This window comes from Hemicordylus capensis, chromosome 2 (assembly GCF_027244095.1).
Source record: "Hemicordylus capensis ecotype Gifberg chromosome 2, rHemCap1.1.pri, whole genome shotgun sequence".
Classification (NCBI taxonomy): domain Eukaryota; kingdom Metazoa; phylum Chordata; class Lepidosauria; order Squamata; family Cordylidae; genus Hemicordylus; species Hemicordylus capensis.
Window position 1 is genome coordinate 124725528 of NC_069658.1, and position 72089 is coordinate 124797616.

At 43.5% G+C, this 72089-nt stretch overlaps 1 long non-coding RNA gene across 1 annotated transcript; it reads right to left on the reverse strand.

Annotated features, from left to right (window-relative positions):
* Positions 1-5361: 5361 nt before the first annotated feature.
* LOC128346863 (uncharacterized) lies at positions 5362-57767 on the reverse strand. The gene is made up of 3 exons (XR_008317249.1): positions 57609-57767; positions 17782-17905; positions 5362-5474 (listed from the first exon to the last, which is right to left on the reverse strand). It is a non-coding gene; the product is annotated as an uncharacterized LOC128346863 (long non-coding RNA).
* Positions 57768-72089: the final 14322 nt, after the last annotated feature.

The window sequence follows — 72089 nt, forward strand, 5'->3', positions numbered from 1 at the left end:
CTGCCAGTCTGTGTAGATCAGTGGTTCCCAACCAGGGTTCCTCCAGATGTTGCTGAACTACAACTCCCACCATCTCCAGCTACAGTTTATTGTGGCTGGGGAAGCTGGGAGTAGTAGTTCCCAGGAACCGTGGTTGGGAACCACTAGTGTAAACAATACTGAGCTAGATGGGCCAGTGGTATAAGGCAGCTTTCTATGCTCCTATGTTCCTTTGAACATCCCACAGTTGCCAGCCTGATTCTTCTGCCAGCCTGATTCTTCTGCCAGCCTGATTCTTCAGAGGAAGTTCTATCCTGTCCAAAAGATGCTAACTCATCCTAGATTAGCTTTCCCTACAGACCAACAGCACTTAAATTTTGTCAGGATTAAATCTCAGCTTGTTAGCCCACACTCAGTCCATCATGCTCACTAGTTGTGGCAGCTCTCAAGGTCTGACATGAGGTTTCAGGATTTTAGCCTCCTCTTATCCTCACAACAACTCTGTTGAGATAAACTAGTCTGCAGCTGCGATTTTCCTCTGCAGCGTGCAACTTCAGGAAAATGTTGAATAGGCAGAACATAAGGTAAGGTAGATTAGGATCTATTGGCAGATCACTTGGTGCAGTGGTACCACATGTTCCCCTAAGTCATCCATCACACCCAGAGTATGTGAAAAGTGCATTTCCTTTATTCTTCAGGTGACCACAGAGCCCAGCAATAGGGATTAGGCAGGGAAGTGATCTACTTGTTTGGAGTGGCTGCTTGCCCCTCGCCCCCTGCCCCCTCTGATGCGGCCTATGAGAGTTACTACAAATCATGAATTCAAACAGCATTTCAGAAGAGCAGTAGTTTTGTTGTTGTTACTATTGGTAAACAGTTGGGAGTGAGAAGAAAGAAGAGAGTTGGTCTTGCGGAGCGAGCCTGAATGGTCCCCTTTGTTAAGCAAGGTCTGCCCTGGTTTGCATTTAGATGGGTGACTACATGTGAGCACTGTCTGCTGCAACATATGGGGCCATAGTTCAGTGGTATAATACAGAAGGTCCCAGCTTCACTTTCTGGCATCTCCAGGTAGGACTTGGAGAGACTCCTGCCTGAAACCTTGGAGAGCTGCTACCAATCAGTTTAGACAATACTGAGGTAGATGGACCAATGGTCTGACTCAGTATAAAGCAGCTTCCTATGTTCCTAACTACTGATGATCTACTGAAAACCAAGTGATCTACCTTACCTTCTGCCTATCTCTAGTTTAGAGTATATTCAACATTCATAGACTATATTCAGGTTGCACATTTTGCAGAGGAAAATAGGAAACTGCAAACTAGTTATCTTTCTGGGAAGTTTTTCATTATTATCTTCTCTTCAAGAAAGTCTTGATATGTTTACAAATGCACTTATTTTATTTATTGTAAACAAGTGTGTGGATCAAGGTGATCCAGTTGACATAGTATACCTGGACTTCCAAAAAACTTTCGACAAGTTCCTCATCAAAGACTCCTGAGAAAACTTAGCAGTCATGGGATAAGGGGACAAGTACATGTGTGGATTGCTAACTGGTTGAAGGACAGGAAACAGAGGGTAGGGATACATGGAGAGTTTTCACAATGAAGGGAAGTAAGAAGTGGGGTCCTCCAGGGACTGGTGCTTGTTAATTGATTCATAAATGATCTAGAAGTAGGGGTAAGCAGCGAAGTGGCCAAAATTGGGACAAAAACCCACAACTTCAGGTATACGCTGATGGGATCTGAGCTGTTAGTGACTGACAAGGAGAGGTATCTTGTAGTCATGGTGGAGAGCTCATTGAAAGTGTTGACTCAATGTGTGGCAGCTGTGAAAAAGGCCAATTCCATGCTAGGGATCATTTGGAAGTGGATTGAAAATAAAACTGCTAATATTATAATGCCCTTATACAAAACTATGGTGCGGCCACACCTGGAGTACTGCATACAATTCTGGTCACCACATCTAAAAAAGGACATTGTCAAACTGGAAAAGGTGCAGAAGAGGTCAACCAAGATGACCAGGGGCCTAGAGCACCTTTCTTATGAGGCAAGGCTACAACACCTGGGGCTTTTTTAGTTTAGAAATAAAGACGACTGGGGGGAGACATGACAGAGGTCTATAAAATCATGCATGGTGTGGAGAAAGTGGATAGAGATAAATTCTTCTCCCTCTCACATAACACCAGAACCAGGGGTCATCCCATGAAATTGATTGCCAGGAAATTTAAGACCAACAAACAGAGGTACTTTTTTCATACAACATATAATCAACTTGTGGAATTCTCTGCCACAAGATGTGGTGACAGCCAATAACCTAGATGGCTTTAAGAGGGGTTTGGATAACTTCATGGAGGAGAGGTCTATCAACGGCTACTAGTCAGAGGGCTATAGGCCACCTCCAGCCTCAAAGGCAGGATGCCTCTGAGTACCAGCTGCAGGGGAGTAATAGCAGGAGAGAGGGCACACCCTCAGCTCCTGCTGTAGGCTTCCAATGGCATCTGGTGGGCCACTGTGTGAAACAGGATGCTAGACTAGATGGGCCTTGGGCCTGATCCAGCAGGGCTGTTCTTATGTTCTAATTAGGTCTCCCCAAACATAGTTTGGAAATTAGTAATTTCTTAGATATTTTCGATCTGGTCCCTTGTCCCCTCACTTTGTAATTTAAGAAATGCATAGAATTTTAGGGAAATGTGTGTCTTAGCAACAAATTGATTAATCACACAAGCATATGCTGAGACTTCTGCAGCAAGGCATTATTTTATTTTATTTTATTTTATTTTATTTTATTTTATTTTTGCACTGTGGCTGCCTCTATATATTTTGGTTATTACCAACTGAATTGATCCAAATTTTGGATCAACTATACTACGAAGATGAGCTTCAGTTTAATGACGGTGTGCCATTGGCACTGACAAAGTGGCTGTCCTCTGGCACTGATTGACACAAGCAGGCTGCACAAGCATGACAAATTGGCAGGTGACAGATCAATCTATTCTGGCCATGCAGTAACCAGGGAGAAAGGATGGAGGTGAAAAGGGAATGCTTTTGTGATTAATTCAAAATTCAAAAGAAAGAGAGGAAAGAAAGGCATATACTTTTTGAACAGAAAAAGAGATTCATCAAATAATATCTGGAACATTTCTAAAAAATGTATCAGTCATCAATCTTGTACTAGAAACTATGATTTTGGGTTCTGCTGCAGAGGCATTATACCACTGAATATCAGATCCATGGAGAAACACTAGGCGAGGATACTGCTTTCATGCCCTGCTTGTAGGTTTCCCAGAGGCATCTGTCTGGCCACTGCTAGATACATTATGGTAGAGAAGATAGTCCTTTTGTAATCAAGAGGAGTTATTCTCATATTCTTATGATTGAAAATGTTGTATTAGGAGTAAATATACATACATTGTGCATACTAATATCATCTTTCTTTTTGAGTTCCAAATTATTTTTCTTAAGTTCACATGTCTCAGTTATGAGTACTTCAACATCTCTAGCCTTACTCCATTGCCATATGGTTCAAACTAGGGTTGTGAGTTTTGGTTTTTTTTCTGTTTTGTTTTTGGCCCGAATCCAAAATAGCCCCGTTTTCTTCTTTGTTCGAAACCAGCCAATCTGAAACACCCCAATTTTGTTCTTTGTTCGAAATTGCAAAATCCGAATCCGAAACGTTTAGGATTTTAAAAAATGTCCCCAGGGAAAAACTAGTGGGTGGGGTGGTAGTGCCCAATGGGTGGAAACTACCAACCAAATTTCAGAGGAATTGGGCAAAGGGCTGGGTTTTGGTGAATTTTTGAAGTATAGGATTTTTCCCTTAGGGAAAAATTGAGGTTTTAGCAAAAGTATAGCTTCATGTTGGGGGAAAGGGGTGGCCCAGAGCAGAGTAGGGTGGGTGGTAGTGCCCAGTGGGGGCAAGGAAGCTGCCAGAATTATTTCAAAGGAATTGGGCAGAAGGCTGATTTTTAAAGATGTAATGGAGTTTGCATGTCTGTAAAGTTCTTCCCCATAGGGAATGATGGACCTCCAAAATTCTTGCCCCATAACTGCACTTGGGGGGCACCAGGGTGGCCCAGAGCGAGTGGTGGTGTAGACCACATAGTGTGCCAACCACCCCCATGGGTTGCTAACCCATGGGGTACTGGGTTCTGTTGTTTCTGAGATGTTTTGAGTGTAGATTCAGATTCTCTGGTAGCATATGAGAGTGGATTCATGGTTTGTCATTGAAAATCTCATATGCTACCAGAGAATCTACACTCAGAACACCCTCAGAAACAACAGAAGCCAGCACCCCATGGATTAGCAACCCATGGGGGCGGTTGGCACCCTATGTGCACTACACCACCACTCACTCCCGGCCACCCCAGTGCCCCCCAGGTGGAGTTATGGGTCTGCTGAAACCTCCATTATTCCAGGGGGGGGGGCCTTAAAGAAGCGTAAACTTCCAACAATTCCTAAGAAATCAGCCCTTTGCCCTATTCCTTTGGAATCTGGGTTGTGGCAGGCACCCCTTGGGGAACTGCCACCCAACCCACTGTTTTGCCCCTCAGGCCCCCTTTCTGCCCCGAATCTGCCCAAAGACATGTACACTGCAGAAATTCTTTAAAAATCAGCCCTTTTCCCAATTCCTTTGGAATCTGGGTGGCAGCAGGTACCCATTGGGGCACTACCACCTGAACCACTCTTCTGCCCCTAAAGCCCCCTTTCTGCCCCCAATCCACCCCAAATAACATCAACATCACACATCAACAACAGCAGAGCTTTGGAAAAAATCAGGCAGATTTCCAAAGGTCATGCACATCCACATGCCCCCCCCCCCGCCCACAATGCAATTGATCTACACACAACAGTGTGAAACAACAATGAAATGCACTCTGCCCCACTGGCCAATGAGGGCAAAATTTACCCTTAAATTTGCTTAAAAGGAATAAGGAGGCAATTGCCAGCAGATCAGCCCATGCTTTCGCTGGCCAATCTGCGGGCTGGAAGGGCTGGAAATTCAAACAGATGTCAAAACTCAAAATGGAGACTGAAGGAGAAAGACTTTTTGCGATTGCAAAATGGAGTTCCAAAACAGCCGAAACAACAAAACATTTTGTATCCAAAACAGGGACGTTTTGGTTTTGGCTACAAAACTTTCTGTTTTGAGCACTGGGTGTTTTGTTTTGGCTACAAAACAGCCGAAATGGCCTGTTTTGTTCACAAAACGTTTTGCATCCGAAACGAAATGCACATCCCTAGTTCAAACAGTCCTTGGTCAATAATAGGTTTTTGAAGATGCTAACACAGTGTTGGTGATTCGGTTATCTTAAAACCTATTCTAGGGTAACTGCATTTGTGAATGTTTTATACATTTCAGAAACTGAAATTATTTTCATTTTACCTGTTCCATGAAGAGTGGCCATTATGGGAATGTTTCAATTCACTGAACTTGGCAAGCAAATGAAACTTCTAAAGGAAATTCCAGCAGTCAAAAGGAATCTTTCTCAGGGATATCTGTGAGGAGGTAAACATGAAGAATCACACACTTGAACCAGGCATCCTAATTGCAGCAAACTGTTTTGAAGAGAACTGACTTGAAAATGTTTCATTAGCCCTCACAAGACCTTTATCAAAAGAGGTAAACACAGGAGTGACTATGTGGAGAGCTGAGAAGAAATCCAGCTACTCGCTGCCCAAACGGGTGGCATGGCTCATTTGTCCCAGCCCCCTTGCCAAGGAGCATGAGGCAAGGGCTCTGCCTGATTGGCTCCTTCTTGGCTGGGGGCGGGGCTTAGGGGCACTAACAGCCGTAGCAGCATCTCCCTTATCAGTCCAGCTCTCACAGACACCCTCCCTCCCTTCCCTTGGATATAGACTGGGCCTGCTGGTCGCCGTATGGGGCCGGGCAGGCATTTTTGGGGTATTTATTTATTTATTATTTAAAATATTTATACCCCACCCCTCCAGTGCACTACTGCTCGACAGGGTATGCACTCGATTGGCCTGGAGGGCATTCCCTTTTTTGCCTGCCTTGGTCTATATCCTTTAGATAGATATTATTTTCTTCATGGTCACTTTATGGCTATGGGGCTGCCTGGAGCCAAGGTGTTTTTGACCGTGTAAACTAGGCCAAGGTGGCCACTTGAGTGGCAGGCCTTTTAGAAACTGCACTGTTGGGGGTGGAGTGCCAATCCCAGTTTAAGTTCTCTTACAGTTGAATTTTAATAAATTTTGGCCCTTATTTACCAAACAAACTTGTGTCTCATGTCTCCTTGGGGTGTGGGTGCAATCACCAGCTTTCAGTATAAAGAGGTCCAGTTATTTTGTAATAAAAAATTGTAGGAACATGTACTCAATGTTAAGCCTCAAATAAAGCTGAAAAGGTATTTCACACAAATTTAAAACTGGACAAAAATTCAAATGTTTTTCTTTATTTTAAAAGATTTTTATGAGGCAGCACAAGGCAGCTCACAAAACAATAAAAACCATGACAACAGCATATTAACAATATAAAAAAATAAACAAGCAACATAAAACCTAAACTAATAGGCAACCAGCAACAGAGACCAACTAACTGACAAATCCCCCCAAACAGAAAATCAACCAAACAAACCATTCAAAAGATTACTGTGATATTCTAGTATGAACAACTTTGTTTCTCAGTTTTGAAATAAACAACAAAACTTTATTTAACTATTTGCATAGCTAAAGAGTCCATGCCATACTTAGAGCGAAATACTAGGAGGTTCTACACACAATTGGTGTGTAGAGCAGGGAGGGCTTTGGAAGGGGCAAGCCTGCTCTCCCCACACAAAAGCAGCAGTTGAGCCCTGGGCTGTTGGATCAGCTGTCGGTTATCATGTGGGCTGTTGGATCAGCCGCCCACATGATAACCGTCTCTATCACAGAGCTGGTTGGGGCTGTGTGGATCGGGGGGGCACCCATCCCCCGGAAGTCCCAGAATGCCTCCTGCAAATGCGCAGGACATTCTGGAGAGACCCTTGAGACTGGGATGCTTGTTGTAGCCTAACAGTTGGGGGTCTCCTCGCAAGTTGCCACGGAGCCGCACCATGGTGACTCACGGTTGGGAAAACAGGATTAGTGGAGCACTTGCTCCACTAACCCTGTTTAAGGGGAGGGCTACTTTGGTGGGCCAGCTGCTGCTGAACCACCAGTGATGTGCTCCCAACAAGCAATTTTTATTTTTTTTAGATTTTCCTTTTGAAATCTGAATTCAAGATTGGAATCTTAACTAAAATTTTAAATTAAAAATCTTAAACTTTTAAAACCTTGTTGATTAATTTTAAGGTAATAATGTTAACAATTTGCTAAACAATAATATTGCACCATGTGTTATTAAAATCTTCAAATTCAGTACTATACATGACTGGAAATGATGAAAGACAATGAAGCAAGGGAGTGAGTGCACATTCAAATTGTTGCAAGCACATTCAAGCCAGAAAATTTGCTTGAGATTTTCTCCCCCAAAATCCATTCATTCCAACTCTGATTACATTTTAAATTGAATGAATTAAGTGCAACCTTATTTATCCCTGGTAGTTGTGAAAAGGATATATTTACATAACGTTACCTAAATATGGAGAAAGGTAATAACTGAGACGTTCAGATAATGAAGTCTGTATACTGCAGAGAAAATCAGTTTTCTACAGTGCACTCTTCATCTCAGTTCTGTGCATAATTAGCTAATCATAATCTAATCATAATTGGCTGTCATGTCCTGCTAACTCTGTTCATTTTGATGTGTGTGCTGTGTTACATGATCCAGTTCAAGCCCTGCATGGGGAAAAAAGCAAAAAGGTATTTCTGCAGAGGTTATTTAGGAATATGTGGCTTTACTGTACATTTCCTACAATACTGTGTCTTTAAAAGGATGATCATGTTCAGTTCATATGAGGATGTCTTATCTTTATTCTGCTTTCTAGAGAAGAAGTGAGCCTTCTCATAGTGGAAAGAGACCACTTGGAAATTGTGGGCTGGGCCTTGTTCTTACAGTATTCACTTCTTACTAAAAACACATTAGAATATTTGTTGTTGTTGTTATTATTTCTTGTTTACACAGTCAGACAGGTGTTATTGACTGGTTTGTTTTATCCAGACATCGAGTCCTTCCCAAGGACCTGGGATGGCTGAATTTTATTGTCAATTGTTATAGATATCGTCGCAGAATATAGGCTGTTCCCAGTAAAGCTGCTTTTTGTAATTGGCTAATGGTGATTTCTGTGACCCCTATGGTGTTGAGGTGCTCTTCAAGGTCTTTGGGAACTGCACCCAGGGCGCCAATTACCACTGGGATTAGTTTGGTCTTTTTCTGCCACAGCCTTTCCATTTCAATTTGTAGATCTTGGTATTTGGTGATTTTTTCTATTTCTTTTTCTTCTATTCTGCTATCCCCTGGTATTGTTATGTTGATTATTTTCACTTGTTTTTCTTTCTTCTCAACTACAGTTATATTTGGTGTATTGTGCGGCAGATGTTTGTCTGTTTGTAGTTGGAAGTCCCATAATATTTTTACATCTTCATTTTCTTCAACTTTTCCGATTTTATGGTCCCACCAAATTTTGGCTACAGGTAGCTTGTATTTTTTGCAGATGTTCCAGTGTATCATCCCTGCTACGTTGTCATGCCTTTGTTTGTAGTCAGTCTGTGCGATCTTTTTACAACAGCTGATTAGGTGGTCCATGGTTTCATCTGCTTCTTTACAAAGGCGGCACTTGCTGTTTGTGGTGGATTTTTTGACTTTTGCTCTTATTGCATTTGTTCTTAGTGCCTGTTCTTGTGCAGCCAGTATTAAACCCTCTGTTTTTTTCTTCAAGTTGCCATTCTTAAGCCATTGCCAGGTCTTGGTGATGTCTGATTTTCCACTTATATTGTGCAAATATTGACCATGCAGTGGCTTATTTTTCCATTTTTCTGCTTGGTTCTTGACTTGTTCTTTCTTGTAGGCCTGCTTTGTTTCACTGGTGTTGAATAGTTTCTCGTTCTTGACCACTTTAAGTGCATCTTCTTCACTGTCCCTTATATATTCTTCAAGGCCTCTTTTCTCCTCCTCTACTGTTTGATGGACTTGCAGCATTCCTCTTCCACCTGAGCTGTGAGGGAGGTAGAGCCTATCTACATCACTGCGGGGGTGCAGAGCATGGTTGATGGTCATGATTTTCCTGGTCTTACGATCTAGCGTCTCTAGCTCTGCCTGGGTCAAGTCTATTATTCCTGCAGTGTATCTGATAACAGGTATAGCTCAGGTGTTTATGGCTTGTATGGTGTTCCCACCATTGAGTTTGGACTTGAGGATTTTTCTAACTCTCCTGATGTATTCACTTCCCATTTTTCTTTTAACTTCAGTGTGTGCAATGTTATCAGCCTGGAGAATGCCCAAGTATTTGTAAGGTTCTTTCTCTTCCAGGTTCTTGATCTTGCTTCCATTGGGCAGTTCTATTCCTTCTGTTTTTCTTATTTTTCCTCTTTTCATTATTAATGCAGCACACTTGTCTAGTCCAAACTCCATTGCTATATCGCTACTGAATATACGGACAGTGTTTAGCAGTGATTCGATTTTTGACTGGGACTTTCCATACAACTTCAGATCGTCCATGTACAGCAGATGGTTGATTTGACTGGATGTTTTAGATGTTTGGTATCCGAGGCCTGTTTTGTTTAGTATTTGTGAAAGTGGGGTCATGGCGATTACAAACAACAGAGGGGATAGTGAGTCCCCTTGGAAAATGCCTCTTCTAATGCTAACCTGTCCAAGTGCCTTGCCATTGATTGTTAACTGTGTACTCCACATGCTCATTGCTTTTTAAAATAAATATCTGAATGTTTTTGCTGACACCAGTTGTTTCTAAACATTTTAGTATCCATGTGTGAGGCAATGAATCGAAGGCTTTCTTGTAGTCAATCCATGCAACACTTAGATTTGTTTTTCTTCTCTTGCAGTTTTCTAAAATCATTTTGTCAATCAGCAGCTGGTCTTTTGTGCCTCTGGTGTTCGGGCAATTTCCTTTCTGTTCAACTGGAAGCTGTTTGTTAGTTAATAAGTGTTGCATCACTTCATTTGCTATTATTCCAGTTAATAATTTGAACATGGTTGGCAGGCAGGTTATCGGTCTATAATTACTTGGAACTGCACCTTTTGCTGGGTCTTTCATGATGAGATGAGTTTTCCCAATTTTTAGCCATTGTTCAATATCACCGCCTTTCATAATGTGATTGAACTGTTTTGATAGTTGTTTATGAAGGCTTGTTAGGTGTTTAAGCCAGAAGCCCTGCAGTTCATCGTCGCCTGTCGCAGTCCAATTTTTAATTTTCTTTGCTCTTTCACTTATTAATTCAGGTGTTATTATTAGATCTTGCATTTGTTGCTTACATTTTTTGACCTCTTTCATCCAGCCTGCTTTTTTATTATAATCTATTGGATTGTCCCATAATTCCTGCCAGAATTGCACTGTTTCTTCTTTATTTGGTGTTTCTACATTTCTTGCAGTTTCTCCTTCTACGCTTTGGTAGAAACGTCTCTGATTCTACTGGAATTGGAGATTCTGCCTGTGTTGTGTAATTCTGGCTTCATATCTGCTAATCTTCTTTGACACTGCTGTTATTTGCTGCTTTATTATTTCCAGGACTTCCCTAATTTTTATTATTATTATTATTATTATTATTATTATTATTATTATTATTATTTCGATTTCTATACTGCCCTTCCAAAAATAGCTCAGGGCGGTTTACACAGAGAAATAATAAATAAATAAAATGGCTCCCTGTCCCCAAAGGGCTCACATTCTAAAACGAAACATAAGATAGACACCAGCAACAGTCACTGGAGGTACTGTGCTGGGGGTGGATACGGCCAGTTACTCTCCCCCTGCTAAATAAAGAGAATCACCATGGTAAAAGGTGCCTCTTTGCCCAGTTAGCAGGGGCCTATTTACCAAGGACATTCCCTATTTTCTCAACTCCCTTCTTGGTAAATCTCTGTCCCAGTTTTTGCCTCTTGGGATGCCTTGTAGAGTATTTGTCATGTGAGTTGCAAGAGTTGTCATTCTTCAGGATTCTGCTCCCTCCCCAAAGTCTCTAGAAATAAAAACGGGTGGGTGGATGGATACATCTGTCTCTCATGCATCTGCATTTCAATGGGTGCACAACACTAAGGCACCATGCAATGCAAAGAAGATAATGGGTGGAATCTAATATTCAGCCGCGTGTAATAGTGGTTGTAGACAGGGTCGTAGCAAGGTTGAAGTGGGCCCAGAGACAAGATTTAAAAATCCCCCCCCCCTCAAAATCCTCATGGCTCTTTAAATGTTCAGCTCTCATGGTGGTGGGGGGAGCAGCATGCTTTATACATGGTGGGAAGTAGGAATGTGCACGGACTGGTTCGGAGGCCATTCTAAAGGCCTCCAGACCGGTCCGGTCACGGGGTGGTTTTGGTTCGGGTGGGGAGTTTGGGGGGTTCCATCAAGGGCGGGGGGGGGCTTTACTTACCCCTCCCGCGCTTTCCACATGCTGGAGCTGTAATTATTCTAATAATCACTCCTCCGTTGGCAGCTCCTCCGATGGCTCCTCCAGTTAAAAAAATGGCCGCCCCCTTGTAGCCCCGGCCCCCTGCTGCTGCCGCCCCCTTGAAACCCCCTCCCGCCCCCTTAAATCTCGCCCCGGGCCCCGATCGATAACTTCAGAGGCGAGCGGGCGGGCGGCGGGGAGATATCCTCCCGCCCCCTTCCCTGCCGGGCTCAGGCTGCAAATGACTTTAGGAAGGCTTCTGCACGCGCAGAAGCCTTCCTAAAGTCATTTGCAGCCTGAGCCCGGCAGGGAAGGGGGCGGGAGGATATCTCCCCGCCGCCCGCCCGCTCGCCTCTGAAGTTATCGATCGGGGCCCGGGGCGAGATTTAAGGGGGCGGGAGGGGGTTTCAAGGGGGCGGCAGCAGCAGGGGGCCGGGGCTACAAGGGGGCGGCCATTTTTTTAACTGGAGGAGCCATCGGAGGAGCTGCCAACGGAGGAGTGATTATTAGAATAATTACAGCTCCAGCATGTGGAAAGCGCGGGAGGGGTAAGTAAAGCCCCCCCCGCCCTTGATGGAACCCCCCACCCCAGTGCCGGACCGCAGCTCTGCGGTTCCGTGCACACCCCTAGTGGGAAGGGCGATGGTCTCCCTCCCCTTCTACCCCGCTGAAGGCTGCTTAAGGCATTGCAGGGGAATGCCTACTCCACCTCTAAACCTTCCTTAGCAGATGCTCCTCGATTCTCCAGCTACCTGCAGGGAAGGAGGTCCCACAAACTTCACTATCCAGGGCGGTGGGGGGCAGTTCTCAGTGTTTCAGAGAAAGGAGAGCAAGAGGAAATGTCTCATGTTTTTTCTTCCTCTCTGAAGATGATTTGATGGGAGCCAAAAGCAATGAAGGCACTGGGGAAAATATTCTACAGAGAGACTGAAAAAGCTGCAGTGTAAAGAAAGAGAGCAGAAAACAAACTGAATAATTGGATGGGAACAAAACAAGCCACGAGGAGGAGAGAAAAAAGAGTTTTTGCTGGTCAGTAAACCTGCAAGCAGCTGCTGGGATAAGGTCATTGTTGTAAAAATAAACTAATTTGAAGCATTTTAAACTAATCCAAGTCAGTCTGAGGGGAAGAGGGGCACAGAGATGGGGTGGTGGAAAGCGAGGGAGAGAAATGACTTTAAACATCCCCCACCATCCTCCCCAACCCCCGTTTCAGCCTTCTATTGCAAACACACCAACACGAGCAGGCAGAAAGTTTTAAGCACAACCCCCCCCCCCCGCATCTTCTTCAGACTGCTCACCTCCTCTTTGCCTCCTCCCTCCCTCCCCACCATTCAGACGCATCTGTGAGCAAGGTGGGAGCAGTGGCTGCCTGGATAAACTGGGTGGGGTGGGCACAGCAAACACAGCTTGATCCCTGCACACAGCAGGGACAAGAGCCGGACAAAAAGCATTGCTTCAGGGCAGGCTTCCCCTTCCCCCACCACCAGCCCCGTTAATGCTACCGCCCGTGGCGGCCCTCCCCGCACACCTACTCAGTGGCAGTGGCGGAGGAGCTAACCTAATGAGGATGGCAGAGGCTCCATGTCTTCTCTCTGTGTCGTGTTGTCTCTCTCTTTCTGAGTCTGTCTCTCGACTCAGTCAGCAGTCTCCCAATCCCTCCCTCCCTCCCTAAGGAACAGCACAGTCAGAGAGGCCTTGGGGGATGGACGGTCACGATGGGATAGGCAGGAGGCGGGCTGTGCTTCACACACTGGCTGGCTGGCACGCTTTGAGTGCGATGATCTTTCTCACTCCTGCTGCTGGCATATTCAAAAGCAAAGATCATGTGCTTTTCTGCCTCTCACGTGCAGCGCCCACCCAGCCAATGAGGAGGGGGAAGGTCAGCAGGAGGAGGAGCCACAGGTGTGGTAATGAAGCAAAAGAGGGTGTGGGGAAAGGAGGAGGAAGGGAGGAAGAGAGAATATGGTGTGTGGTCCCCGCAGCGAGGATTTTTTGGGAACAAAAAAATATCATTTCCCCCCCTGGAAGAACTAATGAATGAACCCCGGGCAGGGGAGTCATGTGACTTGTCTCTGGAAGGCCCCTCAAGGCAGCAGGGCCCCGAGACAACTGCCTCCCCTTTCCCGATTATAATTATGCCCCTGCTTGTGGGGCTTACGCAGAAATCCTTGGTATGAGAATTGGCTGTTACAAATGTATCCCTATTTTCATCTGAGAAATGTTCGAAGGTATGGGCTTGGATCTTCTGTTTTGGTAACGGAGAATAGTGTGCTCTGCATGCACTTTATTATCTTATTTCCATTTGTGGTGTGCTTAGCATCATACACCACACTCACCCACCCCAAGCTGCTTGGCCATGCCCCTGCACATGAATGAACATGAACCGGCATGTTCATTTTCATCAGTGAAATGTTGGAGGAGGATATGCTAAACACAGCCACACTTACTTGAACTGATTTGGAGGGTTTCGTTTGGTTTGGTGGGTCACAAGTTGTGCAGGATGGATGTGAACAACCCATTCAGGAGTTGGGATTGTTTTTCTTCCTTGTGGAGACATCCATATGCTTCCTCTTTCCTCACTTCAACTAATTTCTCCAGGCTGCTTTTCATGAAGTGTTTTTCTACTTAACTATGGATACCCACGTACAAAATAATTGGGCTGTCCATTCAATATGAAGGGTACACGCGTAAATGTTTCACCATATTCCACTTTAAAATATATAGCTACCAGCTCTCTACTCAGCTCATATCCATGGGCACTTCATGAGGAATTGCACTAAAGCATACATCCATGCAGCCTACATAATTTTCAGGGAACATGTGTACAGTATATTTAAAACTTGCTACCTGAATACAAAAAGGGGAGAAAATGTCCCTTGAAAAGAGATGCTTACCAAGAACAGTACATAAAATAAAGCATTATTATGGCTTGCTAAACTGAATTAAGGGTTCATGTGAACATAGTCATCAGGTTAATTGATCTGTGCAAAAGATTCTTGCCTGCTACTGAGATAATATATTGCACTTGTGAAGTTGAAGCTTCACTGTGGTCATTACATGCATCACCCTGGGAGAAGGGAGGGAAAGAGGCAGTCAGGTGGACAGACAAACAGAGAGGGAAGACAGAGGAGGTGGCATGATGTATGTGTGTGTGTGTGTGTGTGTGTGTGTGTGTGTGTGTGTGTGTGTGTGTGAGAGAGAGAGAGAGAGAGAGAGAGAGAGATGGCTTCCAAGAGAAACTGGCAGTACACATGTGCAAAAGAAAGACAGTTGATGGCATGTGGAAGACAGAAAGGGACAGAAGTTGTGGGGCGGGGAAGAATGAGATGGGCTATATTCAGGAGGACATGAATTGAGGTGGGGGGAATCTCCCACAGTCTGCGCATTCGATAAGATGGGGAAGGGGGATGTGTTGACATTTACCAGCCAAAACATTGTCCGCAGGCCTCTAGTACATTCTCTATCCCCCTCTTGCAAATTATATTTCTCTTTCTTTGCCTACATAACCAATTCTCTTTCCCTTTGTCAGTCCATTACAGTTATATGCTTCCCTCCGGAATATCTGTGCATAGCTTTTGAATGGTGGCCAACTCACAAAGCTGCTCAGCATGTGTACAATAAATATTCTTTCACTGATTCCAAAGGCAAGGTATCTTGGCTTTAGTTCTGGAACCTACTTATTTTATTGGATTACTCCATTATGTACTAGGCCTGTACATTAGAATGACGTATCATGACAATTCTAACACGGTTTACCCGATATGATTTAGATAGTAATCCCAAAGCATCGCATAGATACAATGCTGCAGTAATCTCTCAGGATATTTTATTTTTAAAAGGAAAATATAATTCCAAGTCAGATAAATAAAGACCCTTTGGGGCACATACATTATTTAATAAGATTTTTTTAAAAAGGGCAAATACACATCGAATATGGCACTATAGGTTTTAAGTGATTCAACCATCATTTTGTCAACATGAATTCTGACTAGCTAGAATAAAGCTAGGGACATACAGTTATTATGTGGTAAAAGGCAGCAATGAAATGGTGACAGCTGGTAATTCCTGTTATTATAAATGTGCTTTGCACTTGGTCTAGCTAAAGAGAATACACAACAACTTGGGACTTGCCTGATTTGCCTCAGTCATGAACTCATTAGGTTGCCTTAGGCAAAATATTCCCTCAGCTTCAGCTGCAGTAAGGACCTACTTACTGTAAAGGGTCATTGTAAAGATTACATAAAGATTATATATATGAGTTACAATACAAATGCTAGCATTATTGTGATGTCTGTTAACTAGTGAGATGTGGAAACCACTGTATGAATTCCACTAGTAATTCAGTTCTCTTTGCTTTCTAGTGACAGATCGGATAATGTGTTCTACCAATTGAACTTCAGCTCCTTCCATTTTCTGTTTTTCATCTGTTTAATGAAGTTCATGTATCATGTGTATGTGGTAATGATTACAATGCTTCATGGCTTATGTGGTGTTTTAACTGTATAATCACTTATTATGTATCTCATCATAGGGCTATAGTCTCAAAGAAATTTAAATTGGTCTTAAAGAAGTCATTAAAGCGAACTAGAAAAGAAATACAGGTGGCCCATATCACCTCCAGTTTCAGAAACCACTGTTTTGTGTATCTACAGACGGGTCTAAGAGACCCGGTTTCTTTATCCATGATGTGAAAATAGGCTAAAATTTGCCTGTTCACAGTTGCAGATTGGCTAGAAATGACCTCCTGTGTCATTTCCGGCCAGGAACTATTTTAAGCCTCTTTCTTTCAAAAACAACTTTTTTGCCAAAAAATTCAGTTGATTTTGGGGTTTTCTGGAACCCTGAAGCCAAGGAAGGCAAGGTACTTCACATTCCTACTCTTATTTCTTTCCCCTTCCCACTTTTTAGGAATTTTTTTTCTGTTTGGAACCTAACCCACCAGTTCTCATAGAGATAAGCTTTCATTATTCACGGTTTCGTTATCCACAGAAATTGGCAGGAATGGAACCCCAACAAATAATGAGGGCCGCCTGTATCCACAATTTGAAATTGGTCTTCTGCTAAAGAGGTTGTTGTAGGCACTGAAATTTGCAAGAAGGGATTAAATATGGAAATAATCTTAGTCATTCATTCATTCATTCATTCAGCATGTTTTATATCACCCAATATATACATCTCTGGGCAGTTTATACTTTAAGACCAATTTAAAACAACCAACAATAATAAAACATTAAAATGATTAACCTATTTAAAATTGCAATATAAAATCTAAAACCTTAACTAAAAGGCCTGATTAAAAAGGCATGTCTTCAGCGGCTTCTTAAAATCCAGCAGAGATGAGGAGGATCTAGTTTTATTTGGGAGAGTCATCCAGAGTCCTGGGGCAGCCCTAGAGAAGAGTCCTGGGGCAGCCTCCAATTCCAGGTTGCCACCAAACGTGCTAGTGGCAATCCCAACCAGACCTCCCCTGATGATCTTAGTAGGCAGCAGGGTTCATGAAGAAGAATATGTTCTCTTAAGTACCCTGGACCTAAGTTGCTTCAGGACTTTGTAGGTAATAACGATCACTTTGTATTTGTACAAAGCTATTATAAGAATGCAGAATAGTCATTTTGCCAAAGAACACTAGAACACTGGATGAACATGCTCATGAACTGATGAAAGCAATGTGAATTTTGATACATCTGCCTCTAATTTCAGATCACTTATTCTAATTTGATGGAACCACACATTTCCCCAGAATGAATATCTATGGAAACCTTATCACTACCAATAGGACTGGGAAGGCATTGTTTCTGATAAAACACAATACATAATCCAGTGGAATGTAATACTGGCAGTGCCCATTCTGCATTAATTAATTAAAGCGGTTTATGACCTGCATATCCCCTCAAAGAAGTGACCAAAGTGGCTTATATAAAGATAATATCATTAAGAAAACACAATAAAATTGTTATAAGCAGCAGAAAAATAACACTGCATTATAATTAAAATCAAATTAAGGCAGGAGATAACAAAACAACATAACCAGTTAATCAAGACCCTTGTTGAAATAAAACTTCTTTTAAAAAGATGACTAGACATCATCAAAGAAGAAGAAGGTCAAATTTCCCATGGCAGAGAGTTCCATAGGATGGGTAACACAACTGAGAAGACTCTTCTGCAGTATGCTAGCCCCTGGAACATGTGACGTGATGTTCCCACTTGAGGCAGGTTGGCTGTGTTGGAATTTATTGTGTAACTAAACATTGACTCTCTTCTTGTCCAAGGCATACTTAACTCTCTATGTATGCATACGTACCTCTGTATGTATCTATGTTGGGTTCTTGGGGTAGAGTCAGTCTTTAGTTCTGTTGATTGGTTGTTTTGGCAGTTCCGTTGGTTTTGCTTTTCCTCTCTTGCAGAGGTGACTGTTATCTTGTTAGCTATTGTTAAGAAATAATAAATAATTAAGGTGTTTATTCTGCAACTAAAGTTAAGCCTCTTGTTTAATTTCTATAAATCAAGGAATCACTCTGCAACACTAGGTTATGGGACCAGTTTTGTGTATGTGTGTATCAACAATCTCAGAGGCAATGAGGAGTGTTGTAGGCAAGAGAGGAGAACAAGATGATTACTTTTGAATCTGTAGGAAGTAACCTAGAAAATGGTTGTTCAGAGTCAAGATGTTGCTAAATACACTTGGACTATCTTATGTTCTTGAGGACCGGAGACCAACAGAGAATGAAAGGAAACAAGAATGGGATTCTGCATATAAACAAGCCATGGGACACATAGCTCTGACTATAAGTGATCATTTAATTTACCATATAGAAGATAAAATTACAGCAAAATAAATTGGGAGAAGGTCTTTTAACAAAGAACAATGAATATCCAAGTTTTTCTTAAGCTGCAGTTATGCAACAGAAGATTCAAAGTGGGAGAGAGTATGCAAGAGCACATATGGTCTTTTCTTTCTTTCTTTCTTTTAATACTGAGAGAATTGGAGCTGCAAGAGATAAATATGCCCAAACCAGCAAAAACAGGATTTTCCTAAATACTTTGCCTAAAAATAAGAGAATATCGTTAACTTTCTGCAAATTAAAGAGAATGTAACTTTATGTCCAGAATGTCCAGAAGCTTACTATATGGCAAGCTTTCAAAACAGTCTCATGAGCGTGAAGATAACCACAACGCTTGTATGTAGAGTTCTTTACAGAAGGGATCATTACTCTGTTTTCAAAGGAGTAGTGAAAGGTATGCTGAGGGGTGATGAATTGTTTGAAATAGATTGGGAAAAGAAACAAGCTAAAGTTGCAAATGTGTGTGTACACAAATATTGCATGAGCTTATGGCACTGCAGATTTGGACATTGAAGCAATGAATGCATTTCAAAATTAGTAAAAGAACAATTGGCAACAAACCTAAAAGTTAAACCATACAAATCTGAAGTCAAATGCATTGGATGCATTAAAGCAAATGCAACACAGGGCACATATGCATCACCCACAGAAAGGCAATCGAATGAGGTCTTGGATTTAATTCACAGTGATGTTTGTGCGCCCTTCCCAATAAAACACCAGGAAATAATATTTATTTTCTGACTGCATGGATGATTTTTCTCATTATGTTTACACTTATCTACTCAAAGAGAAAAAATGAAGTATTGCTAAAACTTAAAGAATATGTGACTTGAATAAGCAACAGGTTTGGAAGACTTTGCTCACTGACAATGGTGGGGAATATACAGGGAGAGATACTGAGTAATACCTAAAGAAACAAAGAATTAAGCATAAGAGAACAATACCTTATACTCCAGAAGTAAATGGGGTGGCAGAGAGAAAGAACAGAACCCTGATTGAAATGTCCAGATGTCTGATCCTTGATTCAGGTCTGGAAAATAAATACTGAGGAGAAGCTGTAATGACTGCAACTTATTTGCAGAATAGACTAGCCACTAAAACTAAAGGAGGCTATTCACACAGGAGCGTGCAAAACTGGGCTAAGGCAGCCCAGCCTGGTTTTGCACACTTGTGTGAACCACCGGGATTGTGCCTGATCTGGTGGCTACACAGCAGCAAACCCGTCTATGTAGCCTCCTTCTAAAATGAGGTTAAGGGAGCGAGCACTCCCTTAACTTCATTTTGTTGATCGTGTGTCAGCTGTGGCTGCTTGCATCCACAGCAGGCACACTTGGGGGGGAGGGGGGTCCCAGTAATGCACCACACACTCACACAGTGCATTATTTGGGCACATCCTGGCACTCTGACCCCTGGAGCTGCCGGCGAGCCGCAGGTGAGCTGCTGCTCATCTGTTCAGGCGATCTGCCCACCCAGGAACAACCAGGAGATCATCTGCAGGGAGGGTAAGTGAAACCAGCTCTCCCTGCAGACCTCCACAGAGCTCTTCTCCTTGATCGTGAGAAGAGCTCCAAGGATAGACACCTTTTGAATTGTGGAATGGGACAAAACCTAACTTGAAGCATATTAGAGTGTTTGGATGTAAGGTGTATGCATATGTTCCTAAAGAACAAAGAGGAAAATTAGATTGCAGAAGTGAAGAAGGGATATCCATAGGAAATGAACAGGGTAGCAAAAGCCACAAAATACTTGACCCTATCTCAGAAACTGTTCAACTGTGTAGTGTTGCATATTTTGATGAGAGACCAAGGCCAAATGCCAATGCAATATCTAACTGTGACTTATCTAATTCCAATAAGTGAGGCTAAGCAGCCACCACAAGAAAATGCGAAATAATACACTACGATATAGTAAAGATATCTAATTGAGAAGGGGAGACTAAGATGGAACCAGATGCTTAAGTAGACATAATAAAGGGGTCCTGCCTAAAAGATTAACTTTGGCAGTAAGAGAAGAAAAAATACTGGAACATATGAACTGGCATAAAATTGAAGGAATGCCTGATTCAGAAATAGATAAATGGCTACAAGAAGCAAAGGATCACTCCATAAGAACAAAACTAGGCTCTTGTAGAGCTACCTGAATTGCTGCATCAAGAAGAATGGAAATACATCATCTGGATGTTAAGACAGCATTTCTATATGATGACATTAAAGAATAAAGAGGACATATATATGAAACAACCATTAGGTTTTGAAGAACCAGAAAAAGAAGCACTGGTCTGTAATCTGGCCAGAGCATGGAGTCTATATAATTAATTCTCTTGGCCGGCCATGTGTGGATATGTGGCAAGGCTTTTGAGGTGGAACTCTTGCAACACGCTGTGAGAGTTCCTGGCATTGGGTGAGAGGACGTTGGAGGATGATGGCCGGGCCCAGCCATGAAGGGGAGGTGGTGGCAGTGGGGCCTGGCCATGGTAATGGTGGTGGCCCAGCCACAGTGAGGTGGCGGGCCCGACCACAGTGAGGAGGAGGAGGAGGCAGTGGCCCCACCGCTAGCAAGGACCGCCAGGAAGAGGAAGAGGGTGGTTGAGATGAGCCTGGCTGGGCAGGCAGTGAAGCCGCGCCTGGAGACCGGGGCAGAAGGTGTGAGGGAAGGGGGATCCACCGGCCCCAAAGAGCGCACAAGTGCTCTGTTTGAGGTCAGCTAGTGAAAAATTAAACCAACTACTTCGAAGAGAAATTTGACTTTTATTAGAGAATGTTTAGCATATGATTTACAAAAGCAATGCAGCAGTGAATAAAATTTCCCGATAAACTACAGCTGCATACAAAAGAATGTGTGGTTGCAATAGCAGAGAGAGATCATGCTGAATTAGTGAAGAATTTAAATAAAGAATTGGAAATTAAAGATCTGGGAGAGATCTCCTGTTATGTTAGAATTCAAATTAAAAAGATGGACGTTTTACCTTGAATCAAAAACAAAAAACGGTGGACTTAGTAGTTTGTCTTGGCTTGGCAGAAACAAATAGAAGTGGGGTTTCTAAAGGAGAAATAATGCAGTGAACTACTAGAAAAAATTACAAATACAGAATGGGAAGTAGGAAAATGTTATATATATCAACTCTTTCATTACCAGATATTGCAGCAGCAGTTGGGATATTGCGCAGAAGAGAGAATGCACCAAAAAGAAAGACTGAACTGCAATTAACAAGAACAACAATTTATATACCTGTTTGACATCGAACCTGTTTGCACATTCCAAGGGCTGCACAACTTTGGTCCTCCTGCAGATGCTGGACTACAGTTCACATCATACCTGACTATTGGTCACTGTGCCTTGGGGTGATGGGAACTGAAGTCCAAAAACAGATGGAGGGCCAAAGTTGTCCAGCCCTGGCATTTGGCACATCTAACTTCTCCTTTTAATTTCAATGGGACTTTCTTGAGTAATTTTAATCAGGATGTCAGCCACTGGATGCCCAGCATCTCAAACATGGGGAAGAGTGGAGAAGGAGCCATTTAGGAGAACATTGGTGTGAGGGCAGAGCTTGCCAGCATCCTTCTCTTGGCTCTCAAAGTGTGTACAATGTGAAAAGGGCTTATTACTCATTTCATTTCCTCCCCCACATGAGTTTCTGCCCACTTGTATTGACTATGATCTTTGGCTTCTGAGATAATGCCTATAATCCACTATTGATTTCTGCCACTAGAAGAACTTGACATGACAGCAGGTCATGCAAACAAAGAATTTAAACATTTTGTTTTGGATTCTGAACTATGCAGCCCGCGAGTTACATGGTGAAAATAGCTTTTGCAAATAATTTACGGCAGTGAAAATAAATCACAATGGTTGTTTTTGTTTAATAACATTGGCATATGCTTCCCGGTGTATTCTTTTTGTTATAGGTTTATTTGAGTTCCACATTTATTTGTTTTATGTAGCTTTTACTACTAGGACTATTTATAAATCTGAACATTTAACATGGCCACAATGGTATCTGTACAGTTCTCATTCCAGTAGACACCTACCCCTGTACTACATCCTTTTTTTGCACAGAAGTCTATGTAGCATAACTCATTTAGGTCCGGCGTGTTCTTAGAGCCATATAAATGACATGTGAAATGATGGAACATCTACTGTCTGATGATACATCTACTGCCTCTCCAAGTTGTGCAAATGCCATCTGAAATTCTGTGCTAGACTGTGCAAGTCTAAGTGCAGAATGTTCGCCATGATCAGCAAGGCCACTGACCGTGTAACAGCCAGTGAAGGCATGTAATCCAGAAAGTGCATTGCATACACCATGCCCTATAGCACAAGCACTTTCTCTAATGCTAATGTACCTTGACCATTGCAATCCATGCTTCTGAAACATATGTGCACATACATGACACCAAGCAACACTTAGGACCATCACATCTGTATCCTCACAGACAATAATGATTGCCTTGTAGACTTCCTGGGCCACATGTCGGGCATGTAGCAACAATCTTGTGTCTCCTGATTCATTATCGGATAGAAGTTCTGTGACTTCTTCAACATCATGTTGAGTAATCTTGTAGCACAAGTCCTCTTATGCAGTCAATAAGATTTTACCCTGGAGCTTCAACTTGTATTTTTTTTCTGCTTCAGTTCTTCACACAATGGTTTATTAGTTGAACATAGAAACAATTTTTGCCCTTGCTTTATCTTGGGGCCTCTTGCTATGTTCTTCTACAGTGGTACATCATTGTAGCCTCTCTAATCCCTTTCTGCATTTTTGAATGACATATTCCAGTATACATCACAACAGAAGTGGACAGGAGCTGCTGAGTGTCTGGGAGGCGCTCCCAAGCTCCCGCTCCCCCTGGCCAGGGCTTCCACCACATCTGCCACTGGCCACCTCCTCCTGCCTCCACCACCCACCTCCTTTGAGTAGCTAATGACTAACTAAAGTAACTTTAATTGAAAACTTTGCAGTTTCCTATAATTTTCTAGAGAAATGCTGTGTTGAGTGCTTTCTGCAGATTAATGCTTTCAAAATACTAATAAAATAATAATAATATTGCCATGGAAAAACTTAATTTCATTTTTAGTTGTTAGTCTTTTACTTCAGATGGAAAAATTAGAAAATGTTAGATTAGTACAGTTGTTTGGCCACCATACAGTCACTGTTGCTTATTATGCATTTTAAAGCATTTTTTTAACACAATAAGCTGGTTTTTGGGGGGTGAAAGCTACTCATTATCAAAGGCCATCATGGCTAATAATCCCACTAGGGCCATAAGCAATAATAAAAAAACACTACCCCATTTACTCACTGTATGTACCAATCAACCCATTTGAGTGCAAGCGTACCTTTAACCTGGCAGCCAGGTATCATGTGTTTTGTCGGGCTGAGTTCAGTTCGAGGAGACATGAGTAATCCCCCAATGTAACGTACATGTGGCACGGTGCATTGTGGGATATAGGCAATCGGGACAATGAGTTCTGACTGGAGATCCCCCCGCACTCTTTTCTGGAGTGCAGAATGTGTGGATGCATGGGTGGCATGCCGAAGATGGTCTGTTTGGTCATCCGGAGGGAAGGTAATTTGAAAGCAGCCTTCCTCCCATGCCCTCCCTGCCCGTTCCTGGTGACAGTGGGAATCGCCTCAATGAGTCAGAGGAATAAAGAATGTCACTTCCCAAAGATATCAAAGCAGGTGCTCTGTTGCACAGAAGTCTCCACTCCTGAATACGGAACAACTTAGAACTTTCTTGATAAAAGAATCAGGAGGAATAAAGAAACCATATTTCCCAGAGTTTATCGTATTATGCTGTTTTTGTTTTGTTTTACTATGCTCTGTTTTGTTTGGGATTTGTTTTAATTTATATGCTGCCCTTGTAGATTTTCTGAAAGGCATTTTTTTAATTTTTGGAAAGCTCTTTTAAATAAATAAATACCCATGCAGGAACAGCTTCAAAGCAGCCGTTAGAAAGTTAGAAAAACCTATTAAATCTGATTATAAGTATGTGGGGTTTGTTATTTGGTTGGGACCTTACAAGCATTTTTGGCCTCCAGGGTTTTTTGGAACACAGAGTTTTGCCCATGAAGACTCCTTTCCACTATTAGTCTGTTGATCTCTTCCTTTTTGCAAGTTTCTGGAAATGTTAGTCCTGGAAGTTTTCAATGGGCTTGATTTTTCATGTTGTGCAACTGTTAGAGATGCCTTTGGGATTACAGTTAAGACCTGGTTTACCATTCCTATTTAATCCCAGAATTGGGGGAGAGGCTTGAGATAAAAGGTTGGGCTCAGGTCATAACAGCCTGGGTTGGGCTGAGTCATCACACACACACACACACACACACACACACACACACACACACACACACACTTTTCCGACATTCTTCTTCATCCCTGCTTGCTACACTTGGAAGTGCCTACACTTTATCCTACATATTGGATTCAAACCATGGTCCAGTCCTGAGAGTACAGACTTGCACATGGGTATTTCGGGCTCTGCCTTCACAGTGCATTGGTACCACATTTCCTAGTATTCTGTTAAATGCATTGGTTTCCAGTTCTGCAACACGGTCTTCTCAACAGATGGCCTATCTGCATCAACAACATGGCTAGCAAGTCAGAAGTCATTGAGTGCAAAGGTATTTCGGTCACTAACATGGCTAACATCTAGAATAACATACACACCAAAAATGAGTTGCATGTGTAATAAGAAGGGGTGAGTTTTATCAATTTCCCCTTGCCTCTGCAATCCACTGGGCTTCTCAAAGATATGGCCCTGGATTGCAGGACATATTTTTTGGGAGGCACAGTGGGCTGCAGAGGGAAGAGGAGATATGCAAAAATTGACCCTCCCTGGTGGGGCATGCAAAATATTTTTTGGCACATGAATAGTTAGTCTGGATGTCAGCCAGTGATTACAACATATATGCTAATGTTATGAAGTATGTCATTCCCAAAGCTTATCTACTCAGCCAACTCCCCAAGCTGTGCTTAGTGGGTGCAGACATGCAAAATTGTTCAGTTATAGCAGTCTACCCATTTCAACATTTCCCATCCTCAATGGGCACTTCATTCGCCATATAAAAATGCTAAAGTAGTGTGCCCCGGGAGATAAAAAGGTAGATTTATTCACCATTACCACAAGAACGGGGGGTGGGGGGATGACTGACAATTACATGTGTCAAAAAGGTATGGTTTGCAATTGCCTTGTCTATATAAAATCAGATTAAATTAAGTCTAGAAAGTATGCTTTCTTGTACTTGCAGATGCAGATATAACTGTTTACATGTCAACTTGCTATTACCCAATGTCATTCAGTGGACCTGGTGACCCTTGTCGTTTTGATCTTGGTCCATTTTTTGAGGGCACAGAGATGGGCCCTCCTTAAAATATGCAATTTGTGCAATCTCCCAGACAACTGGCAAATTAATCAGTCACTGAATCCTTCTTTTTTGGAGACTTGTGCATTTTTAAAGAAGATGGAGTAATTGTTTAGTGACTTGGTGCCATTGATTTTCATTATGGATGGTGTTGGCTGGGTCTGTGTCAGGTCATTGGGGAGAGATAGCCTTTGCATAGCTAAATAAAGGAAAGGTAATTCTTGTTCCATATTCACAAGGAAAAGCTCCAGTCCTTGAAGAAAGTTTTGTGTGACCTTCCCAGTAAAGGAACTTTCTCCACTGAGACATTGGAATGATACAGAAAATAAGGGGCAGTTTGCAGCATCAGCTGGATGGATACTGGCCTTAAAGTAAGAACAAACCAGAAGTTCTTCCAACCACAAGGCAAGATCACAAAAATGTTTTAAATCTTCCACAGAGTCCTGGAGCAGATTCGCTTACTACAGGCAATCAGACTTGAAATAGAGTAATTAAATGAAATTAATTCCATCTGCACAAGAAAAAACAGAACGTGAAGTTCTTCGTAGTGTTCACAGAAGAAAGGGGCATCCAGTGAATATTAGTATTATTGAAATTACTACCTCTGCTATAGTGTTTAACTATGTGTCTGACTGACAAATGGTCTAGATATCACTTTGCCTCCTTTTGAGTCCCATTGATTTCAACAAAAAGGGGTTAATGTGCTTAATATACCAGTCACAATCAATGACATTAAAAGTGCTTAACTTTGGATTAATCATGCCCCCAAAGTTGTTGTTGCTGCTGTTGCATATGGTGCTTACAGTAACAGGCAAAAAGGATAGGTCCCTGTCCTGAGCTTACCATTTAAGTCTTAACAATGCAGGAGTCAAGAGAGAAAGAGAGAGAGAAGGGAAGGAGAAAAGAGATAGAACGTGGATGTATGAATGTAAATGCAGCTTGTTTTGCTTGGTAGAGACTGAAGATTAAGGCTTTATGTCAAAGATTTCATGGGAAAGGTCATCTGGAGGAGGAATTTGAAGGAGAGATGGGTGCAACCGTGATGTTCTTTGGGGGGGGCACAGTTTCAGGTTTTGGGTTAGTAAAGAGAAAAAGTCCTATTTATGGGAACAGGAGACTTTGGGACAACCGAAGGTGGCAGAGAAGAAATAGGATATTTCTGTTCAGGACCATGATTGCAAATATTTCATTTGCCCTTTGTAAGTGGCCATAGTCCTGGCAAGCATTTCAAACCTGTTGTGCATGTTTATGCATGCACACAAGCATTATCCCCCCCCACCATACACTTCTCCCCTCTGACCCTAACTGATAGGAATGAAATATGGTTATTATGCATCCTGAAGCTATTATTAAGGCAGTGCAGAAAACACAGGAAGTATGAAAGATGTTTAATAGTCTTCTAAACAGGACTTGATTAACATCCGCACGAGTGATGTTTGGTCAATGAATCAAAAAGCACTGTAGCCTCAAATTACCTGCCAAGCTTTCTAAAATGCTGTAACAGCTCTCTAACAATGCTCATTTCCTGTTATCTGGGAATGGTTTTTATAAGTCTTTAATTGACATATTTATTGGCGTGGGTCAAGTAAATAACAACACCACCTGATAACTATATTTAGCAGCAAATTACCACATAGACTAAAATGGCCAAAATACCTCATTCCTGCAAAGCCCCATTTCTATCTATTTCCTGAACTGCGTAACGGCTCGCTGACTCACATCATTTAGTTATCATTATGAGAGGGAATTTGCAGCCGCAGATAACTGAAATACCTTCCAGCCGCCAAGCCTTTTAAAACCATGCTTCTTTTTTTTACCCTTCGTCAGGAAAAATCCAGTGAGTCGTCACAATATGACAAGTATGTGATTTCTTTTTTTCTCCCCCACTTAAAAACAGCAGCTATTGTAAAGCACCAAAATTATAGACTTCCATTTCCTCGAGATTGAAGTCTCTGAAAACAGACGTTGTTTACAGAAAGTTTGGATGGTAAAAATGAATCAGAGTCAGGAATGAGTGCCAGCAGAGCAGAAGGCTAGTTAAGGTAAAAGGGGGAAAATAAGACAGGCAGGCTGGGCCTAAAGAAAGTATGGGATGCTCCAAAGAGCCATCACATCTAAGGTCTGGAGCACTGTGCCAGCATTTCCAAACTCTACAATACAGGAGCCAGATGCAAGATGCAAGAGCCACAGCAGAAGGCTGTACACACATTGCAGCATGCAACCTTACTCTCCCATGGGGATGGTTGGTGAAAGTTTGAACAAATCCTGTATTCAGTACAGAACTGACCACCCAATACAAGGTTGGCTTCCCACATCTATGGAACCTCCTAGAAGATGACAAACCAGATGAATGGCTTCAAAGCAACAAAGCTTTATTGGGAAAACATGCATACAAAGGCTACATTCTCACAACTTGTGTTAATTCTGGTTAAATGGAGCTGACTGAGATCAGTGCAAGAACCCACGTGCAGTGGGAATCATGGCTATGTTCCATGGTTTTAACCAGGATATTTAATCCAGGATTAAATCTGGGCTAGTCATCCAGCTGAATGCCCTGATCCTCTGATTGTGAGAACTTGTGCCTCACCACCCCAGCTACCTGCACACTGCCCATAGATGCCCTTGCCCAGAATGGACCATGCTCTAGCATTCCTTCCACACTCCATGGCCATGCAGCCAGAATGCCTTTGGCTGCACTGTGCCTGGAAACACACCACACCACATCATCCAAACATGCAATGCTGTCAGCCCCACACTCCACTGACAGATGCCACCAGGGCCATGGTCAGCCTGTGAGAACTGTGCTGTGGGATGCTGCTTGCCTAATTGGGGGGACAGAGGGGCTCTGGGGATGGGTGTATGCTTGTATGATATGTGAACAAAGAGAGACAAGGATGAGGAGGGCTGCATAGGTGGCTCTGGATGACGCATCCCCAAGGGTACTCTTGGTCTGAAGGGACTTCCTTTTGTGAGTATATTTTTCACTACTGGAAGGTCTTCTTCCAAAAATCGTTCTCCCTGTTACAGTGGCAGGGATAGCACCAATCAACTGGAGGACAATTAATTTCTCCAGAGCAGGGTGGAGATGCCAAGTTGATGAGAGGGGGAAATTGATGAGTGGGCATACTCCCTGTTAAGTAAGACAAGGGCATTGGGTCTCTGAAGGAGATGCTGCACCTTGTCTCCTACCAACTGTTGTACTTACAATAGTTGGCTGCAGGGAACACTCCCTTCCTCCTTGCCCTCTTCTCCTGGGAGGTACACCTACCCATTGTGGGCAGAAGTGGAGCCCCCAATATGATGGCAGGCACAATAGATGGTGCTGTACAGGATGCCCCGTGAACTATGGATTTGCCTAATGCAACCCCAGGGTTGGAGCAGGGCTATCGTTGCACAACCCACCTTTCCACCTGGTCCTGGATAGCCCCTTTCTGTGTGCTTGCCTCCCTCCTCCATGCTGGGTGATCCAGGGGTCAACTGGGTTGAGACCCAGGTGGTCACCTCATGGCAGGTAAGGGGTTATGTCTGCTCCATGACATCTTGTCTCACTTCCTGATTCCAGATCAGCCTATGGCTCGACAGTATTCACAACATCATTTCTGAATGTTTCAGTCCATGGCCAAGTCAAACTCTCCGTAGACTGAGATTGAGGTGCACAGTGGCAAGCAGGTGGGTTCCCTGGCACATACCTGATTTCTACATTGCCATTGTGTCACGGAAACAATTTTAATGAGATTCAGTCCCACATCGCACCAGTAAGTTCTGCTAAGTCTCACCACACAGACTGGACAGGTAACATAGGCTCCATTCACACCGTCCACTCCCCAGCCCACCCCTGCTCTCCTGTCCTCATTTTGGACATAATGGAGAGGAGGCTCACTGCAGTCAGGGCAACTGCAGTGAGGAGGGGAAACCAGCTGTCAGGCTTCCTTCTTGCATGAAGGACAGCCCACACAGCCATTCACAGCTGAAGAGCGGGAGGAGTTTCCTCCGTCAACTCCGGTTTCAGACAGCCAAGCCTGCAGTCTCACATTCGAACATACTACAGGCAGCTGTTAACCTCAGGTAGGAGTGGTGAAACTCACTACAGCCGAAGGGTTCAAATTAAAGTTTGGAGAGCAAAACCTTGGGTCGCTCTCGATGCAGGACTGGAGTTTCATGTATTTGGACATACAGGTTTGGCAACCTCTGCTCCCTTTAACTCCAGTTTCCTGTTATGTGCGAATGGGGCCATTATTCTATTACAGTATCATTGGCTTACATGAAGTGATATTGGCAATAGCCCTTTCTTGCAGGCATTGCTGAACGGTATGGAAAGCAGAACTACTACCATTACTACTGCTATTACTACTGCTGCTGTCACACTTTTGACATTGATTCAGACCCAGTGTTGTAAGATATACAGATCATAGGATTGACCTATCCAGAAGACTTGCCATCGACTATGGACCTGTGTATGTTGTTTGCATTGTTGGCTCTAAATACATGTTTTAAAGTAGGACTTCTTACATGAGTACTGAACACAGAATAAAATCTTCCAACCTGAATTTACAATGGTATATATGGAAGATTAACAATTATTTATTTGAACATTACTTCTGATGATTATCCAAGTCCCAATGATGAGTCTATTCATAGCCTGTAACAGGTTCAAAAGCATGGCAACTAAAGTAACAGAGCACTAAATCCTGATCTGATACCCCATTGAAACTCTGACGTAAAGAAAACATATTGACAAAGAGCGAACAGTAAATCTCCACTACACACCGACATCAAGCGATTTAGCACAGGTGTTCTTGTAAGTATGATGCATGAGGCCATTTCTGAGTTCAGTGACCTTGTTCAACATGTGTAGGCAGGTGGTCAAATGTTAAAGCTCTACACTCAACTATCAGAAACTTTGTGTTGGTATAAAGAGAAGAATTTGAGACATACTTTTCCCCCTTTGTCACCCAGGGCTGACCCTGCCATAAGGTAGCTGCCTCAGGCAGTAGATTTTGGGTACTATTAAAGGAGAACAAACTGTGAATTACTTATTGTACAATTACATTGAAAAATTTATCTTGTGTATGTGCCCTTATACCCATACAATGTTCTAAGCAACTCCTACACATAGTGGTTTTCTATCAAAAGATGGTACAGATTGAACTGAAATGTGTTAGATTACGTATATGATTCTTCACCCTGTTAACTTCTACTTTATGAAAATATAAATCTTTACTGCTATGGAGTATGTCATGATAAAAATAATTGGATAGTGCAGTGTATACGGGGGCTCTTACCATATCTACCACCACATCCTTAAGGCAAAGTGCAGCATAGATGAAGGTATAGTGGTCTCACACCAGAGCTTCTAAACGTAAGGGAAAGATTGGTGCAGAAATTGATTTAATTCCAAAAATTTGCCACTGCCAAATATTTACAAAATATTGGTTAGCAGTGTATGATATACAATTGCAATCAATTTGAATATCTGATTATTGATATTTGTTCATATTGGCTGGCATGCAATGGGATTTACCATTTGGAAATATGTGATAGCTGGCATGTAATATTTGATAGGTGACATGCAATGGTATTTGAGGTTAGCTGATTGATAATGCACATTTATTGATAGCTTATAAATTTTCATATCTGACATTTGTCATTCTCAAAATAATCAAGGGATGCTTATATATTTAAAGCACTCACATTTAATATCTTGACATTCTCATCTTCAAAATCTGAACTTCTCATTTCACCTTTGTTATCATTGCTGATTCACTGCATGCAGTGTTCAGGCATTTGTCCATGTTATTCACAATCATATGAAGATAGGTTAGTGTCAATCGGCCCTAGAAATTTCAAATTAGAAATTGTGTGCAAAATCATGTGCAGATGACAGGCTATGTTCAATCAATGCATGGAGAGAGGGTTGAGATCACTCCTGCTAGACCCATCTCAGAACCCTGGGCATTCATTTATTTATATTTATTTATAGCTAAATTTATATACCACCTTTCATTAAAAACAATCCCAAGGCATCAGAGTTTCTTATTAGAACATGCATCTGGGAATTATCTTGATCCCAATCCCATGCATTCATTATCCACACCACATCATTTGCCCAGGACTTTCAGTCATTTGACTTGTGCATTATTTGTGGATCATCAGGAATAACACTCCTGATACATTCCTCCAGTGGCGCACCTAGATAATTTTGGTGCAGACCTGAAGGGATTCAGAGCGGGGGCCCCCACCATAAGCCCCCACCACCACACCATGAGGTCCTCCTCCACTGTGTGACCCCGCCTTAAAATTTTTTTAAATCAAATCTCTGTCCTAGGAGGCCTCCTGCCACCATCTCGTGGCTGCCTGTGCCCATGCCTGCACCACCACTACCCTACCCTGCTGCTCCTTTCCATTTTGGTCACCACCATGTGTGCAGCTGGGGGGTGGGGGTGAACTGGGTCCCTCCATGGTGGCGGCAGCAGTCAGTGCTGGTGGCCAGCGCAGTGACTGGTGGGCCTGTCTGTCTGGGCCTAGTGCACCTGCACAGCAGGAGTATCGAATGTCACAATCCCATGACGCCATGCGCTTGTGATGTTTGATACTCCCACTGCACAGATGCACTCAAGGCCCAGATGGATGGGCCCACCAGCCACTGCTGCCACCATGGGGATGCGGTGGGGCAGTGGTGTGTTGGGCGCAGGAAGGGGTGGGCATAGGGTGGTGGCAGAAGGTCCCCCAGAACATTTGGCACCCCCAGACTCAGGAGGCCACAGAGCGGAGCCCCAAGGTCCGGTGGTAAGAGGGCCTCTTCATTCCTAAATCTTGCCACCTATAAAAAGCCTCAAATTATACTCCATCTCATCAGTACATCAACAGACTAAAGGTTCTTAACCACAAATGTTATAAGCATAAATCTGATTTTTACAGCATAAAACAGATACCATTTGTTACTCCTTTATTTCCTACTGCCAGCAAACTGCTTTTCACAGTAACATCCTCTACTATTCTCATGGTTCAGCCAAGGTAAATCTAGGAGACTAAATGACAAGAGTTATGCAGCTTTTTCTGTCTTAGTCACATGAGAATGTTATGTCACTAACATACTAAGAGAAGACTGCTGTAATGGGTGACTGGATTTAACTTTTTTCCTTTAAATAATTCATTTGGCATCACATTCTCACGCAAGCTACCCAAGAACTTCAGCCATCCATTCCCATGGGTGCTCTTTATTACAAGAGCCTCTGATATTTTGCCTCTGGGTAAATTTCCACTGATGAGAGCACTTCCTCTTTGAAATGAATTTCCATGTGTAATTGCACTAAAGAAACAAAAAAGGAATTTTCCCCCTTTGTTTTTTGTCCTTAATGTAGGAGGAGAAACATAACAATATTCTTATGATGTGGAATCATGGTTACCAACCATCAGCTGCCTCAGTTCACTGAGTGTCTTTTTCCAATACTGCAATACCAATCTTGTGCTGTACAAACAACACTCCTGTTTATTTATTGGGAAGTCTCCTGAGACCTTTGGGGATGTGACTTTCATAGAGTTTTATATTCATGCTTTTAATTTTTTTTATTATTATTTTTTATTTTTGGAGATGGGGTGGAAATAAGCAGAGCTAATATGTGTGAGTTAGCCGCTTAACTCTAAACAGGTCTAGACCATTTTCAGTTTGTTTTATTTTAGTAGGGATGCCACAAAATGTATACACTTCTTTTTTACTGAAAAGGAATGGCTTGAACCAGGGGGGTTGTGCATCCCCATTATCTTTCAACTCCTCTGCAGCAGTGAGATGATGCACAACAGCAACAATGCCCCTTATTCTATGAAAAGATACAAGATGGTACCAATATGCCATCCAAATGTAGCCACAGACTATAGTGACTTGAGGGAATTCAACACTGTCAGTCTCAATCTGTTAAGTGAGAAGATGTACTTTACTTGACAGCTGACAAGCAGCAAGAGCTTTGCCTTCCACAACTGTTGCAGTGTTTGTAAGCACTACACAGTTCAGAGAAGGGCTCTTCATCATTCATCCCACACGAGTTTCAGCTGCTTGAATTCTTTCAATGAGCAGCTGGGTCAAGACTGGCCTATTATAGTTGTAACACTCTCAAATTTGCTTGGATTTCCCTTTTGTATAAAGAAATGTGTAACAGCCTACGACCAAAGAGCTCTAAGCCTTTGCAACTCAAAGCAAAAAAACTACAATCCAGCAAAAGTTACACCACTTCCTTGAAAACAACACAACACAACATAGTTTAAACCCTACCAATTTCTAGTTTAAACCCTACCAATTTCAATATAATTTAATAACTTCTGCTAAATTGTGCCCCATGTATATATTACTACTGCTGCCATACCCTATTTCTGCCTCTGAAGAGCCATTCTTCTCTACAAGGGATAGCCTGTAGCCTTGTTGAATTAAAGAGGCAGAGATAAAAAGAAAGAATGTAGGACAATCCCAGAATCCATGCTCTTACTGCTCAGAGACATATGTTTTGGACGGTATATACATTTGTTAAATAAATAAATAAAATCAGCTTTTCTCCATTCACAACTAGATTTTATATTTAAATAAACAGTATACATCAGGGGTGGGAAGACCCTCGTGGCAGGTGTGTGTGTGTGGGGGGAAATAAAAATAGCTTCCAGAAGTCTTTTCTAGGAACTACTTTTATTTTTTTTTCCCCATGAGCCTTGAGAGCTACCAGCATGAAAGAGGCATGGGGAGGCAGAGTCAGTCACAAAATGGCAGCTTGTATACAATCAATAGAATTGAAGTGTTGCAACTGACAGGATTCTAACACCAAACTCCCTGAATTCCACAAGACCTGTGCTTCAGGACAGGAGGAGAGCAAGAGGCATTGTATTGCTGTAGAATAAACTGGAGAAAAATTAATTGGAGAGAAATAAGAGCAACCTCCCTGAGAGCTCAAAGGAAGAAAAATTAAAAATGATGCAGCTGTGTCCCCACTCAGCCAGCAAATCGTATTTACAGTATATAAAGTACTGTGCTTTTCTCCTCTTATTTCTGCCCCCCTCAATTTTGCTTTTGCTTCACCGCTTCCCCCCCTCCATTTGGTTAAGATTTAACCCCTAGATTCCCAAATGGGTAAGTTTTCGTTTTTTGTGGTTCCCATATTTGTGCCTATAAGTGAGAATGGAACCCCCACAAATAATGAGGGCCATTTGTATATGACTAACAATCAAAATCACCTGCCCATAATTGTTTCTTTATTGTAAACTATGTATATTGCAGCTTGTTGATAATTAGAAATAATTTGAGGATGTGTATTTTATTTTTAAAAAACTACCAAAGACTGCAATTACTAGTTTAATTATATAAAATGCAAGTTTATATTGACAAATGTATTTGTGCTGCATTTATTTTAGTAACTGAATTAACCTAAACTGCATGTATTCCTCTCTATGACAACTTTATCCTGCACGTCCATGTTCTCAGATATTTGGAACTGCACTATTTTATATGGACAGCAATTGTTTTCATTAACTCAAACTCCATTTTCCTTTGTTTACAAGCTCAAGAGAATAAAAGCAGTACAGGGATAATAGGGGACTGTTCTCCATAAGACAAATTGGAAGAACCCATTTCCATTTACTGCCCTGGTATCTACTATAAACTGGGTTCAAACACAGCTTGAGGCCACAATTCCGAAAAATATGGGAGAGGCAGAAGATGGTATACATGTACCTCTAAATGTGGGTACACAATAGCCCTATTCATACAGTCAACACTCATACAACAAGTGTACCATGTACAGAGGTAAATGATCTGTACTCACACTTCCTATCTATGCTATGAATTCGAGAGACTCTACCCAGGCTCACTTTTCAAATGAACACAGGTACAGTCATTCGCACAAAAATATGTATGAGTGTACAAGCATCTGTACACTCATACAACATAATAAGGCTGTTCACATGAGCAGCCCTACCCAGGCTTGCGCAGCCTTAACTTGTGTGAAGTGCCAAAATCAGGGCCGATCCTGGCGCTGTACTGCTGGGTAGCTCAAGAATTTTACCCGGGACTTTATCTGAGTTGAAAGGCGCAAGCGCACCCTTCTACCCAGGTCCCCAATCATGTGTCTGCTTGGGCTGCAGGCAGCCTGAGTAGTCACAGAGCTGGGAGCCTAGAGCACCCGGCTTGTAGGGGAATCCTCCAATGCACAGTGCTCATCACACTGTGCATTGTGGGATGTGGGAGCCTGCTGTCATCCTGTTCCCTGGCCGCTATTGGATCCACCACACGCTACTTGTGTGGGTGCATGATGCTAGCAAGCCCGAGAGTGACAAGAGTCACTTCTCCCCAGCCCTCCCCAGGACCAGGTGCATAAAGTTGTGTGAATGACAGGGGCGTAACAAGGCTGGAGTGGGCCCAGAGACAAAATTTTAAAATGGGCCCCTCACTGATACACACACACACTTCACAATATATACTCTTGCCTCTGGGGGCTTGCCTCTGGGGGCCCCCTCAAGGCGTGGGGGCCCCCAGGCAGCCGCCTCCCCTTGCCTAATAGTAGTTACACCTCTGGTGAATGACCTTAATGTCTGAAATTAATTAATTTGATTGATTGATTGATTGATTGAATTTATTGAATTTATGTACCGCCTAGTACAGAATTAAAACATAAAAATAACACATGTAAAATTCATAAAAAGATAAAATCATAAAAACACATTAATAACATATTAAAATTTAATTTAAAAAATAAAAAATGACTGTGGTGTGGGGTTATACATTAGTGACTGGGTTTTTGTTTGCAGTCTCTCTCACCTGTTCTCAAGTACAGCAGGGCCACTGAAGGTCTGCCCTTACTTCTTGTACTATCTCCTTGGCTACTTTTTTTTTTTTTTTTTTACAAGATTACAGAGAGCATGATTTAGCAAAAATTGTGGGGAGTGAGGTGTTGGGGCTTGTAGATTTCATTAATAACCTACCCCCCACCTTACTCCATAATTTGAGCATTGCTCTATCCGTAAGGGGTAGGATTCAGACTTGTGTAGCACATGTGTAATGTGCAAAAACATGTGCCTCTGTGGTTTGTGCTACTCCACAGTGTTGCACAATTGCTAGTGGAAAACCTTTTCCAGGAGGCATATGAGGTCGTGAACAATGAGCTAGTGTCTCCATGTTGCACTAGAGGTAGTGCTACATCTTCTGCAAGAACTAGTCTGGAACAGAAGTCACTTTCTCTATACAACATCCTTAAGCGATGTCCTTGTGTAAATATGTTACATTGGTGCTACACTTCTCTGGATCCAGCTCTATGGGCTGCGTCTAAAGGAAGTTAGGGACAATTTGAACATAACACCAAACTGCAGTTAAACATACCCAAGGTCAGTGTTTCTGGCTGTCTGAATGCGAGATTTCTTCCCAACAGCGGTTCCACTAGTGCCTCGAACTGTCAATTTGAACCCTCGGTTTGAAGTTGGTTAGACTGCTGAAACCACAGGTCTGCTGGCCCTATCATATTGTTTGAATGTGGTGCCTGTTGTAACCTGAGGTTTATGCTGAAGCTCTTCCTACAACCATAGAGAGGAAGGCTTAGAGCTGCTCAAAATAGTGCCAGCTTTGTCTCTTGCTAGCTGTTTCTCAGAGCAAATGCTCCACCTTCTGTTGCCTAGCAACTGGTCACTTAATCCTTCCTTTCGCTGCCTGGTAACAGGCGCTCCACGTTCTAGATTTCCCTCATTTAAAGGCACAGAAACAGAAATCACCTGTGCCCGATTCATTGCAATTGCTTTTAGTTTTTTTAAAAAAATTGTTCACTTAAGTGCGGATTGTGTCGTTCTTAAACTGTAAGTGCATGTGTGCTGGCAGTTTGGGGAAGACAATGGATGTACATCACACAATGGATGTGTGATGGCAGGGTGGTGTTCCTTGGTGGGTATAGACAAAACCTGGGTGTATTGGAGGCAGTGGGTTTCTGAGGGAATGGTGGGGAGTTGCTGGACTGAGGGAGAGCTGGTTGGGATTGGTGTGCTGTAGGAAACTGGATTTCCCCCATCCCCAGAATGAGGGCATATGAAGTCAGGGCCATTTCCTCCCTCAAACTATGTGTGCCCTTTTCAGTTTCCAGATTCATACATGGGGGAAACAGTTTTAACCTTGGAGCTAAACTGTGTGATGATTGGGAGGAGAGCATTAGGCAGCCATCAGATGATGGGAAGACCCCAGTGTGATGAGCATGCCCCCCACTCAGATCATAATCAATGGTTGCTGGGTGAGTGACGTGCTGATGCAAAGCAAGCAGCGCCACGTGTGGTGGGATTGAAACTTGGAGGAAAAGGAAGGAGGGATGATCCTAACCAGGTCTATAAAATCATGCATGGTGTGGAGAAAGTGGAGAGAGAGAAATTCTTTTCCCTCTCACACAACACTAGAACCAGGGGTCACTCCATTAAATTGATTGGCAGGAGGTCTAGGACCAACAAACGGAAGTACTTTTTCACACAATGCGTGATCCACTTGTGGAACTCTCTGCCACAGGACGTGGTGACAGCCAACAACCTGGATGGCTTTAAGAGGGGTTTGGACAACTTCATGGAGCAGAGGTCCATCAATGGCTACTAGTCGGAGGGCTGTGGGCCACCTCCAGTCTCAAAGGCAGGATGCTCTGAGAACCCGTTGCAGGGGAGTAACAGCAGGAGAGAGGGCATGCCCTCAACTCCTGCCTGTGGCTTCCAGCAGCATCTGGTGGGCCACTGTGCGAAACAGGACGCTGGACTAGATGGGCCTTGGGCCTGATCCAGCAGGGCTGTTCTTATGTTCTTATGTTCAGTGGGCAGAGTTAACCAAACTGCAGTTACTGGATTGCCTGTGGCATGATTCTCAGCTTCAGTGGTTAACCCCAGGTACACCTACCTGCAGTTTGGTGTTATGTCCGAATTGGCCCATAGACATGACTTAGCACAATTGAAATCAATGAGACAATGTAGTTGTGAGTAACTCAGAGTTTAATTAGTGTCAATGATGCATTGTCACAGGTAGCTTTCTTTGGATGCAACCCATTGCTTTCCCTGGATTGTGTGTTAATTTACAAAAAAACATTTAGTGCTATATGCTTATCTTTAAACTCATGAAACTAATCAAAATGAAGGCTGGTAAGTTCCCATTTGCAAGCATATTTGGAAAGTTCTACTGAAATCAACAGAACTTTCCTCCAAGTGAATATGATTTAGATCCGGATGTCAATGTACCTGGCAAGTTCTTCAACTCTGCAAACCCCATAAACAATTTCAAATCTATGCACAGTGTCAACCCATTGTGTATTATAGCCATAATAAATTCTTGGCAAAGGGAGGAAGAGATTAAAGCTAGGCATTTCCAAAGAGTCTAAAAACTAAGGTTGTATATTAATAAATATAAGGGATTACATAATAATTAAATTCAGAATAACCCCTAGCTGAGGCTTCCGAGTTATATAACCTTGTCTGTTACCAGTCAGTCGCATAGTGAATGCAGTTCCCTGTTTTTCCGAAGGGAAAGGCTGTACTAATATTTAATCACAAGTTAGAGTCAGTTCATGCTTTGCTTTTTAAACTTAGGCTCAAAAAGTACCCAAGTTTACTTGGCAAAATACATGCACAGACTTGTTTTCAGTTGCTCCTGAAGGCAGAACCAATGGGTTGAACTGATGAGAAAGCAGATTTAGACTGGACATTAGGAGGGATTTTTTTAAAACTGTAAGAGCTGTTTGACAGTGGAAGAGTCTGCCTCATGTACTGGTAGACTCTCCTTCTCCAGAGGCTGGTTGGCTGTTTGTCAAAGATGCTATATCAGTTTCCTGCACTGAGCAGGTGGTTGGGCCAGAAGACCTCCAAGGTCCTTTCCAACTCTAAAATACTATGATTCTGTAGCTCTAGTCACATGTTATGGTCAACCCTCTTACAATCTAACTCCATTCAGATATTAGCCCAAGTCACACATTATGTTCAACACTCGTGTACAGTGTACACAGATACAGTCATTTAAATGTTATGCTGAAATCAGGTTCAGAAGTACACTTCCTATCTGTACCAAACATTTGAAGGAACTATATCCAGCTCACTTTTAAAATGAACACAGGTATAATCATTCACACAAACATATGTATGCACTCATACAGCTTCCTATCTGAATTGGGCTATTATGTTATATAAATATACAGGTGTCTGCACACAGCTGCAGGTTTGTATGAGAATGACTGCTTCTGTGTTTATAACAGAGATTTCCTTTCCCATTCCAAAATAGATATTTTTTTTTCCTTTTGGAGAAAATAATGTTTGATTTCACATAACATGGCATCTGGAATCCTTGTTGGAATTCAGACTAGGGCACATGCTACTCCACATTTTGTTTCATCTCTGTTGGTAGCCAGCTTCTGTTCAGGCACCATTCAAGGCAAGGGTGGCCCTTTCATGGGGCAAGGAGAAGTAGTCACCTCAGGAAGAAAATTATTGGGGTGCCAACTGGCTGAACATTTCTCACATCTTTTACAAAGCTTGCAAGGACCACAGGAAGAGGCAATTGGCAACCTTCCCTCCTCTTTGCCCCTTGTACCACGTTCAAACTTGCAAGGGCTGGTTTGAAAAAGGGGGCTGCCCCCACCACGGATGTGGGGCAAGGCAGCATTTGACACTTTACCTCAGGATCTGCCACCCCTAATTCAAGGTGCTGTTTACCACCTCATTAAGCCTTAAAAGGTTTAGAACTAGGTTATTTGAAGGACTGCCTCTCTCACATAAATTTGCCTTCCCACTATATTAATCACCAGAGGCCCTGCTCTACATTCTCTTGCCATCAGAGCTCTGGGTGGTTGAGATGCATGATAGGGCCTTTGCGGAACTCCCTGCCTTATGATGCCTGCCTGGTGAAGATATTCTTGCTTTGCTATGAATTTCATTTAGGATGATTGACCCTACTCTCTTAATATTGTTGCACGCTTTCTCAGTTGTTAGGGCTTGTGTGAGTTTTTAAAATATTTTGTTTGGTGTCTGGAATTATTTCCCCCCCTGTTTTTAAATTGTTCATTTTGCAATTTTTGTGTTGTGCTTCCACTAATAGTTAGTTGCTTTATGAGCCAGGGGGAAAAGGCAGGTATAAACGTCTAGATACATAAAATGTTGCCTTCACTAAGAGATATTTCCCTGTTTGGCACCAGACAGATGTGAGGTTGAAGCTGGTGATCCAGATCCCTTCAATCCAGCAAGGGAGATTTGAGTGCACACAGGTAATTCAATTGCAGACATGAATCTGTATATGCTTATCCAAGTCCCATGAGTCTTTATGGGGATGCACATCCAAATATGGAGTCATTAGTTCCTCTTTGCAACTAGTTGAGCATAACTAGAGGAAAAGCATGGCCATTACATGTCTATGGGATGGATTTAATTCAATCTATCAAAATGGTGAACCCTCATATGTGAAACTTGTTCAGAATTCTTTTTATGAGAAAATATGTTCATAATTCTGGTTATTGTGGACAAAATATTATGCATTATCGAGAAAGGTTTTGAAACTGTGACAGCAGCACATATTTAACTCATCCTCCCTGAAGTACGCTCTAATTCATCAAACTTTTCCCATGGGTTGAAAAATCTGAACATCACTGAGTCTGAATACATTGCTTGAAAGTGCTTCCCATTGATTTAAATAGAAATTATTCATAAATATGCTTAGGATTGCTGCCTGAGAAAAAATGATCATATATTTAATGCCATTGTACATTGGTTGTTACTACCACATCATATGATTAATACTTGAGATGGCCAAGTCTTGAGTAATAATTGATAATTGGGTCACCTTGGGAATCATAATAGAAAGGGGGGGGTAGAAATTCTCCTAATAAGACAACGTCCCATAAATCACCAGGAAACAAATTGAGAAAGATGCAAAATAAATCATCATCATCATCATCATTATATTGATAGTATTTTGCATCTTCCTGAACCAGGCAGGCGTCACCAGACAGGCATCATGAGGCAGGAAGTTCCACAACTTGAAAACCCCTGTCATGCATCACAACCAGTCAGAGCCCTGATGGCAAGAGAATGTTAAAAAGCACAAATGTTTTTAAAATGTTCATATTCAGCTGAACTTTTAAAAATGTTGCCATTTTCTTTACAGTTCTGGTGTTAGATAAACCAGGTCCCTTTCTGAGCAGCCAGTGTAATGTATCTTGTACAGCAGCAAATTCCAACACAATAAAACAATGTAGGGTATCCCCTGTGGTTCCTTGCTAAGTGAATTATTAGTATACAGAGCTAGTTAGCACTGTAATAGATTACCAAATGGTAGTACTACTTATATTTTTCTACTTGCTTAATGTCATTCTGGAGATAAATAACTTCCCACTGGTAAGTATCATGTTTGTCATTTTGATTACCTTTGCTTGTCTTCTGCTGGTGTAATGTAAATCACTGAGTTAGTTTTAAGGTAAAATTGAGCTTTATTTGCCACACCAATCTTTCAGCTTCTAATAAAGTAGCAACTTTGGGGTCACATTCTCCCTCATTACCATGAAAGCACAAAGGACCTTTGTGTAGTAGAGATGTGCAATTCAATTCTTGCATTCATCTATTTGTGCCCAGGGCAATTTTTGTGATTCTAACGTGGATCAAATCACCCTTAAAATAAAGGGGCTGATTTGTGTTAGAATTGAATTAGCCCCGATTCAATGAGAATCGATTTGCGTGATTTGAGCATCCATTTTGGCAGACTTTCCCTGCCTTGCTGATTGGTTTTCCGGCACTGGCTTCAGAATGGAGATCTCCTTGCTTCTTTGCTGACTTGTCATTCAAATCAGGTGTTGCCATGGGCAACTGTGCCCCTCTTGGCTGGGGGGAGGGAGGGGGACAAAAAGGAGGGAATTTCAAAATGTTTTCAGAGGGCCTGGGTGGCAGAGAGTGCCTTTAGTGTGCCCTTGAGGAGGATATATCAGGAGAATAATCAAGAAAGTTTTGATTTTGTGGGTTTTCTTTTCTCTGCAATGAGTATACAGAAGAACCTCCCTATTCATGGATTCACCATCTGGGGATTCATGTTTCCACAAACAGGTAATGGACCCCTGGGGAACAATCGGGTGATTTGAGTTCCCCATTGTTCCTTATGGGCGAATCACAGATTTTTTTGATTATTTTTTTTTAGAATTTTCAAATCGATTCATCAAACTGGCGGGCAGTGGTTGGTGAGTTCAATAAATCAATTCAAATGGTTGTGATTCAATTCAGCATCAAATTAAATAGCAAAAAAAAGAAAAAAGAATTTGTGCATACCTCTACCTCTGTGCACCTTTCCAGTGCCCAAAAGACGTGTTGGGAGACTGACAGACAGGTCTCAGTTTCAGTAATGTTAGTCATTATTAATTTCCAATGACAGTAATAGGATTTAGATTGTAAGTCTGTGAGCAGGGTTTTGCCAATGTTGATTTCATTATATTGTATAGAACTTTGTTTTGGGTCACTAGAGAAATAAATGAATAACAATAATAAAGTTATGACTAACCTATTGTTTTCAATGGGACTTTAGACCATAATTAACTTCAGGTGGAGAAGGGTAACAAAGTGTAAGGACCATTATACACATTAGGTGGCAGCAAACCTATGTTTGCCATGGAATGTACACTGGACTGGGATGTGCAGCCATCCTGGCTCTCTGAGCTGAGCATGCTGTGCCTAGGAGATGTATGCATTCCCCATTCACACAGGTCAGCAGAAGAACAGAAAAAATGTGTGTGACTCACAGGCAGACCCTGTATGGCCACATCTATGTAATGTGAAAAGAGGCTCTGGGAATACAAATTGAACTACCTAAACTAACGTTTAGAGTAAATGTGGACATGTCCTCACTTTGATTACCTTTGCTTGTTTTTTTAGTCAGCTAAAGAGAATGGGCAGAACCAACCAGACGTAATGAGGCAGCAAAAAGACAAAAAGACGCATTTCCTCTGCAGTCAGAGTTGATTTACACAACCACATGAAAGCAAGTTCATGGAAGAAGAGGAGGCATGTTGGTTCTCAAACTATGGCAAATTGATTGTGTCCAATAGTTGCTATGTAGCAGATCTGATTCTTAGAAGGTCATAACAAACAACCCTTTGGAACATCTGCATGTTCTTAAGCTAGCACATCCTCAATGATTGTGGGTATACATCTTCAGTGTTATCATTTTCATTGAGAGTTTCACTGCTGACTGTCTTCTTTTTAGCTAGCATCTTCTTTTGGTAAGTGTTTTTCACAGATGTTTGAATTCAATCTTGTCAGGCTGCCAGTAACTTGCTTTACGAAGCTTACTTTGTAATGTTGAAGCATCATTTCCCCTACTTTGTTCTTGAGATGCTTCAGAAACTGTATGGGCTCCCTGTATCAGATCAGGGCCTGATGTCCCCAGTGTAGAGTGCCAATGACAGGACAGGAAAAACTGGGTAGATTCTAGCTACCAAACCCCACACTCTAGAGTGGGCTTCTACTTCCCTCCTCCCTTTTCTACGTTGCAGTTTGCCAGAAAGTTTGGGCAATCCTGCCTACTGAGATGGGGAGCCTAAGATGCAGGGTATTAGGGATACATTGCTTGAGGGGTAAGATATCTGGCATGCTATGTGATCAGGCTTCAAAGAAGTCACGTACAGAAGGAACAGGGTTGTGAAAAATCAACCCTTGCCAATGGCAGGCAGTATGAACCTTTGGGATTGATCAAGATATATACAAATTCAGTAATCCAAAAACCTTATGTTTAAAATAAGATACTTTGAATTTTCACTCATGCTCTAAAAAGCATGGAAATTACAAATTAAGGTGCCCATCTTAACCATATAAGCTGTGAAGGTTTTGTATGGTCCTATATGTTATGCTGCATTTTGAAATTGCCTTGGTCTTTCAGCTTGAGACTGGGTTGGGGAGGGATGCCTCCAGGAAAAGTTCAACAGGTGAAGTTCCCCCATTTACTTGCCCCTGATGAATTGCTGCCTGATGCATCTCTACAAGGCACAGTGCTTGCCCCAAATGCCAAAGAACTCTATGGGGAAAGCATTGGGAAGGGCTATGCTTCCTAGTATCCATGCATGCCTTGTAATATTGCTGGGGCTTCAGAGAAGACTTGTTTTTCTTAGAGGTGCCCTACCAGTACTGGGCAATACTCGGCACTACACAGTGGCAGCAGTTGCCTCTGCACAATGCCAGGCAGACTATATGACGTATTTGGCTTTAGTCAAAGCTTTGCACAGTTCTAATAAACAATTCATCAGGGAGCTGCACTTAGGGTTGACAGGCACTAGGCTCTCAGTCTTTGCAAAGAAGAACACACTATTTGATCTCCAGCTAAAGCCCCAGCAGCTGAAAACCAGAGTGTCTGGCCTGGGTTAGAAAACCCACCCTTCAGGACTAGTTTTGAGGACATCCTACACAAGCTTGACCTAGCGATGACTGAGGAAAAGGCTCAGGGCTAGGGATGTGCATGGAACTGTTCGGAGTGCTGAACTGGTTCTGTGGACTGGCGTTCAAGCTGGTTCGGAGGGTGGGGGGGTTCCTTTAAGAGGCAGGGGAGGTGCTGCCTACCTGCCAGCCCCTGCCCCACAGCTCCCCTCCCCCCGCCAGCACTCTCATAAAAAGTGGGCACATGGGGCTGCAGCATGCCTCCCTGCAGCCCCAGTCAGCAACACCCTGGAAATGGGCGACTCACATGCAAACGGCACGCACACACACCGGCCATTTCTGAGGCGCTGCTGACCGGGGCTTTTAGGGAGGTATGCTTCAGCCCTGCGTAGCTGCTTTTTATGAGAGTGCTGGTGGGGGGAAAGCAGTGGGGCGGAGGCTGGCAGGTAGGCAGCAGCACCTCCCCTGACCCTTAAAGGAAACCCCCCACCCTCCCAGGTGTTCACAGAACCGGTTCTGTGCACATCCCTACCCAGGGCTAGGCAATAGAAACTAGCATTTTTAGGATGTAGGGGCCTGTTGGTATGGTGTTCCTTGGCACCTAAGATATCTGCCAAGGGAGGTATGCTTTCTCATATTTGTGAAGTTCTCACAGAAAGCCAGTTCCACCTGGTTACAGACTGATAGGAATGTCATATTACATGTGCATGCTTCTGGACACTAACTTCATCTCTGCACAGGGGCACAGTAAGCTGCATGGTGGTCCTGGAACAAGCCGCCACCACGTTGCTCCCACTGCCTTGATGTGCCTTCACCACTGCACTTTCCTCACCCTACACCTTCTCCAGCCCATGAGGTGCTTGCTTTGGGCCAGCTGGATGCTTCCTTTTTCTCCGAGAATCCAGTCAGTGTGAAGCTTTGAGGGCTGGAGCGGGTGAGGGGTCAGCCATGCATTTTCCCCCAGGGGCCCAGAAGATGCAGGAAAGAGGACATGGCCAGCACATCCAGCCTCTGTTTGCGGGGTGGGGGGGGGGGAGGGAGGGAGGGTGCTATGGCAGGAGAAGAATGCAGAAGAGGAGAGGCAAGGCAGCATGGGGGAGAAACACCACCGATGCACAATGGAGCAGGGTGGTAAAGGACATCCTGGGGAGTGAAGAAGAGCCTTGGCAGACCCCCTGGTATGCTCACCTCCCTTGCTCCATTGTCCCTACGTGCCTGCCTCTACAAACTCCATGGGTTGTGACTGAACCAGTTTGCTGTTAGACTAGCCAGGAGTTGCCTTTCGTCAAGCTTTCTTGGCTGTATCACAAGAAAAACTCACCGTTTTTGATGTGCAATTGACACAAGATGCTTAGAAATGGCTCATACTTGGAGATATAAGGGTACTGCCGCTCAGAAATGATAATTCAATGTCAGTGTGCTGTTACCAAAGGTTGCATAGCTCCAGGTCACCCTGAAGCAAATGTTTTTAGTCCTTCAATTTTCATGAGTATCAAATTCACTGCAGCAGTTTTATAGAAAACGGAAACGTGATGTGTGTTAACCCTGTACTGTATACTGCAACATTTGCAAGACATTCCCTTTCCAATAGTTTAATTTCAAGGGTTGTTTCTACTGATTATAAAAGGTGAGCATATTTTTTTTCTTCATGGCCAGGAATTGGTATTCATTCAAAATATTATCAATACCGAAAGGCAGGAATGCACATACTGTATGGGGCAGTGGCAAGATGATCTAGGAAGCATGAGTTTAATATTTGGCAGTTATTGAGTGGATACTGGATGCCCAAGGTGAGTATGTATAAAATATTCCAAAAAGGGGTGTGGGTGTGTGTAGAAGGAAGGAAGGAAGGAAGGAAGGAAGGAAGGAAGGAAGGACCCATATAGGAAGAGAGTAGGAAACTTTGGGTCTCCAGCTGTTGCTGAACTACAACTCCCATCATCCCCAGCCACAATTGTGGCTGAAGGTCCAACACCAGCTGAAGACCCAAGGCTCTCTATGCCTGCAAACAAGTATGATGACTGGCGAAGGAGCTTCTTCAAGTCAGGACAAAAGAACATTTCTAAAAGATGGAATAAATATGTAGATGATTTTTACTGCTTGTTTAAATTGGAGAGGTTTCATGGTTTTAACAACTTAATTTGATTTCATTGTTGTTTAAACTACCTTGGGAGATCATCTGGACCAAAGGGAGGAAGGATTTAAGAAATAAATATAATCAGTAAAATAAATGACCACACTTAAGTGCAGTATTTGCTCGTGCCCTGCTTTCTTTCCAGCTCCTTGCAACAGATGTAGATTCTACTCGATATATGGTAAGTGGAAGAGGAATTGGTTAACTTCTGAGGATGCTGCCATGCTCCCTCCCTGTCTGGGTAATAATATACAAGACATGCAGCAGGAAATAGGGAAGTCAGCATTTTCCTTGTTTCTCCCTGTCAGGGCAAATCAAATGTATCAATAGAGTTTTGTCGCAACCGGCAAGCGGGCTTTATTAGAAGATAGATGTAATCAGCATTATGCATTGTATTCAAGCCTTGGGTCAATACAAATTAAATATTGACAGGAGTACCTTGACCAGTCCGAGGGCAGAAGAACCCCCGAAAAGGTTCAGGAAACGCTACCATTATACCAATGAGTCAGTAGAGTAGATCTTCCACTGCTGATGTTATTCATTATTTTTATGTATAAAGGGGGAAATGCCTGGGGCTATGTGTGTGTGTGTGTGCGCGCGCACACACACACACACACACACAGGATTTAGCAGCAACTTTAGATAATTTTTTAGTGAGCAGTTTTTTTAATGACCTTTAACCTACTATAAAGCAAGATATATTTTTTAATTGATTAAGTGCCGTCAATTTGGTGTCGACTCCAATGCAATATACAAATCTTGAAAAGCATGGTGTTTGATTAAAGGTAAATTCACATGGCAATTGTATCCATTGGTGGTTCAGAACTTATGTTTCCCCACTCACATTCAGTAATGGGGAAACCTCTTATCCAGAGAGCTCAGTAGGAGGTGAGTCAACAATAGGGAGGGTGGGAAAGTACATAGAAGGCTCTAGGGCCAAGGAGGGCATAGGCAGCAGTCGGTCATATAACAGAGACTGAAAGGATTTACAGAGGTGAGCCCAGAAGAGAGAGAAATTATGGAGGTGGTCTCTGGCCATTGCAGACATGGGGTGATAGCATGGCTGAAGCATGCCTAGCAGAAGAGAGAAGAGACTCAGCAAAAATGTCACTTCTTCAGAGAGTATGGAATGGCAGTGTTAAAGGGAGATTGGGGTACAGTACAGAACACTCTTTTTCCACAGAAGCACAAGCTATTTATGTAGGTCCAAGAGAGCTGGTGGGACCATTGGGCCCAATCCATATTCGAAAACCTGAATGGCCAAATATAGCATAAGACATGTTATAGAGGAGTGGCTAAACAAGACTCAGAAGGCTCCATATGGACAATGCTGTATTTGAGTCCAGTCTTGAGGCAGATTCTCAGTCTCAACTACTTTCCTTGACATCACATACGATGAACATGATGAATATTTATATACCACTTTTCAACAAAAGTTCCCAAGGTGGTTTACAAAGATATAAATTAATTAAATGGCTCCCTGTCCCCAGAGGCTCACTATCTATAAAAAGAAACAAGATAGACACCAACAACAGCCTCTGGAGGGATGCTGTGCTGGGGATGGATACGGCCAGTTGTTCTCCCCCGCTAAATAAAGAGAACCACCACTTTAAAAAGGTTCTTTTATACACAGCAGGCAACAAGGCTTAAGACACATATTAAAGCTTTGTTTATGATGTCTGAAATCAGTGATATTAGGTCACATGTGGGATATTGAACTAATCAAAGCTCTGTTCAGTCCTCCATAGATGACCAATGCACAGAGAAGGCAAAAGGAGCAGGCCAATGTGGTCCCTGGCTAAGGGCCCCCACACATCACTGTGACCAGTACTTGTCTGCAAAGGGCAGGTGCTGACTATGAAGGGAATGCATCTTGTGGTTAAGAGCTGTGAGTGGCCAGGGGAGAACTCCCCCTGTATTCAGCACCTGCCCTCTGCAGGGATGTCTGGTGATGTGGCCAGGGAGTGCATCCATGCAGGAGGCATGGCTACATGGTATACTCCCATTTGCTCTCTCTACCCATTGGGGATGTTCACTGTCGAACCGGTTTGCCATCGAACCAGGCCTGTTCGATGGCTCCTGTTTGATGGCTCACCCTTGAGCCAAATAGGGCCCAGTTGGGTTTGGCTTGGCTTGACTTCAAGCTGACCCCTCCCCCTGGGCCAGTTTGGATGTTCTAAATATGAAGAAAAAAATATTTAAACTCACCCCCAGGTCCAGGTCATCCAGTGGCCTCTGGGAGGTTCTGCTGCCATGGGGGAGTCTCAAAAGGTTCCCTCTCCCCCGGCCAGCCTCCTCTGGTCTTCTCCCTTAACGGCCCATTTTTGGGCCTTTCTGGCCCTCTCTCAGCTCCCAATGGTCATTTTGAAGGTCACCGTGCATGCACACTGGCCACTGTGAGCAGGGAGAGGACTGGAAAGGCCAGGGGGAGGACGTCAAGGGAGGAGGAACTTTCTGAGGCTCCCCTGTTGCCACAGCAGCACTCCCCGGAAGCTGCCGGACAACCCAGAAAAGAGGGGAATCCCTCCATATTTAGAACTCCTGAATCTGCTTGAACTTGAGCCAAGCCAGGGCGTGTTCAGGAAGTGCAAAACTCAACATGCTCAGTCTGGTTCAAGTCTGGTCCAGACTTGAACTGAAATGGGCCAACCAGTTTTGTGCATACCCCTACTATCCAATGGCCCTCCACATGGGGCCAATGCATGAATGGGGCTTAAATAATGAAAAGATCCTCCATAGGCCTCATTCGGAATGCATGGAAGGGCTAAACTAGATGTGATAGCACCAGACCAATGTGTCAGGATGTGAAAGGAATTGAAATGCAATCCAGTCTGGTGAAGGCTTTGTTGGTATTGATTATTGATTACAATACTGTCACTTTAAAAACAAAAGCCTAGTGGAACTCTGGGGAAAGTGGGGGAGGGAACCAGAATAGTTTTAGAATTGGCCTAAACAAAGAGCAACCAGGTTGTTACAATATCTGCTGAGTTGTGAAGCAATAAAGCTTTGATTCCCCCCACCCCACACAGAGGCTATTCTTATGACTGCAGGAGCACAGCTCCCAGCAGCAAACCTCACTAAGTATCCCACCCCCCAGTTAAACAAGGTTAGCAGAGCGAGTGCTCTGCTAACCCCATTTTCCTGATCATGGGAAGCCACGGCGCAGCTCCACGGTGTGGCATTCATGAGGAGACCCCTGACCGGGAGGCTACAACAAGCCTCCAGGCCTTGGTGGTCTCCCTAGAATGCCCCACACAATTGTGTGGGGCATTCTGGGACTTCCAGGGGCCGGGTGACTGTCGATCCCTGCTGCCTCTACCGGCTCCGTGACAGAGCTTGTAATTGTGTGGGCAGCTGATCTGGCCACCCAGAGCGAGCTTCTGGATGTGTGTGGACACAGATCGTGTGTAGAGCCTCACAATCTCCTTGGATTGTGGTGTAACAAGAACATAGGCATTGCCACATATTTACCAGGCAGGGTGTGGGTGTGATGGTAAGGAAGTGGTGAGAAGTCCACATGTTTAACCGTTCTCTCACCCTAGCTTCCCCACCCCCTCACCTTTTCTCTCAATGGGATTCTGAAACCAAATGTAATTCCTGATAGAAGAGAAGCAGTTGTGGTGGGGGGAAGCGTAGGTAAGGGTGGTGTTCAGCACCCCCTCCCACCTGCCTATTCTACACTTTAAACTCTCCACCAGCCAAACCTTTCAGAGATTAGGTTTAACTCCTGCTGGGTCATTGGTGCTGAATTGAGTTATGATTATCCTTCTAAACTGAGACTGTCTGTGCTGACTTCTCTTGAACATTCTGATCTAGCTGAGAACCCTGAAGCTGGTGCAAAAGCACATAGGCATCCCTGGGTACCTACCACCCACCCCAGTTTTGTGCCCCTAGGTGTTCCACATAGGGAATAATAGGCCAGTTTGAGTCCCCATTATACCCTATGTAGAACTTTTAGAACCGGTTTGAATTGGGTTCGAATTCAAACTGGGTTCGGGGGGCGTCGAGCAAAAACAAACCTACCCACCCTGGTTCAAAGCTGGTTCAAATTCGAACCAAACAGGCCAGGCCGGTTTGGTGAACATCCCTAGCAGATACTAGGCGTATTCGGACACTGTGAGCCAGCCGTGTCCACATGAAATTAGGGATGTGAATGAACATATCCCACTCCCACTTCCAGTGCACCAGTCCTCTTCTCCTGGTCATCAGGGGAAGATGGCTTATCTGAATGGCCTGCTCACTTGCAATCATATTTAGATCACGTGTGAGGAAGCAGTTCAGATGATAGCTCCCTACATACAATTAGAAAAATGAGTTTAACCTGTGCAGAGCATCCGCATGCTAGTATTTGATTGCTCCCTTCACCCCCACCACAGCCCCCTCACTCATAGATCTCTCCACCCTCACCTGAGCCATGCTCCTGCTCCTCCTTCACCCCATTGCTTCCATCCCCCTCACTCCTCTTGGTCATGGCTATGACATTGCCGGTACCGATTGGCCAAGTCACAGCCCCCTAACCCCAGAGACCTCCCCACCCTGACCCAAGCCCCACTCCTGCACCACAGCAGCAGCAGCAGTAGCTGACCAGGCTCTTCCTCACTGCTGCTGCCACCATGGCTACATGTTCCCCTCAGGATGCTGACAGGCCCAGGCCCATCCCTTGCCTGCCTGCCTGCCTCCACCAATGGCCTCGGCAGCCCCAAGCAGCATCAGCGATGATGGCTGACTGGGCCCATCCTCGCTGCTGCCACCATCATGGCCACTTGTTCCCCTCAGTCCGCTGACAAGTCAAGGCCTTCCCCTTCCCCTTCCTTCTGTCTCTCTTCCCCTCTCTTCTTTCTCTCTTTCTTTTTCTCTCTCCTCCACTCACTCTTCCCACCCCCTCTTCCTCTCTCTTCCTTCCTTCTTGTTCATCTTGTTCCCTCATCTAATTAACACAGTGGCAGCCTCCTTCTCCTGAAAGGGCTCTTTCCTCCCTCACGACCCCTCTCTTCACAGACCCCTGACCACTACCTTTTCTACATATAGATTCTTCTCTCCTCTACAATCAAGTATATCTTCCAACCAGTAAAAGTTGCATTCCAACTGACCTTAACCATCACAGCCTCCTCCTCATCTGCATATGGAATCCCCACTGCCTAATCACCACAGTGCTTCTGCTCTTTTACCTCCAATTGGTAAAGCACCTTGTGGGCGGGGCTTGACACATACGTTTTTAGCTTTTTATATAGAGAGATGGAAATGACACTCCAGAAGAGAAGGAGGACATGCTCATCCATGTCCTTCATTGTACATGGGCAAAGCCAGCAGACTCCCACCAGCATACTGTGCACCCTAAATATCTTGCTGCCTGTTGCAACAAAGGCAGCAAACACTCCCATTCCTTGACATGAGTGAGCAAGCCTAATACAACAGCCTTTACAGAAGGCTTTACAGCCTTTACTGAAGTCCCAAAGCACTACCTGGCTAGTTCTGGCCTCTTGATATAAAAAGCTTCCTGTTGAGTATGGTTGGTGATGGTCTTCATATGATTCCTTCCTTTGACCAGAGAACTGACTAGCAGTGATAGGCTAAATCTCTAGCATTCCTGAGGTTGCTTTTAGAGCAAGACCCACAAAAGACTCATGCCCTGTCACCATTCTTATAAAGTATCATTTGTGTAGTGAGTTTTCAAAACATATAATATGGCATTTTTGTATGTGACCCTAAGCCTTACAACAATCCTGGAAGGTAGGAAAATATTATTATCCTCTATTGAAGCTGAAAGAGAGTGGCTTAAGACCACCTAGTGAGTTCACAGAAAAGACAAAGGATTTTCTGATTCATAGCTCAGTCCCTTAGTCTCTATACTCCACCAGCTCTCTGTAAAGTCTGGTGCCCACAGGAGCAGGGAGAGAAAGATAGAGGGGCCAGAGGGAAACATGACCTTTGTCTGTTGAAGATTGTATGCCATGCCACCAGCAAGGCTAACAAGTTACTATAGGAGAGAGTCAAGTTTGTAGTCTACTTGGACTGAATAAGACTGAGAAAAGCAGCATATAAAGCTTCTTCTTTCCTTAGTGATCAGTGAAGTCCTGAGGTCACATCTAATATTCTCATCATTTGGGATTTGATCTTGTGGCAGAGTTCCTTGGGTAACTTTGAGACCTAATAATTTGCAAATGATAAAGTAACCAGGATCTATATTCTGCTTCACATCAGCCACAGAAGGTATCATGTCCGGCTGGCATAATTTGTAGTTCATTTGTTATTCCTTGCCAAGCAAACAGTAAATCCACATATCCCATCCGTTATCATATGCTTTCTGCAGTGGATGTTATATTTCTCCCTGGTGGTGACTTACAAGCATGATTTTAGATCAAAGTTTTTCCTGCAGTATGCAGGATTGCTTGTGCTTTGCCATTCATCTTCCTCTTTTCTGGCCTTCTTTTCCAGCTTGCCTTAGATGCTTGTTGATCTCAAATAGTAGTCAATATTTACAGTGTGCTCCTCCTCCGTTTCTCGAAGAGCAGCTTTTTAGTGCAAAACTGAACTCAATTCACAAGATGGAAAGGGTAGCTAGCAAACAGCAGGTCAGGACTTTATGCCTCTCCCAATCCTGTGCCAGCAGCAAGTCCCAACAGCTGTGGTGAACCAATTATTTCCCCATGCCAACCAGGATGTTCCACCCACTAGGGACCAGAAGGACATGCTCTTCGTTGGCTATGCAGGTCCTGTTTCTCAGACAGATGTTTGTGGGATGTGGCTACAGCTCAGTAGTAGCACATCTACTCACGATATACAGAAAAGTCCTAGATCCAGTCCCTGGCATCTCTGGTTAGGGATGAGAAAGACCCTGACCTGGAGTCCTGCTGCTTACACTGACTACAGTCAGTAAAGACAGTACTGAGTCAGATGGACCAATGGAGAAGGCAGCTTCCTATGTACCCTGCTCACAGCCTTAAAATGCTTCTAGAAATCAGTAATGGGTAGAATATAAACTACAGAAAACTAAAAGTTGTATGCCAGAACAAAATTGTCCATGTTAGCAGATGGCAATTTATTATTTAGTTTAGTGGAACAATGTAACTGGTTGAAAGAATGCCATTTTAAATAATGACCATGGAGCTAAAAGTAATGAGCTAGAGGCCATACAGTGATATCTTTTTTACTTATAAGAAATAATAATTTCCATTACCTTGATCTGTCTTATGTACGGAGCATTTTCCTGGCACAGACAAAGCACTCTGGGTTGCCATTTCTTAATGATAACCTTCAATCTATGGCTGATAGCTGATAGTGATGTTAGTTATAATGTGAGAAGTAAATTGTGTTTCATAGCTTTTTGGAAATTGGTCTGAACCTCACTGGGATTGTTTCTCTCTGACATGCTTGTTGTCTATGTGCAAATAGATTATTTAAAAAATGAAAGAGCATTCAAACATTTGATCCCCCACACACAATGGAATAACCAACAACAAATTCATCATGCATGTGAGATGGTTGATCACATAGTTTCTTTTTATATATCAACCCTGGTTGCATAATGTGTGAAGCTGGCAAATTATAATTTACAGGATATTTTTTTGAATACTTACGTCAGTTTAGGGATAATTTGTATCAATGTATTATTTTCTCCTCATATTTTTCTCTGTGGGAATTGTCAAATTAAAACCTGTTCCTAAATAATATTTAAAACAAACACACACACACACACACACACACACACCCCTAGTGAATTAATTATCATTTTAAAACATTTCGCACTGATGTGAACAAACAAACCAAACTTGAAATTCATATTTCAAGGGGGTTGCACTCCCCTTGAAGGAGCAAGTACGCAGCTTGGGGATACTACTGGATCCGGCTCTGCTTTTGGAAGCTCAGGTGGAGGCGGTGGCCAGGGGTGCCTTTGCACGGCTTCGGCTAGTGTGCCAGCTGCATCCCTTTCTTGAGAAGGCAGGTCTGGCCACAGTTACCCATGCCTTAGTCATGAAACGGCTGGATTACTGTAACATGTTTTATGTAGGGCTGCCCTTGAAGAATATCCAGAAACTGCAGCTAGTACAAAACGCGGCAGCTAGGATTTTATCTGGAGCTGCCCAATGGGAGCACATCACACCTATTCTGAAAGAGTTGCACTGGCTGCCAGTTTGTTTCTGGGTCCAATTAAAGGTGCTGGTTTTGACCTTTAAAGCCCTGAATGGTTTGGGCCTGGGATACTTGCGGGACTGCCTGCTCCCAAGGGTTGCTGCCTGCTTGACAAGGTCATCTGAGGAGGCTCTGCTCCGGGTGCCGACAATGAGGGAGGCTCGGCTGCCATGCACTCAGGACAGGGCTTTCTCTGTTGCTGCCTCCAGACTTTGGAATGTTCTCCCAGTGGCCATTCGCTCCTCTGACTCCATCACAGTTTTTAGAAAGCTTGTTAAATCTTGGCTTTTTATCCAGGCCTTTACATGATTGTTTTTATTGCTGCTTCTATGTGTTTTACTCGTTTGTAGTTTTTATGTTTGCATTTTATAGATTTTAAATTAGATTGGTTTTATATTTTTAGCTTAATATTTTTATTGTCATTTTTATTGTATGTTTTTTAACTTTTGTAAACCACCTTGGGATTGTTTTTAATGAAAGGCAGTATATAAATTTAACAATAAATAAAAATAAAATAAATAAAAATTTGGTAAATATGTCATTTCTTCCAGTGTACCCACAGTGCATATATGATTCAAGTTATCTTCTGGTCCATTTTCCTTCTATTCTGTATGCCTAAAGTAAAGGAGGCACTACTTTAAAAAAAAAAAAGGAGTATTTTACTTGTGGCTCCAAGTGGCCTCTGTGTATACTGGTAATATGGCAAAATAATTATACTGTAAAAACATATACAGCTTATTTTCCCCATGCAGCACAGTCGATTTCAAAACATGATTTCTCATCTGACATTATTGCACATTTCCCATCCCACCCCCATGGTCTTTCTTCTGATAGTTTATACAAGAATGCCTAATTTTCTGGCACTTCAACCCTTTTTGTATTACCATCAGATGAAAGAAAATTTGCTCCATTGCTTTGTAACTATACCTATATCCAAATTTCCCAAGTTGTCTCTGTGTACTGATCCAAGGTCTCTGAGGAAACAGCATGTTCATTCAGTCAGGTAGTGTGCATGCATGTGTACTGTACAGAAGGCATAAAACATAGACCAAATCTTAGGGGTGGGTGAGAGAGGTAGTCCCATGGACACCTCCCTGAAAGGAGTACCAAACTAGAGCCTACATTTTGCAACAGCCCCTGCTTCCCCAGCTTGACTTGAAAAGGAAGTGGGAAGGGAAAAGTTAAGCTGAAAATAGGATGGAGGGAAAGACCTGGAGAGAAGGAAGAAGACTGAAGAAGAAGCTACAGAAGACCTGCGAGACATCAGTGGAATGCACTGGCAGCAAGGCAGCAGCTTATGGAGAGGTAGCTCTCAGACCTTTTAATGGACATTGCTTGGAAATCTTGGGAACAGTATTAGGACCTATTACACTACTAGGTTTTGTAACCTAGTAGTTTTATAACCTATGGCAACACTGACTAACTCTAGGGCCTGGGTTGCAAGGCATTAAAGGCATAAGAACAGCCCTGCTGGATCAGGCTCAAGGCCTATCTAGTCCAGCATCCTGTTTCACACAGTGGCCCACCCGATGCCTCCAGGAAGCCCATAGGCAAGAGCTGAGGGTATGCCCTCTCTCCTGCTGTTGCTCCCCTGCAACTGCTATTTAGAGGCACCCTGCCTCTGAGGATGGAGGTGGCCTATAGCCCTCAGACTAGCATTTATTGATAGACCTGTCCTCCACAAATTTATCTAGACCCCTCTTAAAATCTTCCAGGCAGCTGGCAGTCACCACTTCCTGTGGCAAAGAATTCCACAATTATGTGCTGAATGGGGAAAATATACCTTCCTTTTGTTGGACCTAAATTTCTTGGCAATCAGTTTCACTGGATGACCCCTGGTTCTAGTGTCATGAGAGGGGGAGAAAAAACTTCTCTCTACCCACTCCCTCCACACCAGGCATCCCCAAACTGTGACCCTCCAGATGTTGCTGAACTACAACTCCCAGCATCCCTAGACACAATTTTTTGTGGCTGGGTATGCTGGAAGTTGTAGTTCAGCAACATCTGGAGGGCCGCAGTTTGGGGATGCCTGCTCCACACCATGCATAACTTTATAGACCTCTATCATGTCTCCCTTCAGTCATCTTTTTAGTTTAGACTAAAAAGCCCCAGGTATTCTAGCCTTACCTCATAAGGAAGGTGCTCTAGGCACTTCTCTTGGCCCTGAACACAATGCACATTATCACCACTCAGTGTCCTGAGTTTCACATTATATGTACCGTATATGTAGACTCTGTGTGAACTCAGATTACTGCTATTTTAAAGTAATTTGAAGTAATTAGATCATACCTTTTCCATTTATTTAATCTTTTGAATGCTTCAGTTTTCCATCACTCCTTAGAAATTGAAGCCAATACTCCATTTCTGCCATTGTGATTTTGAGTTAGCCGAGACACTCAGTGGCTGCATATGAACACTTAACATTATTTCCATGGGACAAGGCTTAAACCAGTGACCTGTAGGAATGAACCAGAGTTGTTTCATGACTCACTGAGGTTAACTTGATCTGTGGCCTAGGAGACCACCAATCTGACAAATGCCTAGGATGCTCCATTATTTGATGCATATCACATAATGCTTTATGTCCATGGGCCATATAAGTATAAAAACAGAACAGTTGCAGTTATACATGTTGAATAAAATGGGAATCAAGATTTTATGAACATGGGAAACATTATTATGGAGTTGACAAAAACATGGGAGTTGACAAATGACAATTGTGCATTCTAAATCAGACATTTGTAAATGTTGATTTGGTCCATTCACACCACACAGCATTCTCTAGGGATGTTGTGACAGTTCTGCCCCTCTAAACCAGACACAAAACCTGTCTTTTTTCTTGCTTGATGTGCTGCCACAATTCATTCCCTAAAACTTTCACTATAATATTTATATCATCTTGGTTATATAATAATATATTATATGTGTAATAATATATTTATATAATATTATATATCAACATAATACTATATTAAGCATCTGTTCAGTATTTAAAATTCACTGCCCTTGGTAAGTGATAAATGCTGTAGACATGGGAGTTACACCAACAGAGAGTTAATCCTTTGAAGGTAAAGGGAATGTGTTATTTCCCCAAAAAGCTATCCTTTTAAATCAATACAGAAATTAAAAGATAACTGCAGGATTTCTCAGTGGTATTTCAGTCTTCGGTAGTACTTCTTCTTTAGTCTCTGATAAGGTTGGACTCACAAAACAGGTTCTTCTTCATTACTGTGGATTAAATCTTAAATGTTCCTTAAATCCTTCCAGTATCTCCCTACAATGGCTCTGGCAGTTATCAGTGGCTGACTTTGACTTAGAAGCTGTTCTGAAGGTGGAGATAAAAGACTTCACACTTTTTCTTCCTAACCTTCCTTCCACCACCTCCTTCCCTTAACTCCAACCCACCATTCCTTCTTCTGCCTTACCCTTTTTATTTTAACCAGCTATATTCCTTGTCAGTCCTTCAACATCTTGTTTCCAATCTGTCAGTTACTTCTTCACCTACTGTCAGTTAACTCCCAACTGAACTCTCCCCTGCTACTGACCAGATTCTGAAGCAACGGAACTCCTTTCATCAATCAAATCTAGCCACACCCCCTAGAGACCATAACTTGGGTCCAAGCGCTTGTCAACAGTTGCCATGCACACCTTTCCACTGTACCTCCATGCCAAGCAACATACCCTTCTTTAAAAAAAAAAAACAAAAAAAAACCTTTTCCTGTGGGCCACTTCAAAAGTTGTGATTTTCCCATTGTTTACATGCCTTGCTTTCTTTCCTTCCTCCTTTCTTTCTTAGTATAACAACATTTTTCATACACAATCGAAACGTGTTATCCTCCTGTAAACAAAAAGTGAATGAAGTATTTAAAATACTCAAGAACAACATACATTAGTAAGGACTGTGAAAGGACAGGAACACATCTTGGCCGCCACACCCCAGGTGCAAGGAAGACACAGACACATAATTTGGGTAAAAGGGGCCACAACTTTATTAAATAATCAAATTAGTGAACTGAGTGTGGAATAAACTCCACCCTCCAACAGTGCAGGCCTGCGGAAGGCCGAGTTCAGACATTTATGTCCTTGCCCATGCCTTGAATGAGCGACACACCCTGACTCAAGGATAGAACACTTTCTGCTGCCAGTGTTGCCAACATTATTTGGTGCTGTCAACATTCAGACTGAAATAGGATGAAACTCTGGGGCGGGGGGACATTGTGCAAATCAAAACCTATATCCTTGGGGGTGCATATTATCAGCATGTAAAAGGTAGCACTTTTTAAAACAGCAGTTATAACTTCACAGCTAAATGAAGCCCAAACAATATTAACTGGAGCAGCTATGCTCAGATAACTCCCCTCCTGTAGTGCTAACTTCCTATTACAGTGCAAGTGAACTGTTCTCACACTATGGTTGCTTTAGCCATAAGCTGCTGTTTCCCATAAATAATCTTAGCTTTAGCCTTACAAACCTATGTACTAAAGCTCTAATGGGGTTGGGCTATCTTGTTATCACCAGTGTTTATGGATTTTTCAGTGTTGCCTGGGTTTATATGTGCATCTGTTCTAACAGTTCCGAGAGAGAGAGAGAGAGATTAAAGTATCTTTTTAATGAGGGTGAATGTTTATGGCTATCTACATACTCCAAATATGTAACCACTCTTTTCAATAAATAAAGCAATGCTCTCATTGGTTTTGAAAGGTGTAGGGGTGTTTAAAATACAACAAAGAACAAAGCACTGATCCAATTTGGTTACTTTTTTGTCTCATGCACAAAGCAAATTAGATTCCCAATCCTGATGACTATAGCTGGAGAAGAAAATGCATTTAGATAGCAACCAGACAGTGCTCAAGTCAGAGCAAGGCAAGACAGCATACTTATTATTGGTAGCATGTAATTGATTTTTGGATGGGAAGAGGCGAGTGGGCCTTCTGCTGCGATAAGGTTTCATGGCTGTTAAGGGCTGGAGCTCAGCCAAAGGGGTGGGGGGCACACATACAATGATTCCTGCATCAAGCCATCTTCCTCTTCCCCTCTCAAGCTGGAGTCTGAGGTTGTGACTAATGAAAACTGAGCTGACTTCATTTGGGCTAATGGACAATAAGCATAATTGTCTCTGAGAGATACATTAGGCTTCTTATCTCTGTGAACCTCTCTCAACTCATATCATTATAATAAGACAATTACACTTACACCGGACTGAATAATAGACCAAGATGTCCAGCAATGAATAATTGTAATTGATCATAGCTCATTATATTCTGAAATAATTTCAAGCTGCTTTGTTAGTCTGTAGCAGAATGGAGGAACTTCAGCTTGTTGACTGTGACTGGCTTGCTCATTAGTTTAATGGCACTTGTGAGTGCCTTTGCTTCCTTGAGCTAAATCTTAATGCTTTATTGCCTGTAAACTTATTATAGATCCTCCAGGTGCTGCCTATACAGTGGCTTAGGTGTAAAACAGATACACTCCATAGCTGGCAAGTAAAAACATCTATTTAGTCCAAACCTCTCCCCCAAAACGTACTCACTAGACCTCCCCTCTAATCTATGATGCAACCCAGAGCACAAATAGACAACAGCTGCACACACTGCACAGCAGATAGCATCTGTGCCACAAATACCAGTGGATAAGTAGAAATGCTGTCGAAGCATACCAGGCTTAGGCCAGAAATGAGCTTTCGGGCCTTGTAATGCTTATCTAAAAGAAGTGCTGGAGATGAATCCTCAGCTTTCCTCCCACTCACCCAGCCAGGCTCCTGATAACCTAAACCCCTTCTCCACCAGTCTCCAAATGCTCCAAGCCTTTCCCTTTAAAATAAGTTTACCTGGTCAGTGATTGAACTGGCTGCAAGTTGGGAGGATGGAGATCTGTTATCCCCCTTTCCTGTTCATTGGCATGCTGCACACATGCCAGGGTGAAAGGCCTAGTGGCCCTTGGGAGATGTAGTTTTCCCAATAGCTACTTCCATTGCATGATCACCCGGCCAGGGATGTGATGTGGGGAGGATCTGATGAGGTAATACCCCTGCTAACTGAGCAAAGAGGCACCTTTTACCGTGGTGATTCTCTTTATTTAGCAGGGGGAGAGTAACTGGCCCTATCCACCCCCAGCACAGTACTTCCAGTGACTGTTGCTGGTGTGTGTCTTATGTTTCTTTTTAGAATGTGAGCCCTTTGGGGACAGGGAGCCATCTTATTTGTTTTTTCTCTTTGTAAACCGCCCTGAGCCATTTTTGGAAGGGCGGTATAGAAATAGAATTATTATTATTATTATTATTATTATTATTATTATTATTATTATTATTATTATTATTATTATGTGTCCCATACATAACGAATACGACGAATATTTATATACCACTTTTTAACCAAAGTTCCCAAAACGGTTTACATACAGAAATAAATAAATGAATAAAATGTCTCCCTGTCCCCAAAGGATTCAGAGTCTAAAAAAGAAATATAAGTAAGACACCAGCAACAGTCACTGGAGGGATGCTGTGCTGGGGTTGGATAGGGCCAGTTGCTCTCCCCCTGCTAAATAAAGAGAATCACCATTTTTAAAAGGTGCCTCTTTGCTCAGTTAGCAGGGGTAATAAGTGTCCCATATATAGTCATAAAGCCTGAGTCACATGACTCTTCCCCCTCAAAAGGGGCTTATGCAATCAAAATGTATTGCCGGTTAGTACCTAAGCCATCCATGTCCAAATCTCATTCTTAAACTGAACAAATTTCCCATCCTCTGCTTGTTTTAACCCTTCTGATGCAATTAAGTTTTCAGTCTAAATCACCCCTGCACAACTTATGCCTCATCAAGCAGAACAAGGCTCATCCGCCATGAATGATGATCCATCAGGCATAAATCTCTTTTTTACTGTCTCACTGAAACTACAAACAGGAAGGCTGTCAAATGTCTGGTAGGCCAGAGTACATAGTTGGTGGGCTAGGATTGCCTTGGTGGGTATCAACTGTCCAGACTTAGTCTTAGCTAGACTGACCAGCATCTCCAGGTTAAGTAAGGAATTCACACTGAATGAATGCTCCTGGTACAAAATTTTGCACAGATTTGAATAGACATAAACTCACATATTGGGCTGGTTTTTTAATCCGAAGGATGAAAATACCAAAATACAATCAGTTATCTTCCTTCATGTAAACTGAAAGAAAGATGAGCTTATCAAAACTGAACCTGTCTGAAAATGTTGGTTGTGGCCCTTTGAAACAATGTTTCTACAGGCTAGAAAAGATGGACACTAGACATGTATCTCATTAAGTTTTACTGGAGAGTAGAATTTTGGTAGTAGAAGCTGTTTAAAAGCACCCACCCACACCTTGAAGTAAATTTGTATGTAACAGAAATGGCTGTGTCTATTTTATTTCATAAATAATTCTTGTAGATACAATCCAAACTAAAGGCACACACACAAACATTCTCCTCCCTTTAATTTCTCTTTCCTTGAACTGAGGATGTTTTTGTTTCTGTGTTTTGTCTCTGCTTCAGACACTAACATGTTAAACAGATTGTGGCTACAGGGAAAATGAATGGTAGCAGATGCACATTTATTTTAGCCTCTGGTGAAAAAGAAAACAGTAGTGCCATAGCGTTAGGAGCATACAGTATTAAGTCATATGAATTTACAAGAATCTCCTGTTAAGTCTGTGTCGGCATAGTGCAGAGTGCCTCAATTACTAAACAGAGTTTAGACAAGCTGTGGGAGGGGCACTTTTCACAAATATCTTTACCTCCTCTGAAAAGTTCCCTTTTTGGTGATTTTGTGTTAGCGGGGTATTGCGAAAAAGGACAAAATAGTTCTCGGAGCATTGGCCATGCCTCTCCCTCTCAGACGCCATTGAGTGTGAGATGGTTGACAGGCAGAAAACATTGCCCTCACTTTGAATTGACTTTATTGTTGTCAATTGTGACTTATGTTGTCACATTGGTTTATCTTGTGCATATGTAATGTACGTACATACGTACGCACATTCCAATGCACATCTACAATGTGCCTATTAGGCATGTGCACAGAACCGCTCCAGGCGGTTCAGTTCGAGTTCAAACTGAACTTGAACTGAGCTGCCTGGTCTGCATACCGGTTCTAACAAACCAGCTGGCAGTTCGGTTTGTGCCTAGAACCGAGGTCGAACCAGTTCGTTCCTGGTTTTAGTGCTTGCAAAGGGGAAATCCAGTAAGCATTCTCCTTTACAAGCACCGGGGGAACCCTATAGGGTTGAAATAGGATGGGTAGGGGGCACGTGGTGGCATGGCTCCTCAGGGGCGGCAGTGGCTCCCCTAGGCTCTGCTGACACTCCCCCCATCAGCTCGGGCTGGCGGGGTCCAGTTCGGTGCATGCACAGAGGTCACTCTAATGGCTTCCACACTTGCATGGAGGCCTGAACTGGGCCCCCACCATCTCAAGCTGATGGGTGGAGCACCAGCAGGGCCTAGGGGAGCTCCTGCTGACCCACCGCCACCCCTGAGGAGCCTCACTACTGCCACTGCTCATGAGGTAACCTCCCACCTGTTCCTTCTGTTTCAACCCTGTAGGGTTCCTCCAGTGCTTGTAAAGGGGAATCCTTAGTGGATTCTCCTTTGCAAGCCCTAGAACCGGTCAAACCAGGACAAACTGATTCAATCTGAACCAAGGCCAGTTTGGCTCGAGATTGGAACAGCCCCCCCTTTTGGAGGGCTGGTCCAGTTTGAGCTAGGCTCAAACCTGGTTCGAGCTCAAATAGGTTTGCACACCCTTAGTGCCTAGGCATGTGCACTTGTGTGCATGTAGACAGCACCTCCTACAATTAGAAATCTTGAAACAGTTGAAGCACTGCCTGGAATATGTCTACTGCAAAACAATTCTTCACAGCTCCACTGCAAAATAAATCTGCTTCAACAGCAACCCAGATTCTAGCCTGGATTCTTATGGCTAAAGAATCCTCTTCCATCGGTAGTACAAACACATGGTACATGTGTATGCTGGTCCTTGAGTGCCCAGCAATGTTGTGCAGCAGTTGCAAAACCAGATTTATTGATAATGCATGCCCTTAAGCACTGTAGCTCAGAGGGTTAAGCTGTATATCCACTATGTTTCCCCCCTTTTTGTTGTGAGTACAGAATTCTCTTCAACATGTATACTATATATGTGATGAGATTATGTAGGCTGAGAGAATGATGGGTTAATTTCCACTGACTTTATGAAGTTAGAATTATAGCTTGAATTCACAAAATACAGTTCTGTGGTATTTTTCACTGACAAATCACAAAATATTGTAGACAGATAGTGAGCTTCTTTCAGTTCTTTATGCATCCCAGTCAAGGTAAAGTATTTATATTGAATTAGTTTATTTAATCAGCTAAGAGCCCAATACTTAATTATAACAGGATTATAGATCTTCATTTTAGAGATCTATGGATGTGTGTTTTTCCTGATGGCCATGGGTTTTTTAAAAAGGGAAAAGTGTTGAATAGTAAGTTTTAAAAAAAGAAGAACTTAAATGTTTATATTTCCGTGTGTGTGTGCGCGCCTGTCTTGACTTATCAGCATGAATTGTCTCAAGCTATTTGTCCTGCCCTCTGCTTGTGGCACAGTGTGGTCTAGATTGCATTGGCTGATCTATGGAAGCCTAGCAGTCACAATCCATTGCGCAGTTATGCACTCATAAATCTATCAGGCTGAAACCTAATTCTGTAACTGTAGATGTTGGGTGGATGGTACTGGCTCACAGAAAGGGGTTAGAAGAGACTGTGTGTTGGTCTCTTGAAACCCTGTGATTCCATGATTTTACAATCCTCTCTAATAAAACGCTTGGTGTCCGTCCGTGGACGGACACCAAGCGTGTGTCCGTGCCTCCCTGCCCTGTTTTGCGCCTGCGCAAAGCGCAGGCCCAGAACAGGGCAAGGGAAACAAGCTCGCCGGCACCCGGCAGCCATCTTGGGCGGCGAGAAGCGGCCTCCCCGAAGAAGCCGGAGAGGAGGCGGCGGGAAAGTGACTGAGGCGGCGGCGGAGCCGCCGCCTCAGCCAGAATAGATGGAGGCTGGGGGCGGAGCGGAGGCCATTTAACCTTTAAAAAAAATTTACTCCCGCAGCCGACGCCGCCGACCGCCCACCCTCCCTCCCAGCTGCCGAGTCCCCCTTACCCTGGCCGACTGCTGTCGGCCGTAGACAGCCCTTAATTTAAGAGGCAGAGAGGAGCTCGCAAGCAGAGCTCCTCTCTGTGCAAAGCCTCTTGCCGAACTGCCGCTTTGGGCGCTTGCGTCCCTTGCACCCAAAGCGGCAGTTCGGCAAGAGGCTTTGCACAGAGAGGAGCTCTGCTTGCGAGCTCCTCTCTGCCTCTTAAATTGAGGGCTGTCTACGGCCGACAGCAGTCGGCCAGGGTAAGGGGGACTCGGCAGCTGGGAGGGAGTGTGGGCGGTCGGCGGCGTCGGCTGCGGGAGTAAATTTTTTTTTAAAAGTTACATGGCCTCCGCTCCGCCCCCGGTCTCCGTCTCCCTGGCCTGGCGGGGGCAAGTGCCTGGGCTGATTTGGCCCTTAAAGGTAGGGGGGGGATGGCGGAGGGAGGGGGAATGGCGGCGGGGGGCCAGGAGCGCCGTTACTAGCGCCCGTTATTCAACGGGCCAAAATTCACTTGTTCACCATAAAGGTCTAATGTCAAATTAAAAAGGAAAAAAAGCAACCTACAAATCCCAAACTTTGCAGTCAAGCCAATCTCAATCCCAATAGCTCAGGTCCTTAGCTCAGTGGAAGGGCACCTGCTTTGCATGCAGAAAGTCCCAGGCTCAATCCCTGCAAGCAGCCGTGTCTGGCAAACGATCCTAAAATCAAGGAGAAGGGAGTGCTTGCTGTAGTTTTTAATATTTTTTTAAGGGGTGGGAAGGTTGTCCTCATTGTCATTTGAAAATATGGTAGCTCCATGTGGAGCACTCTAAGTGCTTGAACATGTTATACAAAGCCAAGTATTATTATTATCCAACAACTCATACCTGTACCTCTGAGGCAAAGAGCACCCAAAGCATAATCTCATGGTCTTAAGGCACAAGAAGGGTCATTCAGGAGAAGGCATGCCTGAGAGATTTTGGACCCAGGCAGTTTAGACTTTGCAGGTCAATGCCTCACCAACACTTTGAACTGGACCCAGAAAAAAGCTGGTATTCCTCTTTCTCTGTGAGATTATTGAATATTTGCCACTAGGTTGATCACCACTCTTTATGTTGACCATTGCAAGTGTCATAGGAGATATTGCATATTTTTGCTGGTCTCTCAAGGAACTGGATATAATTAACTATCCATTGGCCAAACTGACGTTTTCTATAGTGTTGCTTTTCAGAAGTGTACCTCTGTCCCCATTTAATGTGGATGCCCAGACTTGATTCATTAGTAAACTCATTAAACTTCGGCGCAGCATAGACTTCGTAAGGAAGGATAAATAAGGACACAGATAATGAGCTTCTCCTAGGCCTGCCAAATCCATTGGCTTTCCATGTGTTGCTGTGGAGATTGCTGCCTAAAACAAGGTTGGCCACTCCTCCCACCCCCTCCAAGGTCAGTTCTTTAAATAATTGCTGACAATAATGGTGCAGTAACAGTGTACTCAGAGTTCAATTCATATACATCTATTCTACCATTCCACATCAAAGCTCCAGCAGTCTCTCAGATATCATCAAAGGATGTGTCTGATGTTAATGACAAGGCTCAAGTCAAATTGTTTCTCTCTCAATAGGGCTGGGATCTTTCAAAGAAATATGTGTCTCTTTGGATGGTATGCATTCTAGGGCTCTTCAAATGAAATTCTGACTCAATTGAGTGACTATTTCCACTGGCAAAACTCCATCTTAAGAAGTTCCACCCTGTCATAGAGCTTTTCCAAAATGTCTCCTAGAAGCAATTTCAACAACATTTAGAAGTTTAAAGGGGGAGAAATGAAATGGGTGGTGAGAAATTTCAGGGGTGGGCAAAACATTTTTGTAACATTTGTGGGGAAGGCAGCTTACAGCTGTTTGCAGGTGGCAACACAACTGGCAGTGTTTTGCTTCCCACCACTTCCCAACAGTTTGTGCTTCATCTTTGCAGGCAGCAATGCTAGAAGCTGATCTGAAAGTGGTAGGTCTCTTCCTGGTGGTCGGTTCCATCTGGCTGCCATTTTTGCTCCTGGAATGCCCCTAGAATGATACTGAGCCGGGTCTCATGATCAGTGAGACCCAGTTTTGGAGTGTGCGTGGGGAGAGCGGGCTAAGTCCACTCTCCCCGCACACGAGCGAGGAGGGAGCCCGATCCGGCCGCCCACATGATTGCTGGCTCCGTGATGGAGCCAGCGGGGGCTGGGGAGCTCGGGGGCCGTGCAGCCCCCGGAAGCTCCAGTATGCCCTGCGTGAGTGCACAGGGCATACTGGGGAAACCCCTGGAGCCGGGAGGCGGCTTTTTGCCTCCCCTCCGGAGGTCTACTCGTGAGTAGCCGCGGCCCTCAGAAAGGGCCGGGTTTTGGAAGGGATTGGAAAGCCCAGGTTTGCAGAGCGCTTGCTCTGTAAACCTGGGCTTTGGGGAGGGCTAAAAATGCGGGCTAGTAAGCCACCGGGCCTGCCTGCGAACCCGGTGGTTTACACAATCAGCCAAAATCGGGCTAGGCTCTCCTAGCCCGATTTTGGCTGATTATGAGAACAGCCCCACTGTGTCATGATGTAGCATAATTATAAGGGGGCTACTAAGACAAAGAGTGGCAGCTGGGAAGAACCAGCTTCCAGGAAGAGGTCTAGAGCTTCCAGTGCTTTGCTTCTGCAAAAGCACAGCATGAACTGGGATAGAGGAGGCACAGAAGTGTAGCCAGAGGTGCTCTTACCCCTGGACTTCTAGGCCGAAGTCCAGGGCCTCCACACCCCCGGGGGGCCCCAAATCCTTTTTAGTCAGTCCCGGGTGGTGTGGTTGTGTTAAAAATGTGCAAAAAAATACTGTGTGTGGGTGAGGGGGGCCTCCAAAGACCTTTAGGTCCAGGCTTCAAAATTACCTAGGTGCACCTGTCGGGATGCCATGTTACCTGGTTGCTTGGGTGGCCCTGTGGAGACTGGAGATAGGCGTGGCATCCCTCCTCGGAGGCTTTCGTTCCCTTTAGCGGGCAATGGGGATGAGAAGAGCCCAGGCTGGTTGGATCCTAGTGGGGTTGAGAGGACAAGGCAAGGAGAGCTGCAGGAAACAGCTCTAGGGAGCCTAGTTTGCGTGTGGCAGGAAACAGGAAGCCAGGTCAGGAAGGGGGCAGGGCTGGAAGTAGGTTTTGTCAGCTCTGCACTGGGGTAATTAAAGACAAGGCAGCTGATTATGAGGGGCTGCTTCTGAGAATGGGAGCCAGGAGTTCTCCAGGAGAGGGAACTGGCTGAATGCAGCAAGCCAAGAGGAGGGCTCAGGTGACAAGCTAACCTCCTCCCCTGGCTGTTCCTGAGGCTGACGTTTTTGGGGTTGTTCCAGTCATTCTGGAGTTTAACAAGGGCTAAACATAAGAACAGCCCTGCTGGATCAGGCCCAAAGCCCATCTAGTCCAGCATCCTGTTCTGCACAGTGGCCCACCAGATGCCGCTGGAAGCCACAGGCAGGAGTTGAGGGCATGCCCTCTCTTCTGCTGTTACTCCCCCACAACTGGAGCCTGCTAGGAGCCCACCACATCCCCTGGGAGTCTGACAGCACCTCTGGGTGCAGCATAACATAGGTACTTTTTTAAAAGAAAAAAGAATGCCCATAGTAACCAGTGATTAGCTTTCATGTGTACTCACATTGCATCATGGTTTTTGTAATTTAAGGCTGCATAAATAGTTGCTCTCATACATGACCCTCATTTTGCTCCTAGCTACACTGCATCAAGAATTGAAGTATTTCAAAAATGAAAACATTTCCCCCCCAAGAACAAATGTTTGTGTCAAAGGATTTAGCTTATTGTGATGGGGTTGGTGGTTTGCCAAAAAGGTTGAAATAGCATTAAATTGGAGCTTTCTGAATGGAAAGGATGAAATGTCACAAAAGTGTGGGTAGCACAAGAATATATATTTGTTCATGTCTCATAAGCATGATTCATAAATGGATTCAGTGGACATCTGACAGGCTTTTGGAGTAGCTGTCTGAATGTATGGATCAAGACTGGAAAGAAATACAGTATTCAACCTGAATTTCAGTGGTGTTTCTAGTATGGTGACTAGTGAATTGAGCCATCAGGAGTGCCCCTACCTGCTTACCCCATTTGTTTTTGCTGCACAGAGAGTGCTACCAAGAGGCAGTGTGTAGCTGGCTGTTCAGAGAGTAATGGGACATTGGAAAGAAGCAGGCCTGTATAAAAGAGGGAGTTATTTACATACATACATACATACATACATGACTCTTTGTTTTATTTTTTTCCCTCTTAATGGTTAAAGATTCTCTTCTAACTATTTGTATGTGTCTGGTCCAGCAACCTAGCCTTTCTCTTCCAGATATGTCTAGAACTTAAGAAAATCAATGGAAGAGAGCTGGCCTTGTGGTAGCAAGCATGACTTGTCCCCTTTGCTAAGCAGGGTCTACCCTGGCTGCATATGAATGGGAGACTACATGTGTGAGCACTGTCAGATATTCCCCATAGGGGATGGAGCCACTCTGGGAAGAGCAGAAGGTTCCATTTCTCTCTCTGGCATCTCCAAGATAGGGCTGAGAGAGACTCCTGACTGCAACCTTGGAGAAGGCACTGCCAGTCTGTGTAGACAATACTGAGCTAGAGGGACCAATGGTCTGACTCAGTATATGGCAGCTTCCTATGTTCCAGTATGCAGACCCTTTCCTTGTTTGTCACTTCTTGACAATAGCAAAAATCTTTGGGTTATTTGGAATTTTCTGACTTGGAGATCAGAAAATCATAGATATTTGTGCCATAAGAATGTTCCCAGTAGGGGTGTGCAATTCGGATTTTCAGTGTTTCGATTCGGATCGAAACACCCCCGTTCTGTTTTGTATCCGAATCTGGCCCATCCAAATCACCCCCAATTCGATTCGGATCCAAATTAATCCGAATCCGAATTGATTCAGAGTAAAAAATGGGTCCTGGGGCCAAAAGAGTGGGGTGGAGTGGTAGTGCCCAATGGGTGGAGGATACCACCCAAATTTCAGGGGGATTGGCCAAATGGCTGATTTTTGGTGAATTTTTGAAGTTTTGTGTCTTTGGGGCAGATTGGGGGCATAAAGTGGGATCTGGGGCAGAAGAGTGGGGTGGGGTGGTAGTGCCCAATGGGTGGAGGCTACCACCCCAATTTGAGAGTGATTGGGCAGAGGGCTGATTTTTGGTGAATTTCTGAAGTTTACGCATTTTTAAGGTTTTCCCCCATTAGGTATAATGGAGCGTGTATCGTTTCATGTTGGGGGGAAAGGGGTGGCCTAGAGTGTGGGGTTGGTGGTAGTGCAGGGTAGGGGCAAGGAAGCTACCTGAATTTTTTCAAAGGATTTGGCCAGAGGGCTGATTTTTGGTGATTTCATTTGTTGGAGATTTGTTGCTTCTGAGGTGTTCTGAGTGTGGATTCTATGATAGCAAATGAGATTTTCAATGATACACCATGAATCCACTCTCATTTGCTATCATAGAATCTACACTCAGAACATCTAAGAAACAACAGAACCCTGTACCCCATGGGTTAGAAACCCTTGGGGGTGGTTGGCACCCTATGTGAACTACACCACCACTGGCTCTGGGCCACCCTAGCACCCCCCAAGTGCAGTTATGGGGCTGCTGAAACCTCCATTATACCTTATGAGGAAAAACCTTAAAGATGCGCAAACTTCAACAATTCACCAAAAATCAGCCCTCTGCCCAAATCCTTTGAAAAAAATCTGGTAGCTTCCTTGCCCCTATCTTGCACTACTACCAACCCCAAACAGCTCTGGGCCACCCCTTTCCCCCCGACGTGAAGCGATACACCCTCCATTATACCTGATGGGGGGAAACCTTATAGACGCATAAACTTCAACAATTCACCAAAAATCAGCCCTCTGCCCAATCACTCTGCAATTGGGGTGGTAGCCTCCACCAATTAGGCAGTACCACCCCACCCCACTCTTATGCCCTAGATCCCACGTAATGCCCCCAATATGCCCCAAAGACACTAAAACTTCAGAAATTCACCAAAAATCAGCCCTCTGCCCAATCCCTCTGCAATTAGGGTGGTAGCCTCCACCCATTAGGCACTACCACCCCACACCACTATTTTGGCCCTGGGACCCAAAATTCGAGTAGACATCACATCAGACCTTTTTTCATTGAAGTCAATGGGAGGCAAAAAGGCGGGGAAATCAAATGGATGTCATTGCTCAAAATGGAGGGGGAAGAAGAAGGCATTTATCAGCCACAAAATGGAGGGCTGAAACAACAAATATTTCAGATCCGAAACAGGGGTGATTCGTTTCGGATCCGAAATTTTCTGGAAATCTTCGGGGGTGATTCGGTTCGGCTCCGAATCACCCGAAATTGGCCCTTTTGGGTACAGATCATTCTGTACCCGAAATGTTTCGCACATCCCTAGTTCCCAGGTCTATATCATCTGTGAGACATAAACAGAGGATACTGGAGATTTTAAAAAATGGAAGAAGAGAGAGTGATTTGTCTCCTTCCCATGTCTGGTAAATACCCTGTTTCCCCGAAAGTAAGACCTAGCAGTAATTTCTGATGTACAGCTAATTGCCCTAGTGCATTTTTGGGGGCTAAAATTAATATAAGACACTGTCTTATTTTCAGGGAAACACGGTATGTCACTGTCATATGTTTACCATAGGCTCACATTAGGTTT